The 60948-nt window shown below is 35.1% G+C and overlaps 4 protein-coding genes across 7 annotated transcripts; 3 read left to right on the top strand and 1 right to left on the bottom strand.

Annotated features, from left to right (window-relative positions):
* Positions 1-866: 866 nt before the first annotated feature.
* Positions 867-11392, top strand: LOC140793618 (vacuolar protein sorting-associated protein 32 homolog 1-like). Of its 2 annotated transcripts, none has more exons than XM_073145200.1 (8): positions 867-1031; positions 1294-1398; positions 3869-3968; positions 7700-7785; positions 7873-7964; positions 8280-8394; positions 8479-8674; positions 11119-11392. In XM_073145200.1, exons 2-7 carry the CDS (start codon positions 1327-1329, stop codon positions 8668-8670), a joined length of 657 nt encoding a protein of 218 aa, XP_073001301.1. In that variant the 5' UTR covers positions 867-1031; positions 1294-1326; the 3' UTR covers positions 8671-8674; positions 11119-11392. The 2 variants fall into 2 exon arrangements, with proteins under 2 accessions (XP_073001301.1, XP_073001300.1); XM_073145199.1 differs by having other exon boundaries at positions 932-1083.
* A 2076-nt stretch (positions 11393-13468) lies between these two features.
* LOC140794500 (protein transport protein SFT2) lies at positions 13469-22150 on the top strand. Of its 3 annotated transcripts, none has more exons than XM_073146581.1 (5): positions 13469-13759; positions 13799-13838; positions 15286-15553; positions 19895-19999; positions 21824-22150. In XM_073146581.1, exons 1-5 carry the CDS (start codon positions 13657-13659, stop codon positions 21932-21934), a joined length of 627 nt encoding a protein of 208 aa, XP_073002682.1. In that variant the 5' UTR covers positions 13469-13656; the 3' UTR covers positions 21935-22150. The 3 variants fall into 3 exon arrangements, with proteins under 3 accessions (XP_073002682.1, XP_073002680.1, XP_073002683.1); XM_073146582.1 differs by adding an exon at positions 14131-14211 and having other exon boundaries at positions 13700-13838; XM_073146579.1 differs by having other exon boundaries at positions 13521-13838.
* Positions 22151-34674: 12524 nt separating this feature from the next.
* LOC140793887 (110 kDa U5 small nuclear ribonucleoprotein component CLO-like) lies at positions 34675-42483 on the top strand. The gene is made up of 10 exons (XM_073145652.1): positions 34675-35583; positions 39065-39133; positions 39253-40446; positions 40547-40645; positions 40767-40925; positions 41107-41192; positions 41276-41474; positions 41576-41686; positions 41827-42033; positions 42116-42483. Exons 1-10 carry the CDS (start codon positions 34819-34821, stop codon positions 42212-42214), a joined length of 2988 nt encoding a protein of 995 aa, XP_073001753.1. The 5' UTR covers positions 34675-34818; the 3' UTR covers positions 42215-42483.
* Positions 42484-42697: 214 nt separating this feature from the next.
* Positions 42698-47401, bottom strand: LOC140793886 (peptidyl-prolyl cis-trans isomerase FKBP16-1, chloroplastic). The gene is made up of 8 exons (XM_073145650.1): positions 47305-47401; positions 45894-46085; positions 45685-45719; positions 45464-45557; positions 45262-45322; positions 45005-45050; positions 43219-43289; positions 42698-43018 (listed from the first exon to the last, which is right to left on the bottom strand). Exons 1-8 carry the CDS (start codon positions 47361-47363, stop codon positions 42941-42943), a joined length of 636 nt encoding a protein of 211 aa, XP_073001751.1. The 5' UTR covers positions 47364-47401; the 3' UTR covers positions 42698-42940.
* Between the last annotated feature and the right edge of the window lie 13547 nt (positions 47402-60948).

Below are 60948 nucleotides of genomic sequence, written 5' to 3'. Positions count from 1 at the left end.
AGGAGATAGTCACATGCTTATACGAGATAATTCTAATAGAAAATAATAACCGGCATCTAATAAAAAGAAAAGTTAAATATTTGTAATAATTCAGGAGGTTTATGTGTACCGTATAAAAAAGAAAGACGAGACGGTGCATTTGAAATTACCCCTAATTTATATTCAATAAAATGTTCTCTACCTAATACTTTTTTGGTTACATTAATAGACTAAACACACGATGGTTGCTGAGGTAGCATATAGTTTTAATTTAACAAATATGTTCTTGCTTTATTGTCAGTCCTAATCCTTAACCATAGAGGTAGTGTAGGATGTGTAGATCTTTCACTTAATTAATATCTCTATTTTTATTTTATTTTTAATATTACTTCCTTTCAGACGAGTTCTCAAAAATAAAACAAATAGTTAATTTTTGATCCATTTAAAAGTAAAAATTTAAAAATGCTCTTTGGATTTTAACATACAACTATAAAAAATAATTAGAAAATGATTCAAGTTTTAAACGGTAAGGATGTACAAGCTAATAATGATCTTCTCATAGATGTACATGCAAAAAAAACACCCAAAATTTAAATAGAAGAATATTATATTTCACAAAGCTAAGCTCGATTCTAACGGAATATTCTATTTTTGATACATTTCTGTCGAATTTCGGTTAACGTCGGATTCTTTTGAAGATAAATCCATTAAAAACTTGAAATATCGAATAATTTAGGGTGTGATCTGTGAAATGTTCCAGAAAATATTAATCCCATTTTTTCCCCCTAATTTTAGCTGCCAGTCCTTGACAAAACCTTAAATTCCTAAGTCTAAGGAATCGATAAACTCACTTCCCTTTTAACAAATACTATCCCTCATAATCTATTAACAGCTCAGCGGAAGGTTTGGAAGGAAGGGTATTAATAAAGTACGCGGAGTGAACTTATCTCTCGCCGCACTGTATAGAAGATCTAATCCTCCCTCTCTTCGCTTGGATTTCTCTTTCTCCACCAAATCCCAACTCCATTGATCGTCTCGACGAAACCATAATCGTGAGTATCTATCGATCGATTGATCAATTTCTTTGTGAGGCGACGAGGTTAGGTACGATTTTGTGGGAATTTCGATTGGTTTCGAGCCACATCTCTCCTTCTATCCACAATTTGTCGGATCCTTCATCGGATCGATCGACCCAAGTGTTATGTTTGTCTGTTCTTATACCAAATAGATCAAAGATGAAATCTTTTGGTCAAGTAGAGCTTTGGGAAAAGGATCGAGGGTTTGAGTTTGATCTAGTTCTTTGTTCGTTTTCAGGTTCGAGTTTTGTTTGATTAGAAGGCGGCGACAATGTTTAGTAGGATTTTTGGGAAGCCGAAGGAGCAAACCAATGCCTTGGCCACTTTGGACAAGCTAAATGAGGTAAATTTTACCTTTTCAACTGCAAAAGGCTGATCTTATGATTTTTTTTTCATGAATTTTGTGTAAGTGGTAGTTGATCTGCTATCATATAATTGGGAGTTGATCTGTTGTTGTGAAAAATGCCTTCGCCAATTATAAACTAATCCGATCATATTTATGTTTATAAAAGTGAATGACTGGATATGATGAGGAGGAGGAGATTCCTTTCATTGCATTGACTGTCGAGATCATATTTATGTCTAGTTTTGAGAATGAGCAGAAAGAAATAGATCATTCGATAGATATTTGAAATTTGAAAGTCATTTTTTCCTCTCTCAATAATAATAAGCCTGCTTTCTTGTCCTCAAATTGATAATTTGCTTTGTTTGGACATCTGATCAATTCTTAAAGGCTTCATTAGGACTGCATCTGCTCATAAATAGTTGCTCAACCCTTTCTTGAAGCTTTCTTGCCTCATACTCTTCTTTCTTCTTTATGGCCATAACCCAAGATAGAAGAGAAATGTATCATTGACGATGATGTGAACTAAATGCACTACTGCCTTTTTGTGCTCAAGTTGATAAGTTTCCTTGTTAACTTAGTCTTCTTGATGTCCTCTTTCTATCACATCCACTCAAGTAGATGAATGATTGTTCTCTTTCCTTAGTTTGATCTCTTCCCAATGATCTGTATCTTCCTACTCTTTTTAAGATCTTTATGTAAATACTTATTGGAAACAAACTCACGTTTTTGTTTTCGGCGCTAGAGACTACACAGTTTTATCTGCTTTGCATACCTATAATACACAGATATGCAGCCACAATAAATTTATCTGTCAATGCTCACCGTAGTGGCATTGCATTGGTTAGTGAATCGAATTGTTACTTTGTCCTGTCCTCTTGTGACAGTGCATTTTAGGCTATTAAATACTTTGAGACACATAAGAACTATGGACAGAGATTACCGTGAGGTTAGCCGAGATCCCAAGGGCAGAAGTTGAGAATAATGGATCAAAATTTGGTGGTCGTGTATCTTTGAAGTGAAGGAGGATGATAAGCTTTTTAAGGGAAAGAATGGAGGGCTTGTTGAGAGAATATATTTATATACTTGTGTAAAAAGGAGATAAGCTGGAAATTAGTAGTTCTAGTTTCATGCAGTGTTGTGGTATTGGCAGGATTTGTAGCACATTAGGTGCCGCTACCTCATATCCCCCAAATGTTCTGAAAATCGCTATGGCTGTTGAAAGGCGCTACCTTGATGGATTTCTTGTTACTGTCATGATATTCCTGTAGTGCTGGGTGGGCATAGCAGTATAGGATTGTCGCAGGCCCTAGATTGAGTGTGGACCCACCATATTGACCTGTAATTGCAGGCGGATATGAGAGCCCTTCTATAAATTGAAGGCAAATTTGAAGACTTAAAACCTGATTCTTCCATTTAATATAAAGGGCCTTATTAATAGTCCTAGCTTCCGCAGGAGATTGGACAACTAAGAAGGAAGAAACAAGGAGAGAGGGAGAGAAGTTAGGAGGAAGGTCCATTCTTGTTTCCATTTAATAGTTAATACCTTAATACCTCTACTGCACAATGTCCTTTCTTGTCTTCTTTTTTTCGACATGTATTATGGTTAAGTTATTAAAAGTTATTTTTTCCTCCATTTAATATATCCAACTGCACAATGCCCTTTCTTGCGTTTTTCCTTTTCGTCAATATGATGTTATTGTGAAGTTGAAAGAAAGTGGCTTAGTTGAATTTTTGTACTCTAGGAGTAAATGTGCATTACCTGGTCTTTCAGAGGAGTGGCAACATTAGAATTTCTTTTGTGAATAGCAAGTAACATGAAGACCTTTCAATACCAATAAGATGGTGGGAACAACATGATCCGAAGGCATCATCGTCTTACATGATATCTTTCACTTGACGGAATCTCTTTCTGTTTGTTTTGAAATTTAGGTCTTGTAATTATTTCACTATGACCACAAATTACAACAACGGGAAACTGTACCAAGTGTCTTAAGTTATTGCACAATCTGGTGTTTGAGGCCACGAGTACCTTTCTAGGGTTCTATAATATAGTGGAAATTCAGTGAATGTGGAGCTCCTTACAAATGAAACCATTTACACCTTTTCTATCTTCTGACTTGAACTAGCAGTTTCTACTTTCTAGCATTTGACCTTCTTTTCCTTTCTTCAACTTATTTGTGATCTTTAGTAAACTAGTGATAATATGCAGTTATGCATGCAAAAACATTGTTTTCTGGTTTACTTAAAATAGAACTTTTGTTTTTTTTAAAAAAAAATTTGCATACCAAAACATGATGGTGGAAGTTAGAACAGGCCCAATACATCCCTTTTTCTCAATTTGAAAGATTTAGTGGACGAATCATTTAAAAAAAATCATTAGAATTACTTCTTGCTACCTGTAAAATAAAATTATTCCAGTCACATATTTCCCACGAGTACTTCTAACTTAAATTTCTTTTTGAATTAGACCCTTGAGATGTTAGAGAAGAAGGAGAAGGTTCTTCTTAAGAAGGCAGCTGCTGAGGTTGAGAAGGCTAAGGAGTTCACAAGAGCAAAGAACAAAAGAGGTATGCTCTTTAGCCAGAAATCTATGCATTTTTTACCTTGTGCAATTTGTTAATATTGCAGAGTTAGTTTTGCATTCTCTTTTTAGATTCACCTTTCAGTTTTCATGGTAGTCCTATGCTATAATGTAGCTTTTTGGCTAAATAATGACTCATGAATCCTTACAAGCTGTAATGATTGACATTTAAAATTTTAAATATTTGAGCAGTGTGCTCCTATTTGCGTTCTTTAATGCTCACTTTGAGTACAAGTAATCTGTAATCACAAATGTCAGAAAACCTATATGGCTATATCCAAATTATTTGATGTCAGTTATATGGATCCTGCTTTGCCATTTAACTATTTTTTATGCAAGGTCTCATCAATTTGGGGATTGTTTAGGCTCTTTTTATTGCTTTTGTACTACAGTCGTAGTTAAAAAAAAATCCTTCTGTTACACTTTAATCACTAATGGCATGAGAAATTTTATTTTCTGGTCCAATTTATCCTTTTGTATTTACCTTCACTGACACTAAGGCCAGCCTACTTATATTAAATTACGAACAGCTACTATTTGTTGCTGATTCATATGTATCTTGTATTTTTTTATCTTTTTTATTTTTCAATCTTGATTTCTACCATAGCCAGCATATGTGGAAATATGCATGTAGTTGTTCTCTTTTTCTTGCTATCATAGAATCATTTTCTAATATTTTCAAGGTTCTCAATATTGTGATCGGAATCGGTATCAGCCGTATTAGGTGCTCGTATCAGATCAGACTATTTTTTAACTACGTAAAATTCTAATTAATATCTAAAAATATAAAAAATACAAAAAAATTTAGAAAAATGGCAGGAAAATAAGAAAATAAAAATTACTCACGTATGAAGCATAAAAACTTAAAAATTATATTTACTTACTTAAAATTCAAAACTTCGATGAATACCAAACTAGCTCTTGTAAATTTTTGTGGTTTTCATTATCATAATCACCATAAATTTATAAATAATGATGCTTAGGACCTGGTGCTCTAGATCTTGTTGTGTGACTTGTGTCTAGGGAAGATAATTACCATATGGATATTGTGTCTGAGGGTACTGAGGATAATAACTAGCATATAGATCTTGTGATGGCTCTAAACAATAAATATTTGATACACTATAATCATAGGGAGCAACATTCTCATCATGACGTTGTTAATATGTATGTACATCTAAAACTGTCTTCAATCTTTATGCCTCGTTGGCTTTCCTCAACAAATGTGGATGGAATGATCTCACTATCAAGTATATCGTCGGGATTATAATTGGTATTGGTAGGTGTACTATTTTTATGATTTGTTTTTTGATTATCTCAAGTCTGCTGACTACCTTCCTAATTGCCAACAAGAGTTAAGTAAATAAAAATAAATTTTTAAATATTCATAAATAAAAGTACATAAGTAGATTAAAACTTAAAAACATGTCTATCAACAACGTGTATATCTATGTAGTTGTTTGTTCCATATGGAATTATTCATCTTCCACTACTTTCAACAACTTTGGCCTATATTTTTTTGATTGATTCTTTTGCTATGTTTATTGCATTATATAAGAAACCCAGCTCGGTCTTGTCATCATTGTTTACAAATTATAATAATTTGACAAGATGCTCAAATACTGCAGTGACAATTGTAATATCATCCTAATATGTATTTTCAAGAGTATGTTTTTCAAAGTTTTACCTAAAGTTTTATTTTTATAGACTACTCATGTGATGTAAACATTCACTAACAAAAGAGTGACAAATCTAATGAGGTTGAGTGTAATAATTTCTCTATCACTAGTCATCTGTCTAAGTAAATTAAGAACCCAATCATGGTTGTAAAATTTGTCGATCTCTGACCTTCATATATAACCATGCCAATCTCAAGCTCTTTTACAATATCCTCTAACATGAAATCAACACAATGTGCAACACATCTAATATAAATAAGGTATCTTTATCATAAGTAAATTTTTAATAGTTTTATAATTGGCCTTATTATAAGTAACTATTTGGACCGCTATTTTTTTACCTATTTTTTGTACCATTTTATCCATCAATTGATAAATATACTTTGCAATTTTGAAATTAGTAGTAGCATCCACAGAAAGATCGTTCCCATGCCCGAGTACACCAAAAAATTAATTATATTTTTTATGTTTTTGTGTACTCCACTTATCATACATTAGTGTGCAACCAAATTCATCTCAATATTGTTTAAATATCTCAATGTAAGTGAAATTTATCTACTTCTGAGTCAAGAAATTTAGTAGCAATATCATTTGAACTAAGAGGCGGAAACTAAGAGGCGGAACATTAGGCCATACTGATTGTATATTATCCATTATAGTGTGATAATAAAGATATCATTTTTATTAAAAAAATATGGTTATAGAAAAAATTTAGAGATAGTCTTTCCAATATTTTTTTTTGCATTTTTAATTTCTTTGAGAGTTGTATTGATAGAAGTCTGTATATGACCCTTTTTTTTTTATAAAGATATGTATCCATTGATCCAATATTTTCAAACTCTCTTGTAACACCAGCAATCCTAGAGGTATAACTGTTGCTCTTATATTCTCTTTCTCCATATATATGAACTGATCTAGATCTCTGTCACCACTGTTTTCTCATCTCTTCTTTCTCTCTGTGCATATTTCTGCTCTTTTTCATTGGCCCCCTCATTTGTCTCTTCTCATTATGCTCCCCACTCTACTCACTATTATCATCATCATTGTGTACATGATTATATATCAATTTTTTACGAAATATTGATTTTCTCTGTTATGTAGATTGTTATCCTTCCTTTTGATAATTAGATGAGCCAATATTTGTTTTCTAACTTCCACGACCACCTGAGTATAAGCCGCTGCATTTTCTTATCTTTTAGCCAAATATTGCTAACACCACCACTCATTTCCTTTCCACACTAGTTGCATTTAACTCATTTTTTATTTTGCCCAATAGAGCTGCAATATTGCCACCCATTATCGGTATTATATGACTTTCCTTTTGAAGCCATTGATATTTTCAATGTTTTATTATAACTCTGTAAGTTAACATAAATAAAAATAAAAATAAAATATAAAATAATTAAAAAAAATTTGTTACTTCTTTCCCTCCTCTCTCTCTCTCCCATAACCCCCTTTCTCAGCAGCACCAGCTTCTACTATAGGTGTGTAGTAGTAGCACTTGCTGCTTTGCTTCACTGTAGCAGTAGTAGTAGAGCAACAGGAAGAGAAAGAGAGAGGAAATGAGAGAGGGAATGAGAGTAGAATTAAAATTAAAAAAGAAATTAAAAAAAACTCATCCGAGGTCATTGGATCTTGGTCGGAGAATGTTGTCGGAGGTCGAGGTCGGCCCGGTGGAAGAGGTGAGAAAGAGAGAAACTGAGAAATTGAGAGAGAGAGGGCCGGTGGAGGCTGGGTCAGATTCGATCGGCTGATACTGCTGATCCCACCCAAAATGGATTAGGTATCGGCCGAAACAGATGATACCCCAGCCAGCCACGATCGGATCATATAGGGCTGATCCCAATTCGTTTCGGCCAATACCACTCAGGATCGAGCGAAACTGGGAACCTTGAATATTTCATATTTCTTTTTCCTCTTTTAGAATTGGCATTTGACATATAATTTGTAATTTTGTATTTATGCTGGAAGTTACCTTTGCAAGCATGTGATTTTCATAATACACTACCTCTCTAACCTTTCCTTTTGGTGTGTATAGCTGCAATCCAATGCTTGAAGAGGAAGAGACTTTATGAACAGCAAGTTGAACAGCTTGGGAATTTTCAATTAAGGATTCATGATCAGGTGAATATAGATTAATAGATCTACTGCTGTTGGTATTCCTAGTTACTTTCATCAGTGACACAATTTATTATTCATTTGCTATGGCAGATGATAATGCTGGAAGGTGCAAAAGCTACTACAGAGACTGTTGATGCTTTGAGAACTGGAGCAGCGGCAATGAAGGCTATGCAGAAAGCCACGTGAGTACCTACAGCAGACTCCAGTAATCATTCCATATTATACTATATTGAATTCCTGTTACTTTCTCCATAAACAATTGGTTGACTGTTGATGTGGTGATGCCTTTTTATCATCTGATGTCAAACCTGTTTAAAATTTTAAATAACTGCAAGTCTATCCACCATTTGCAATACTACAGAGATGACTTTACTTCAATGCATTTGTATATGATGAGTATGCTTGAATTCAGATTGAATTATGGGGTTAAATGTCAAAAATATCTTTTGATTATGGAACATGAATTCTATTGACTTATACCTTTTTCCTTCCCACAGAAATATTGATGATGTCGACAAGACTATGGATGAAATTAATGAGCAGACAGAGAACATGAAACAAATACAGGAAGCATTATCTACTCCAATTGGAGCAGCAGCTGATTTTGATGAAGTATCCTCTATCTCTCATCCTAATGGCTTCCTACTTGTTTTCTTTGTTGATGCTTTAAATTTTCATCATGTTTCATGTTGACAGGATGAATTAGAGGCTGAACTCGAAGAGCTGGAGGGAGCTGAATTGGAGGAGCAGCTTCTACAGCCTGCTACAACCACTCCTGCTGCTCCAGTGCATGTTCCTAGTCATGCGACAGCAATTAGGCCTGCTCCAGTAAAACCTAATGCTGAGGACGATGAACTTGCGGCATTACAAGCAGAAATGGCTATGTAGTCAGGTATTTTAATCATATGATTCTCCCATAATGATGCAAAGTTCTTTTTCTGAGTAATCAGTTAATATATACACAGACAAATGAGAAAGTTTGATTGCCTCTTGAACTAGTCTCACTTGGTAAGATGAGTCCATGAGATGGTCATAGATGCAATGATTATCGTGTTAGGGGCATGGGTCATACCGACTTTGGTTCGCCACAATACATATCGCTGGCAAAGTCGGTACCGCTAGCTCATTGGAACAATACATAACGACTCGTGCTGACATGGCAATCCATGCGTGGATGTATGTTTCACTTAATGGAAATGCATAATGAACTGGACATTCCTAATGCTGCATTGTATGATTGTAAACAAGTTACATGCAATGTTCAAGGTGGCTGGGCAGTGGGGACACTAAGGTTCTTGGCCTATATGATAGATCGGGCCCCTAAGGTGGTTTGAGCTTGGATCAAAGTGGTTAATTAGGTGAAGGTGCTATTTGTTTTTATTAGGAAAGTTTGAATGTATAGAGTTTGAAGAATAAATTTCTATTCCTACTACTTGGTTCTTGGTTATGCAGACCTATATAGGGTTCCCAAAATCTATGAAGTGGATACCACACCCCACCCCCCACCCCCGCGCTGTTTTTCTTCTGAATATTAGTTATTAGTGTTGTTTAGCAGATAACTGCAGTAGGCACTGCTCTTCCTTGCAATGTTAACAATGACTATTGCCTCCATGCTAGAAGAACCAGCGAGAATTTTACTTGTGGATTGTTTCTTCACACCACATAGTTGTTACAAGGAACATAGGTGATACATATGGTAATATTTTGTGGTTTTGTCGCATTTGCTTTATATTACACTCTAGTTCAGTTGCTGCTTGACGCCCACCTACCACCTCACAGTTTTTTAAATCTTGATCAGGAACTACCATCCTGTTGTTTTCAATGTGAAGAATGAGGGGCTTTCATATTTTATTAGCACTCCTATACTGCCTTAATGCTGTTGAAATTGTTGCGTAGGTGAATGAACAGTTACATTATGCTATCTTATCTGCCAACTCCGTATTAGTCAAAGACTAAACAAATCCTTGGTGTTAGTACATCGCAATGCTTGTTGCTCTCCTTGGATTCTTTATATTTGCAAGATCATGATTCATGTTTGCTTGCTGTGGTTATTAGTATTTTTAGACGATTAGTGGTATAGGAGTGGGTAGGACTAAGGACCTCCTAGCATTTTAACAGGCATCTAGATTTTAAGGTGGCTTAACAATTAATACTATAAAGTAAGTAGTAATTAAGAGAAAAAAATATAGGTTGTAGCGTAATCTTTAAGAAACAACAGATCATATATCTACTGAATATCCAGTTAGTTCACAGAAATAATAAAATTGGCTAACTACAAATCTATTTTGCTAATCAATGTAAACCTGCTCAATGCAACATCACAGTTTGAGAGGATTCCAAAGTGAATTGAAATGTTGAAAATGAAAGGCCTGCTCCTTTATATTTACGACCAGCCTCATAGATGGAAAACTGAAAGGTCATGATGTATCTCAGTTGCTGACCTTTTATAATCTTGTAGCAAAATTCCATTCTTTTGTTTCCTCTGTTTTCTTCACCTTTGAGTAGAAATCTTTTACAACCATTACAACTACAAGCATATAGTAGGACTAGATATCTGTTCTTCTTCAATTTCATCTTATTTTCTCTCAATTTTTTTCTTGCTAATGATGTTTGTGTTAGCTTTTAGCTGAGCTTTTTGAGAACTGTGGCTGCTATTTATTTGCCAGAGGTCAAGAATTTGTGTATTTTGTGTATCAGGTTGTACTTGTCTCTAATACCATGCTAAGTTCTAAGGGAGCTTGGTTTCATCCAGTCATTAATAACTTGATTATTTTTATATATTAGTGGATAGAAACAATGCTTGGAGTCTTATCAAAACCAAGAAATATGGCCTGCCTGCCGTCATTCACACTAGAATAGATAGTTTTCAGAAAAAAAAAACTGTTAGGAGGAAGACCTCCTAGAGATAATAAGAGATATAAGGCTGGAGAGAGAGAGCCAAAAAAAAAGGATCTTTCATGTATAATCTTGCATGATCTCGAATGTTACTAGTTCTAGCATCAAGGGTAAATAAAATACTGAAACATATTAATGTGGTTAATCCTCATGGAATGGGAAAAAAGCTATTATCATGAAAATTGGTGAATGCAACTGACTATCATTTAGAATTTCATCCCATCTGCTGAAAGAGAGAAAAATTTACCAAGCTATGGTTGTGAGGAGCTATTTGGAAGAATCATAAGCTCTTGTTTACCATGCCTTAGTTGTAATGAGCTATTTGGCGGAATCTTTCACCATTTACATCAATGTTCTTTCTCATTGGGTATATTGCTATCTAGAGATCAATTATAGCATCTGTTTATCTTTTGGTTATCTTACTCATTAAACGTTTTGCAGGTCTTTGATGTGTAAGTGGGACCATATTATGTATGTAAAGATTGGATGTACTTTATGATGGCTTTCAAATTCTCTATGTCAATAAGTTTACATCTCCCTGTGTTTGTACATTCAAGGAATATATCATAACAATCAGCGCAAAGAAGCTGCCTTGTTGTTAAATCATCATTGCCTATGATGTCTTTGAGGGGGTTACTTAGTGGTTGTCAAGACTATTTGTTTAGCCCAATCATCATATAATGCACAAATATTCTTGTTGTCTAACGCGCATAAATATCGGTTCATGGTTCATCAGAATTTATGTGGAGGCATGTCAGATTGCATGATGATCCAATTTGCAACCATATTCGAAGGCCGAAGGATGTTTTGCTACGCAAGAGTAATTTTTGCAGTATTTTACTTGGACAAGCTGATCTCTAAAAGTGAGTATATGGAATACAATGTTAGTTGATCAAATCATCCTCAATGAAGAGGAACCAAGAAGTAGAGACTAATAAGTGTTATGTTTTTTAGTTGCGGTATTTTTTTTTTTATTTGGTTTAGTAACTACACTGTTGTTGAAGTGAATTTTGCCAATATTTGTACAGTTGTGGTAAATTGAGACATCAAGATGGTAGAAAGAATTATGCGTGTTGCTTTTAGTTGCTGGTTAGGGTTGTAAACGACTCGAGCTTGATTTAATTTCAAACCTAGTATTTGACTAAAGATCGGTTTGTTATCAAGCTTACAAAGAATTAATTAAGGGTTAGAATATGCACTTTTAAATTTTATTTTATAATCTAACTGAGCCCAACCACACACATGAGTTTTTGACCAAACTAGTCATGTTATAGTTTTTTTTTCCCAAATGGACTACTGCTATTAAGTCATATAAGCCTCGTACACCACAAGTCATATTAAGTTAGCAGACATTAAAAAAAAAGACTTGATAACATCATAATTTCAACTATTATCATGAATGACTGCTTTTCACATCTCCACCTTAGGGTATCATTTATTTTAGAAATAAGGTTAATTTTAGAATATATATTTATCTTTATTATTTTTATGAGGGGTAAATTAGTAATTGAATTAGTGTGTTGTATAAGATGTAATTTTGATGAATAATATTTATGTTCTGAAATTAGATTTATTATGATGTTTAGGTGTTATTCCTAGGACACTCTAACCAGATATTTGTATATATATTATATATTCATAGGTATTAGTTTTTTTGACCCAATAGTTTCATATCTCTCCTTATTACTAAATCTCACTCAAACACTAACACTCTTATCTTTCAATTTCTCGTCCCCCCCCCTCCTCCTCCGTTGCCGACTTCTATGTTAATTCTAAATTATTGCCATTTTAGTTTGCCCTCCTTTAACATTTACTTCTTTGCAACGTTTTAACTCTAAACATTGACTACTGCAATTTACTCTAACTCTCAAGCTTGGCTTTGCAACCTCTTCGACCTCACCTCCCATTGCCTTAGAGTAGGGATGTAAATGAGTTGATCTTGAGCGAGCTAGATCAGCTTGAAAGGTAGATTTTTTTAGCTCGAGCTCTATTCGAATTGAAAAAAGTCATGCTTATCTCTAGCTCAATGAGGCTCTAGTTCGGCTCTACAGGTCGTAAGTAATCCATAGGATGCAGCTCCCTATGACCCTGACAATGGTGTCGCGTGACGTAGACTCGACAACCTAGATCTGCGACAATCTGTTCTAACCTATTCTAGTGCTGCTAGATCAGGATAGGCCTGGATCGGGACAAACCTCACTTGTCTCCACCATCGCCAATACTATTATCCAATAACATTTAGCAGTTAATACAATCATTTAAAACAAATGCAGTAAAATATTGTAGTAATTAAATGGATCTAATAGATAAAATTAAACATTGCAGTAAGTAGATTGATGTAGACAAAAATTATTCTTTATATGACAACTTGTTTAAACAAATTAATATAGTAAAAATTGCAGTAAAAATTTGCTACCAGCACATTAGAACATATCAATGCTACTAGCAAACCAAGTAAACAAATCTAACCATTAAATAGGCACTGCGGTAGGCGGCAGGCGGTGATAGGTCGGGGCAAAATTTTGTTTCCCCTTTCTAGCTTTCGATGAGGCGCTTAGAGTGGAGTGGAGTGGAGCGTGCCTGAGTGAGTTAGGGATGGAGTTATAATTTTATTAGTTTTTATATATATATAATTGGTTGGCGAGTTGAGTATAAAATCGAACACAATTGAATTATTAAATGAGTTTCAAACTAGATTAGACTAAAGCTAAATCTACTTAAGAGCCAGGTTTTATCGTGATGGATTATTTGCATTTGGGGAATTTTTACCACCCTTAATCGAACCCGGTTTGCAATGTTTACGATTCCAACCTTAAATGCATAAAATATAACTGAATATAATTAAAAAATGCAAAATGAAAAAGAAAAGGGAAACTCCATTGTCCTCTTCTTAACGGCGGACACAATTCTTCGAACACGTCGTCTGCATCTCGCCTCTTCTCATACCTTGTATCAAATCTCCCTCTTACACCAATCCCGATGCAGAAGACGGCGCAGGCGTGGTTCACTGGTGGGCCCACCGCCTCCTCTTCCTCCTCCGTCCTTGCCGACTGGAATTCGTACGCCGCCGCCAGATCCGCCGAGGAGGATGGCGGCCTCGGTTTCGACATCGAGGCCGCCGTCCAATCCGCCAACGACAAGCTCTCCGGTACCTTCGACGTGTAAGAAATCAGAAATCCATCTTTTGTTCACCCTAATCGTTCGATTCATGCTTGTCTTGTCTTCGATTTTGATTCTTTGAGGGTGGTTTTCAGGATTAACTTTTAGATGTGGAGTAAGTGATTCGGTGATTTTTGCACAGAGGGATCTGATGTTCATCATATTTGTTTACTTTGATCTGTCTTACTCACTCTTTCTTGAAGAACTAAAAAAAGTTCTATATGTCCATTTGCTACTTCTTGCTTAATTTTGTATCAAGATTTAGATGCGAAGTGGTTTGATGTCTTCATGCAGATGGAAGTGATTTTTACCACGTCTGGCGTTTATTTTGATGTTTGAAGAAAGCGAAACACTCGTTGTACGACCATATTCTAGGTAGATTATGGGCAGTAGCATCCATATTCCATTCTCTAATTAGTAATGCTTTGAATTGACTTTTAGTGTGTCATCAACCATATGCTGCGTTTAATTTGATGTTTGAGAATATGGATTTGATGAAGCATTAATGCGGGAACTCAAAAAGTTGTCTTCGGAGTACTTAACAAGTTTTATCTGTGAAAAGTAAGGACTTTTTTTTTTAAACTTGTACTTTATTTGAGATTATCGATATGATCAAATTTGACAAACTTTAATTTGTTTAACCTCTAGTTATCTTTTGACAACAATTGGTTTAGCAATAATTTGAATTACTCTACAGAAAAGAAGAGGAAGACTGGAGTTTGTGTATGTGAAGAAAATTATGTAGGGAGACTTAAGATTGAGTAATACAAGGATTAAAGAGTTAACATTCGTCTATATGTATGTTACATTCTACTTGACAACTTAAATATCAAAATTCTAAAAATGTACTATCTAAATTTTGAAGTTTTCCAAGTAACCTGTTGGAAATTGAGAGAACAAGGCGAAAGAAGGGTTCCTGATCATTGTACTGTTATTACTATGTCATGAACAGTACCTGTGATCAGTAATTCCACAACTCTCCTTTGGCCAATCTGTTCCACTAGGATAGTCACCTTTCACATGTAAAAGTGACTAATGCACATTGGTTATAAATTGGAAGAAGGCACTGTTGGCTAGGCATCAAACAAACTTGAATAGTGAATTTAGCATATTTAAATTTTTCAAGAGAAAGTAATGAAAGGAAGTTCAATAATATATAATCGGTTCTCTGGTGGCTACACGTCCTTATCAAATTTGATATGCTCTGTGATGCAACACTTCTAGGAAGGTACCAGCTTAGCAGGTTTCAGTATGGACAATTTGGAGCATAAGGATCGAGTTGGGAAGAATGAACTGAGACTTTTTTTTATTTTCATTTTTGCATTCTGAAAGCATCACAACAAATGGTGATGTTAGCTATCGAACTGTTCTTTTTAAATTTGGTTTGGTTATATAATAATCTATTCCCTTTCCTTTTAAATTTGATTCCTTGTTCTTTGATGCATTCAGGGTTTCTAAAGGTGTGAGAGAATTACCTGGGAGCTTTCAATCTGCTACTACCAGTGTTCCATCAGGAAAATCTCTCATGTACTTTGGCCTTCTCCTTGCCAGTGGTATCTTCCTTGTTTTCATTGCGTTCACAATTTTCCTGCCAGTCATGGTGCTGACACCCCAGAAGTTTGCTATCTGTTTCACACTTGGCTGTGCCTTTATTGTTGGATCATTTTTTGCTCTTAAAGGTCCTAGGATTCAGCTTGCTCACATGACTTCAAAAGAGGTAAGGCGACGATATAATCTTGATAGCTAGATCCTTCACTAAAATCATTTTCCAACATCATGTGATTGTGAAAATATGCTCAAGTAGCTTGTCCTAACTTTTTTTATTCTATAGTCATTTGGTGTTCATAAGTTTTTTACCCTTGTTTGATTCTTTCATGAGATTTTTGTTGTAAGATTCTTTTTTTCCCCATTTCTTGAAATTGACATAGTAAATTTAGTTGAAACTGTAGGAAATATAAAAAGATTATACGATCAAATTGATCTATAAACACCAAGAGAAGCCACCATTTTATGGAAAACAACATCAAGATATGCTATCTTTCCATTAAAAAGGAGAGAAACAGCTTAAAGTAGATGACATTCTTTTTTACTTTTTTATGACGCTGATGTGAACTGGGTCAGATCGGATCAAATCACCGAGACATTAGACTCGATGAATTGAGTCTATTTATCTTTTAATTGGTTCATACTTATATAAGCCTTTAAAATAAGTCTAGTTAAATTATGTAAGTCATTAATTTAAGATTAAATAAGTAAAGTAAGCCATTGAGGCAAGTTTAATTAAGTCATGTAAACCTCTAAAACAAGTCGTAGTTCAATTGTATAAGCTTTTAAGGCTAAGTCCGAGTAGGACTCATTGTACCTGACCTCTATATATAGAGAGGCTGGGCTTCTTTGTTTATTAATCCAAGCATCCAAGCATTGAGAATTAATTGAGTTTAGTTATTTTCTTATTATTTTATTCATCATTTTATCGTAGCCGTTAGATTGTCTTTACCTCTCTAAAAGTAGATCATAGCTGTAGAACCTCCAAAGCTTCTAAACCTAGCCACAATTTTTCTCCAGTAGCCACCATATCTTACGGCCATCCACCACCCTCCGACGACCATCATAACGTCAGATATTTACCGTCCTGCCCTGTTCTGATCTTGCACTACTCTTTTATTTATATTTTTTTTACTCCGGCCTTCGATTTAAGTGAAACTAGAACTATTAGAACCCTAATTCACGAGGCTACCACCACTTAAGTTGTCATAATTTTTTTACGATCGGATCGGTCCAGATCTGGTTCATAACAAATGTTGCATTGCTAGTAAGAGAAAGATTGTCATCTAGCTTTTCTGTTTGCTCATAAGCAAAACATTTTATTGAATCTCTTAATCCCAGATTATTGTGATGGGTGAGATTTATGATTGCCTACTTGTGTGGAATTACCTTGGTAGGGTGATTTTTATTTCCTTGGTGTGGCATGTTATATTGGATATTTAAGGAAAGGAAATAGATTTCAAATTTGGAACCAATATTGTAGTGAGTTGTGACACCTTGATTTTTGAGGTGGTTAATGAGTTAAATATTTTGGTGAAGCTACATAGCTGCAGTTCTGTTTGGATTTTCTGTCAAAGTTCAATCCATTTCAGCTGGAATTAATTGTCTTTCGTGAGACTCATTCTTAAGTCAACCTGAAAGGGATGTTGTCTTTTCTTTTATCTTCTCCTGTAGGTTCTTTTTTTTTAATGAGCCTTGCATATGACTCAGTTAAAGAACAAAAGAGACAAAGCTTGAAATATGGTAATGATTTTTTGAGTCAAAGTGGTTTGTAACTTTATATTCCAAAATTCTTCACAATAAAAGGAAAAAGAAAAATAACAGAAAAGAAACTACTTTCTTTTCTGAATGTCTATATTTGTTTTTGTTATGAATCAGACTTAATTTTGAACTTAACCAACCTTATTTGTTTTATATCAATGTCAACTTAACAAACTTCATCTATTTTATCATTGAATTATCTAACTTCTAGTTATTTGAGTCACTGCCTACTCTAAGGAATCTTCATTTGGTAGTTGTTCCTCTATGTGATAATCTTGCTTTCTTAATCTGTGGTGAGATGACTTTTCTATCGTTGAAAACTACATTTGATAGGCATCACCTGCCGTTTATCTCTTAAATTCTGCTCACTTAGATAAAAATGCTGCAGAATAGAACTTATTAGTGTAGATTCTTTCACTTCATATGATTCATCTGGATCCGTAGAGAGAGAGAGAGAGAGAGAGAGAGAGAGAGAGAGAGAGAGAGAGCATGCTACTGTGAAAGGATGGAAGAGGAAAACAGGGACTTTGGAATTTGATTTGATATAGGCGCCCATTTGGTTGCGGAATTAAAAAAAATTTGGAATAGGAATAAAATTGGGACTTAATCTAGAATAAAGGAAATTTTTATGCCAATTCCAATCATATGTTTGGTTGTACGAAAAAGGGATACATTCTGGAATGAAAATATGGAGTAAGATAGTGTGTGGTTGTGAAAGTTGGAATAAAGGATACAAATAATGAATTGGCATTATTGCGCTTTTCCTAGTTAAATGTAAATAGACATTTATTATTTATTTTTTATTATTTTGAGGAAGATAGGATATAGGTTTAAAATTAAATATAAATAGTAACTTTTATAACTTTTATATTATCTTCTCATGGTGATTTTTACAATTCTTGGCCAAAACATAATTTAACTTAATTCGTCATAATTTACATAATATAAATACTATTACAAATAGCATCATAAATGGGACTCCCACATTAAACATTTTTTACTATAAAAATATTTTAATATATTACCAAGTATATTATGGTCACATTACACTATTCAACTTGAATCCAAACTATAATATATCACCATATTCTAATGTATTACCAAGAGGGCAAATGGGTCATTTGGGGTGTAGAATAAACGGGTGAGTTATTCCAAAAACTTATTCCAGCCAAAACATAGAATGGAGATATTCCAAAACATAAGATTCATTCCATTTTCCTATTCTAAAAGCTTATCCCCTGTTTGGCACACTTATTCTGGAATAAAAGGGGTTTATTCCAAAATAATGGACTTATTCCAATAATCAAACGCAGCCTAGAGTTTAGGTTTTCAGAAAAAGAAATGAACACATGCAACCTGGTTGAGCAGTTGTAGCATATTTAGTATTATAACTACTTATCAAGTTTTATCAATATATTATATTTATGTTCAAGCCAATTTGAATTGAGTCAAGCAAGCTAAATATCAACTCAACCTGAGCTCATCTAAGCGACAAACCTAAGATTCAAGCTCTAGCTCAACTAATTTAACAACTGAACAAGCTCATTCCAAGCTACCAGAAAAGCTTGTGATGTTCTCAATTCAAGTTGATCTGCTAGTTGTCTCTAAGACTTTTCTTTGATATTGTCTAAGAGATAAACAAGTAAATTTTGATTTTTGTAGTTTGTATTCAGAGTTTCTAAGTAACTAGTCATTCTTCAGGTAATTTGTGGGTCATCATGGCAGTCATCAATTTCAAGTTCTCAGGTCTGATACGATACTATCAGCAGATGGATTTTAATTTGACATGATATTAATTACTAAATGTTAGCCAATCTGAGAGTTTAATGTGGCTGGAAACAGAAAATGATAACATGTGTTGAAAAATCAATTCCACTTTGTTCTGAGCTGTATGTCTTAATTTTTGTTACTTTCAACAGAATCTGTTCTGGTGTATAAACCGGAACTATTGTCTGAACAAAGTGAAGAACATTCGAGGGAATAAAATACATTGCAAACATTATTTTGGCTTATTAGATATTCTTTCTACACGTTCTGCACTGGGAATGCTTAGTTAATAAGCAAGTTAGATTTATATTCAACTACATAGAGTTCATGTTCGAAATTTTTGTATAATGTATTGGGAATCAAATATGTGGAAACTAGAAATTTAACACATATTAGCTTTACACTCTTGATTGAAGACCATTCTAGAAATTACTTATCTAAATATCTTAAGATTCTTATTGTTCATGTATTTGCAAGATCAAATTCTTTTTAATTTCTTTTTTCAAATGCTTCATGAGAGTAAGACAGATACGTGCTAAAGAGAGCAATAAAGTGAGTACACCTGAATTTAGCCTTAGAATTTAGTTTTGTTCTTTCTGCCTTCCATGCAACCTAGATTCTAGATTCACCAGGTACTCTCAGTGAGTGGTTGCCTTTCATGCGAAGAAACTTGTCTATAGTTAAATCAATTATCTTAACTATATAAAATTACTTACCCTAATTTCTCTCAAAATGACTATATAAACCTTCATTCTTTGTTTCTATAGAGGCTTATTTTGATGATGAAGCTAATTCAAATATGTAGATTTTGTGGAATGTATCAATTTGATGAGATATATGCAATAATAAATCCCTAAGATTGTCTTAGTTTCGTGTATTTCTTCTTTTCTGGCAAACAGATATATAATAATAAATCTTTAATTTTCTCCAAATTTTTGCTGTAATGATGGTTTATGTAATGTGGGTTGTGGTATGTTTGTTTCAGAGACTTCCTTTCACTCTGGGATTTGTTGGCAGCATGGTTGGAACCATCTATGTGTCAATGGTGCTTCATAGTTACATCCTCTCTGTTCTCTTCTCTGCACTTCAGGTAGTAAATCTCGTTTGCTATTTTGGTTTATTCTAATATTGTTTCGCGCAATTTTGCTGACTGATCAAGAAATGTATGACCTATTATTCTGGAAAGATGATTGATGACCTTCCACCTCGTGCTATTTACTGATTTCTTGGCTGATTATTAGTCTAAACAATATTGTCATCATGCTTCATCCACTAGTAATAGATCATGGAAATTTGGCATCGACTTTTAGAGTTGGTATCAGAATTGACAGACTTTTAGAATTTTTTATTTTTATTTTTGAGCCTTCTCTATTATGAGTTGTGCTTTAACCAACTAGGGGTGGCAAATATTGACCCAACCTGATAACCCGACATCATAATCCGGCTCTTAATTGGATTTAGGTCGTAAACGAGTCAACCCACCTAACCCAATTAATAATCGGATCGTGTTCGGGTTTATACCAATGATATGTTTAAGTAACGAGTCGGGTCGAGTCAGCCTGCGAACCTATAACCTGTTAATATATATAAATAAAACTTCTAACCTACCCTACCCTATCTCACACTCTCACCATCTCACCCAGCCGCCTCCACCATATCACAATCTACCATCGTCCTTTCCCCACCAGTGTCTACCTCTCACTCTCCACAATCGGCAAGCCTCTCCCCAACGCTACCTCTCACTTTCCTCTCCGGCAACATCCCCGCTCTCCCCTTCTCCCTCAGCTACCTCTCACTCCCTTCTTTCCTCTCCTCTGCTACCTTTCACAATCTTATCCAGCGGTTAATAAAAACAAAAACCTCCTCTCTAGCGAAATCTCCGCCCTCCCTTCTTTTCTCTGCTACCTTTTGGGCTTTTACTCTCCTCCGACTATCTCTTTAGCTGCACCGCCCAGATCCCTCCTTGCTTCGTCTTCCTCGGCAGATCCAAGATTTGGGTGACAATAGAAGAGCAACCTCCTCTTCGACGTCATCCTAGGCCTTAGTCTCCATCTCTGGCCACATTGACCACCTTTCCCGCCTCGTCTTTCTCAGCAGATTAGGAGCTCGCCACTACGAGAGCCAGAGTTAGGACTCCATCGCCATGGAGATCCGCTCCTGAAGCCTCGCTGCTGCCGATACTTCAATCTCCGGTGTCGCTTCGCCAACTTTGACAATGCCTCCACCGTTGGGGATCGAGAAGATTCCAAAGCTAACTCCGACAATCCCGTTGAATTTTTTTTTACTAAATATTACCGTAATATTGTAAATCTATTAGATTTGGATTTGTGTATGTGATTTTTTTGTTAGTTTGGTTAGTAATCTTGTAAACCAGTGAGGTGTTAATGGATGATTAATCGTGTGTGTAAAGAGGTTAATTTTGCCATGTGTAAAGTGTAAACGGGTTAATTGTGTCGCGTGTGTCGTGTAAACGGGTTAAATGTGTAAAAAATATAATTTATTTATTAGACGGGTTAAACGGGTTGTGTTCGTGTTTAGAAAATTTGACCCGTTTAATAAACGGGTTAAATGGGTTGTGTTCGTGTTTAGAAAATTTGACCCATTTAATAAATGGGTCATGTTAGTGTTTGTACTATCTTGACCCAACCCAAACCTGACTAACCCGACCCGATTGCCACCCCTATAACCGACCCCATATGGTTTAGTTTTGGTTGACTAATGTGGTAAGAAAAAATTGGATCCTTCAATTGCACGCCAAACTTAGTAATACTCATACAGTGCTACGACTTATTTTTTTTTCACTACAATACTTTGGCAATTAGCTAACTACATTTTTCAAATTGTGCTTGATAGTTGTAGAAGCAACATTAAGAGAATTTCAACTGATACAGACATTTGTACTTGTCTTTGCTAGGTTCTTGCTCTCACATATTATGCTATTTCGTACTTCCCTGGAGGATCTGCTGGATTAAAGTTTCTTTCTTCAACTCTTATTTCTTCGATTCTAAAGTGCTTTGGCAGGTGATGCCATGAGCAAGTAAATTATTCTTCTATCTGTTATTTTCTGTTCTGTTAACTTCTTTTACCCTAGATTCTCTGTGGCGCGGAGCTCTAGTAACATGCCAAAAATCTTTCTTTTGTTCAGACCATGCTAACAGTGCCCCCTTGACTTTCTGTATGGGGCACACAGTGGAGCTTTAATTGATTCTCTGATAGTAAACTCATGATGTTATCTGCAAAAGTTTTATAATGAGCGTGTGTGAGTGTGATTGTTTATCTGGTTTTAGATTCTTTTCGTTGCAAAGGCAGAAGATCTACAGTCCTGTAAGCCTTTCATTTCAAATGTTGAATTTCTTCTAAAGGTTGCCAACTCCAAAGTCATACCCTTAGATATTTGACTGTACAAAGCCAACTGAAATTGTTCAGAATACGTGAAATCTTCATGCATAAGAATACAACAACTTTTGGGGGGAAATCTGCTAAAGGGTGCTTGCCCTACATTGGTTTCGTCTCAGTAAGTCAGTCGTCAAGAACTGCTGAGAGTTATTATTCTTGGGCATTTGCCTTCTACAGACTTGAGCTTTGGTTAACTGCATAGCTATCAACAATTTGGAAAACAAGCTAATGATTCGTAAAACAACACTTCAGATAGACTGCCTTCCTTGGAACTTTGGTGGCGACGAAATATTTCTGGAAGCCGAAGAGTTTGGTTGCTTGGGCAAAAGTTTTGATGATTGCTTTGTAACTAAATTTTTTAGGAAAAAGAAACAATATTTTGATCGAGTCATAGTAGTGTTTGTTGCACAATTTTGCTGAATACTTGAATGTTTCTGTTATTTGTTATGGATGTTCTCATTGCCCTCTCTGCCTCGTCAAAGTATTACACTTTTCATTATTTTTAATTCAACTCTTATATTTTCTTTTTAAATCATCGAAAAGCATCCTTAGCAATCCCTGCATTTTCATTTGGGGTGTTTTCAGATGATCCAACGAAGAATTCATGCATCGAGTTGAAGATGGTGAATAGGCAGGTTGCTAAAATGAGAAAATTTCTCTTTGTTAGATTGCCTTTTTTTTTTTTTCTTTCAATGTCCAGCTTTTCTTTTAATGCTTTTGGCTTCATAAGTAGTTTACTGATCTACCAACCTGCTGCATGGTGCGAAAGAAACATTCATGGTGCCATTCTGATGCAGAGTAATGATGATTGCATAGGGGAGTAGAGGTTAATTTCACAGGGATTTGAGAACACTAGCAAGCAGAGACCTTGTCTTTTAACATATCGTCGCATATTCTTCTTTCAGAAGGAAAAGAGAGAAACAAAACAACATTACATGTTCTTTTTTTTTCACTTGATTCAAGTAACTGCTGAGCATTTTGCAAAGCTCATCAACAGAAATATACTTACCAAGTTACAACAATTTGTCCTACCTCTTTGATTACTGAATACCACTGTAAGTTAATCCTTGGCTTAAGTACATTTTACTCTCTGATGCTTTTGACTCGGTATCACTTCACATTCCTCTAGAATAAAATTGTATAAATCATCCTACAAATTGTCCCTAGATTTTTGGAAATCTACTAATAAACCTATCTATTAGTCTATTGTTAGCTAATTTGACAGAAAGTATTACATGCCAAAGAGATAAGTTATATATAAATATATGTATGCTTAAAATTACCCTCTTTATGAGGAAAATAATTTTTGGATGATTTTGCTCCATCTCTTTCCCCAAGCTGACCTAAAAAGGGGTTTGCCCTTATTTGCTTAAGCCTTCAACTTGTCTTTCCCACATCTTTACTTCCCCGCATGGTTTCTAGTAGAAGCTGCACCATCGCCAACCCATCACTTAAAAAAAAAGATAGTCTTGCCATTGTGAATTAATAGTTGTTATTAGGATCTCAACCTGGAGAAGAGATTTATGGGCTTGCATGCATTTCAAGATGATAAAGAGTTGCATACACTACTATATTGTTCTAATTAATATCAGATTTGTTGTAAGTGCTGAAAGAAAATTCTTATATCTTTTCTTGGTTTATTTCTCCCAGAGTCGAAGATTTTGGCTTTAGAACGTATAGATGATTGATAATTTAGAAAAGCTCTGTCATGGAAGGAGCTAGTCAAGAGATTGTAAGAGGACTAAGGAATTGCTAATTTACCTTATTGCAGGCTAGAGAAAACAAGAGATGGTGACTTTTTTTATTTTTATTTTTGCTTTATGGTGATCACAATAAGCATTTAATTCTAGATAAGCAAGCAACCCATTATTGATTAAGGCTTGTAATTGCTTTTTAAGTTGTAGCGGAAACTTCTAATGAATGCAATCACTGCAATTTGTTTGAAGTATGCTAAAACTCCCACACAAATTCTTCAGACACTATGTCCTAAGTCAACAATGAAAGTCATATATGCTGATTTTGTTTTAAAATTTCTTCCGCTAGTATATAATGGTTCAAATGATTTTGCCTCGTATTTCTTTTCCTCCAATTTTATTTGACAAATATTGCTCTGTAAGATATTTCCAAATTGTAGCCTCACTAGGTAACTTGTCATAAGCCGTCTTCTAATCATTTCCATTATTGTGATTATATATCGCTTCCATATTTTATGTACATTGAATGCCTCATTAGCATCTTGGTGTTTCTAATCGATAAGAAATAAATACCTATCTTGTGTCAAATTGTACCTTCTTCTTGTCTAAAATAAATGTTCTTTCTTTGTCAAATCAAATTCTCTAAAAACCAGGCCTAATTCTTTTGGCATTCTAATTCTACAACACCAACAATCAATGGGTATATTTAATTGTTGCATATCCAATATCATATATTAGCTAGCCTCCAAAAATTCCTTCTAGATGATATGCATCAAGACCATTATAGGCCTAAGACCTTCAAGGAAATTTTTAATTTAAGCATCATATATAATAAAAACATTGGAATGTTGGTGCAGTACCCAAAGTGGCATCTCTACATTCAACATAGTTGTATTTCCTAAATTTTGTCTCCTAATAATCTCACAATATTCTCATATTCTAGTATATTGTTGGCTATGGTCACCCTCTATTTTTTCAAGAGCTTTTTTTAGCCCTACACACTTACATCTATAATGCATTAAACATCCAACATTTCCTAATTGTTCTTTTTATTAATTTCACTTTCCAATCAAGAGTATCAACTAAATGATTCCTATGCTTTTTGGACGACTAAGTAGAATTAGTTGTATTGTTAGTATAAACTCTTCCACATTTATTTTACGAGGCTTTTAACTTGGAAAAAACTTGTGTCTTCCAATAAAGAAGCATGCACCTTAAAACTCACATCCATTCTTGCATACAATACTTATGCCAGAAGGCTCATTGTTAATATATTAATATTTATTTTGTTCTATAAGTGCAAAATTATGTAATTGCAAATTTATGGACACAAAACACTTAATATGTTGCACAATCTAGTTTTAATATTAAATCAAGACATATAATTTGTGGAAGAATGCTCATACAAAAAAGATCAAAAAATGAAAGAGAAATCAAGTCAAAACAACATGCTTTTAGTTTTGTAGGCTGAATGAGCATCGAGATAGTGAGGTTCGCACCGCGACACAAAGTTTGCATACGACTCAATGTGCAACTTGGGGCTAGATACGTACTCAATAGTCTGATCAGAAATATGAAACTTCTAAATCTTATTCAAACTTAGTATTTTCTTTTAGGAATCTACTAGAACAAATTAAGTACATTCTACCATATTTATAAAAGGATACCAAAGGTCAGATTAAGGTAGAGAACTCAAGGGATATTAAAAATTAATTATTTGAGAGTTCTACTTTCCTCAAGAAACATATTTTCTACTAAAGCTTAGGTGAACTTTCTTATGTTTATTGCTTAGAGATCATCATCCATGTAGTGAGGCAACGGGGGATTTTAAAGGACAACAAACACGTATATTATCTTCTTCAAGTGATCTATGTCGAGTTGAGGACAATTAACAAAGAGCGATCTATTTCACTGTGTAGTTTATCAACATAGAAAGTTCGACTAAAAAAAGGACTTCATTCAAAGAAATCACCCAAAGTAAAGTAATATTAATTATAAATAAAACTTGTATATATGTTTGAATATAAAATAGATTGATCGGAGAGGTTTATCAAATCTATGATTTTTTTCTCTTCATTAAATGAGAATTTTTTACGTTAAAAAAACCATCTTGATATTTTGGCATTTTTTCTTTCTGGTTTTAGATTTGGATTCGATTTTCTAAACCTATTAGGATTTAGACTTTTCTAGTTTGACTTAGTTTTGACTTTCTATATCTCTTTTATCTAGTTGGTCTAGATTTTTATATCTCTCCTCGTGATCGCACCTTCTTTAATATGAAATTCTTTTAGTAATTATCTAAAATGCTTTTTAGTTGTGAAATAACTATCAAACTACTTTAGTTATGCTTATTTTCTAAACTTGCATAGAAAACCTTATAATAGTTTAAGCTATTATGGTGCTAATTTATCGGGTGCAGTGATATAATTATTATACTTGATGTGATGAATTTCAAATTAAAATGGAGGAGAATAGTGAAATTACTTTTGGATTTTTGGAATTGATGAGATTTTATACCCATTAACCAAAATATCCTTTAGTGGATGGATAAAATATTAATACATAATATTAAATTAACCATTACTTGTGTTTAGTTTTATCGGAAAAATGCGCACTAATATGATTTTTGTTAGTGGTAACAATCTAATTTCAAAAGTCATACAAATTTGATCCAATAAATAAAATAAATTTAAATAAACCTACATATTACAAAATTTAAAATTTCGTATAGTTGAGTCCAATGTTAGATACTATTTTCTTACGACCAATTCACCCTCCATCGATTGATTATGGAATAGTGGATGTTGGCCTTCCAGAATATAACGACAATCTTGCATTCGAAAGAAAGTTGTTATTCGAATGCCCTATCAAACCTAAACTATGCAATACTCTCTCTCAAATGTAGACTGAAGACTCAATGTATGAATAGAATGAATAAAATTTGTCATTAATGAATGCAGATTGAAGGCTTATTTATAGCACTAAAGAGGCACGACAAAAGATTGTGAACGGCTGGTCATGAATGGATGTATTTTTTTAGGTCAAAACTGATTAACAGTTTTAATGTGAAGGGATGCACCATTTTAGATTCAACTAACAGCTAACTAATAATCTGAATAGGCACACCACTTCGGATTCAACCAACCAAACCCAATCCGAACCAGACCAGATCCAAGCTTGTATTAGGCAAAAAAATAAATTTAGACTTGACCCACGCGCACGAACCAAACCGAATCAAGTCGGGTTGGGCAGCGCACGTGTGTGAGTTAATTTGCATAGTATCTAATTCCAAAAGTCACAACAAATTTGATCCAATAAATGAAATAAATTTAAATAAAATTACAGACTACAAAATGTAAAATTCTATATAGTCAAGTCTAGTGTTGGACATTATTTTCTTAAGACTAATTTGCCCTCCATCGATTAATTATGGAATAGTGGATGTAGGTATTCTAAGATACAACGATTACCTTGCACTCGAAAAGAAGCTGCTATTCGAATGCCCTATCAAACCTGAACTATGCAGTACTCTCTCTTAAATGTAGATATAAGACTCAACGTATGAATAGAATGAATAAAATTTTGTAATTAACAAATGCAGACTGATGACTTATTTATAGTAGTAAAGAGGCACGACGAACGGATTTGAACAAACTGTTAGATCTGGTCATAAATGGATGCATTTTGTCATGTCAAAACTAATTCATAGTTTTAATACGAAGGGATGCATCATTTTGGGTTCAACTAACAACTAACTAATATTTTGAAATGGCACACCACTTCGGGTTCAACAAACTGAATCAGACCTGAAGAAGATCAAATCCGAACCTCTATCAGGCAAAAAATAAATTTGGACTTGACTCAAGCGCACGAACAGAACCAAGCCGAGCTGGGCCGGGCGGCACGCATGTGTGAGTTAATTTGCAAAGTATCATTTACCAATAGAATATGTATCCCTTTTGGGGCCCAAAACCAATAAGAAATTTAACACTTACATACCATACTAATATTTTTCAGATATCGAGTATGGTATTAAACTCAATTCTCTTAATTTTTCATTGCCATGATACCCATTTTAAAACCAAATTCCATTCACTTCTCTTTATAGTTTTGAACAAGTGAATATATGATAATAAAATATTCTTTAATCTCTTTTAATTCCATCACTAATCCATCATTAATAAAGTATTCATATCAAATACATGATATTTCAACAATTTTAACATGTAATAACCAATTTCCCTTAAAAAAGATTACCTAATATTAACACCTATTTTGATTGCTAAATAACTATTTTACACGTTTAACCTATTAATAACATGTTATACTCATTGTTTCCTAAAATATGGTTAAAAAATATGAAAACCTATTTTGACCAGTAAAATTTACTATTTGTCCCTTTTAACCTAGGTAAAATGGTAGTGGTGTCATCATTATTTTTAATTTGACATGAAAAAGTGGTCCCTAAACTAGAATAAGAAGTGAGTTTATGAGATATTTTATTAAAAGCTTGTGAAGGTGAAGAGAGAAAGATTAAAATGATTGTTGATTGATGTGGTATATTTTTTTAAGGGTAAAAAAATAATTTTGTCTTCATATTTAATTGGTTTAACTTAATAAAGTAATGAAAGAGATAAGTAGGTATTACTAAATTAGTATTGAGACAAACTGATGTTTGGATACTACAATAATATAGACCTCATTATATTAGAATAAAAGTTTATGCTTATTATACCACCAAATAGAGCCTAAATGATTGTGCATTAGGAAATATCATCTCAAACTTCAACACAGAGTTAGACATATGCTTCTTGTGATCAAATTTTGGATAATTAAATTCATTCAACTCATTATACTATCATGACGGCTCTCTCTCTAATAAAAAATTGTCCCATAGACATACAAAAATATCCACTCAATAAAAACTCACAAGAGTTGAAATATTGCAATGATGAATAGATTTAAGTAGTTCATAATATATATTCTAAATTAATGAAATTTAATTTATTGAATCTAACTTTAAAATCTACATATTTCAAAGAACCTTCTTATCTTCTTCTAAAGTTATCTCAATGAAAGAAATTCGCAACCTTTATTCCATAGTAGCAATACAACTTTCCCTCCTCACTTAGTTGCTTTTGATATTCATTGTGTTGTCATTGAAGGTCATCAATCGCCAAGTTAAATTGAAGCCTTGGAAGAGAATAAAAGATTTTTAAAAAAAAATAAAAATTTTGTGGTCGATAAATGGAGAAGGAAATAGGGAGGACGAAAGGGGAATAAAAAGGGTAATGTCATAGATCTGCAAGCTAGCTTGGTGGAGAATGAAAGAGAATGAACCATTTTTGGAGAATGGAAGCTTATGGTTGATGAAGTGAGAAGATTGGGAGGATGAAGAGAAAAAAAGGTAACTAGGTCTATTCAGGTTGAAGAAATAAGAAAGGAAAGGAAGCAAGGGAAGATATTTTTAAATTTAATATCTTATTAAACAGGGGAGAAAGTAGTAAAGTCTACACAAAAAAAGTAAAAAAAAAAGTAGGGCATGCGCTCAATACATGATCATTTTATGTCAAAATATCTAATGTTATTAGCAAAAAGTTCTGTTTGTCATATTTTGTTAGGGTTCAGTGTGATATCACACTATTATTTAGAGAGTATGCATAGATGTAATATAACCAAATATATAACCTTAAATAAATATTCATCTTTTAGCAATAAAGTATGTTAGGAATGCAAAGTTGTGTGGAATCATAATAAAAATGAATTGCAATGGGGAGTAGAGTTTCTCTACTATTTTGGTTGACTATATCTCCAACTCTTTACGTAATCAAAATTAGATTTGTTGGAAAGCTCTTTTGTAGGGCTATGACTTGTCAAAATTTTATGTTAATCCGACTGCTATATCTTCAAGAATCTCCTTTGAAAGTTCCATACAAGATCCTGCACAGATTTGAATAATGAGATAAATTAAACCTAATCTATGGGAGATTGTATTAATCTAACACCAAATAAATTATACTATTAACTAAAAAAAATCTACTAACATACGAATATCCAAGTTTACAATAATATACACTAGACCATTACACATCATCAAATAAAACCTGCTAACATATCCATATCTAAATCCACAATAATCATACCACACAACTACATAATCTGACATGGCTCACATAGGCCACAACAAACTATCAAGATACAACTAAAATAACTGATATATAAGTACACTATAATCCGATCCGTATTATACAAATTATTGTTTATATAATGGAGTACAAAAATTAAATAATGGTACAACTTAATATCTAGATAAATTATCTTCTATACCATCTCACGTCTATAGCTCACATCATCTTTGTTATAAAATATTTTCTTAAGATATCTCAAATTGCTATCATATACCATAATATCTGGAGGGTTAGAAAAAAAAAAAAAGAGTTATGAGTAAAATGCTCAGTAAATAGACCGTACCCCAAATTAGTGATATTAAATAAAAAGTAAATTATATATTGGATAAAATGAATCAGAAAGAAGCATCATGCCATGAATGAGTATATGAAGGTATCCTCAATAATATATAAATGTATGGCAAATATCACCAGAGCCTGACAGGAGACCAATTCCGTTGGGTTGAGCTTAGCCTCTCCTTTCATAGGTCATCTTGAAACCAAAGCCCAAGTTTGACCTGAAACTCGATCGTGTAGACTAATTACTAATGTATAGGCCTAAGGTGGCCCATAGCCCAAAGATAAATATTATGACTCGACGAGAGTCGACTCAAATCTAATAAGTTATATTTACTTATTATCTTTAATTTTAAATTAAAGCAAATAATCCGCATGTGGATTCAATTTGCTATAGCTCTACTCCTATAAATAGAAGTGGTCATGGTTTATTTGGGATTATTAAATGTTGAGAAAAATATTAAGTTAGCAATTTCTTTTATTGTTATTTACCTTTTAATCTTAGCCATTGGTTTAATTAGAAAACTCTACTTCCTCCCTCAAATCCTAGCCACCATCACCCTCCACAAGCCATTCTATCTTACAGCTGACCTCCACTATCTAGCCATCGTCCGCCACCTTCTAACTACCGCTGCAATATTGGATATTTACAATTCTGTCTTGTTTTAACATTTACTATTTTATTTTTATCTTTCCATCTTGACTTTGAAATCACATTATTCCAAATCCAAAAGACCCCTAACTACGAGGCTACCATCTATTAAAATATTAGAATTTTTTTGGAAATAGATCGATCCAGATTTGGTTTGTAATAGTAGTATCAAAGTTAACGTTCCTCGATTGATAATGAATATGCAATCCAAAGCTAGTCCATAAGAGATTCTAGCAATCAAGGATCGAAAGCTTGTCTCCATCCCTGTGGAGGTTTCCTTGCATGCGGGCGGTGATGATACTCAAAGCCGTGGACAAATCCATAAGAGTCGCCAAGGAGAACACTTAGAGACTCAAAAAGGCAATTCAAGCCTTGACAAACAGCCTTCCTATCCCAGCACCACCCACTTGGGTCTCCATGCATGATGGAACTAGCTCCCACTACCATTTTCTTCAACCCACAAGGGAGGGGAAGGGCCGACCCAAACTGCGGCTAAAGCATCACCTCTAGCAGTGGTAAAGGCCTCTTCATCTCTATAGACTAAGACCACCGTAGTCGCGGCACGAGAGTGGCGGCCTAGGGACAATTCCCAAGCCATCTTCATTTGGTCGTGATGGAGTCTCTACCACCTCTACAAACCCAGACCGTTGCAACCGCTATGCCAGAGTAGCCGCTAGCGATAGTTCCTACGTCGTCTTCCTCAACCATGGCGGAAGCTAGGGCTTGAAACTCTACTTTTCCACTAGCGGCAATCTAGGTCCCCGTGGTCTAAGCCACCACCCTTGGTCTCCTCACTAGGACCTCCACACCCAAGCCAGCTCAACGGCAGACATGGAAGACAATTGGCAAACTGCCCGTGACGGCTCTTCTCGCTACAGCAAACCTAAGCACGCGGCGTCGAGTTCGGCATTCTAGCTACCATCAACGACCACAATTAGCTTTCCACTAACTGACTACAAGTCCATGGTAGACTCTATAGCCACCGACAAGCATTGGATGGCTGGGTGCAATGCCCTTCTTCATTCCAACCTTTATCAAGCTTTATCTCGCCGAAGCGCCGCCCATTGTTCACCCCCACCATAGTTTCACTAAAGTAGGGCTAGGGGTACTAGCAAGCTCAACCTAAGGAGAACAATCTCCTCCCACTATCGCATGCTGGCATTCCACCACTACATGCCGACGTTCCACCTTCACATGACGGTGTTCCACCGCAACAAGGATCAGCCAAAGGTCGGCTACCGATGGCCCATGACTGAACGTAGCCACCATCGACGCCCATGCAACCTTTGGCGGTGCCCCTAGGTCAAAATTCTTTTAGCCCTATGGTTAGGGTTAAGGCATTTGAATACTTGAATTTTGCGAATTGATTTGACCACCTCATGTGATTAAGTTTTGGACCAATAAGTGTGACCTTGGGTCTAAGTATGAGCCAAATGACTAGTGATGAAAAAACTCGGTAGGCCCATATGCAGCCTGAGCACAACATGAGCTAGACTCGTGGGCCTATGTCCACGTGACTAGCATTGATTATGAGATCGCTTGGCCCATGGTGATAGACCATATCTTGGGATCCAAGCTCAGACCGTCAAGCTTGATTTCCTGAAATTCTTTAGAGGAGATCCGCTAGAGTAGACCTACCTAGGGAGTAATTTTTTATGTATCATGGCTTGCCCAAGCAGTTGAAGGTCTAGCTCGCATCATTCCAATTAGAGGGCGTGGCAATTAGGTGGTACTAGTCAGCATAGCAGAGTCGACCATTTGAGTCTTGATAGGTTCTTACTGACATGATTTGTACTCAGTTCGGTCCAGCTTAGTACGGGGACTTTCAGGTCATGTTGAGTAAGTTGACTCAATCAATAATAGTTCAAGCTTACTAGGAGGAATTCGAACGGATATGCAATTGGGTCCCCAATTAATCAGACTTAACCCTAAAAAACATATTCATCAGTGGGCTCAGGCCTGACATTTAGGCTGAGTTCAAGGCCTTGAGGCCTACTACTTTTAAGGAGGCATTTCATTGGCGATTTTGATAGAGCCCAAGTTGGATCAGCTGAACCAAATTCGCATAGAGAAGAGAAGAAAAACGGCCCAAGCTTAGGGCTCATAAAAGGTAGCCCCTACCCTAGCCCAGCTCGCACAAACGGCTCAGTAGAATCAATAGTAGATCACGTGCCGATTTATACCAAATCTACTTCTACTATGATGATCGTTTTACCTATGGCTGCAAGTGCAAGCATCAGCCGACTCACATCATGTTCTTAGGCAATTCTGAAGAACCTAAATCCTTTGATTAACACGATAGGATATACAAGTACAAGGACGTAAATGACTAGTCATTTTGAGTACAATGTGTTGGAAGCATGACGAATTGTTATGATCTGACCATAGGAGTCGAGTCAGCTAGGTTGAGTTAAATAAAGTTTAGTCGATTATATTTGCTTATTATCTTTAATTTTGAATTAAAGCAAATAATCTGTATATGGATTCAATCTGCTATGATTCTACTCTTATAAATATGAGTGGTCATGGTTCATTTAGGATTATCGAATCTTAAGAGAAATATTAAGTTAGCCATTTCTTTTATCGTTATTTACCTTTTAATCTTAGCCGTCAATTTTCTTAAGAAAAGATCTAATTAGAAAACCCTACTTCCTCTGTCAAACGCTAGCCACCATCACCCTCCAGGAGCTACCCTACATACAGTCGATCTCCACTATCCTACGGCTAGCCCACCACTTTCCAATGATTGCCAAAACATTGGATATTTATAATTTTATGCAATTTTGATCTTCCTTTACTATTTTATTTTTATCTTTTCACCCCAATCTCGGAATCATGTTATTCCAAATCCAAAAGATCCTTAACTCATGAGACAATCACTCATTAAAATATTAGAATTTTCTTACGAATAGATCGGTTTAAATCTGATTCATAATAGTAAAGTAGCCATATGCCTATGTTAGGCAAATATTTTAAATTTTTAATCATTTGGCCTTCTATGTCTTCTCCCTCCATTTTTTTTACTTTTTTGTTTATACTTTTTGCATTCCCTCATTTTTGGTAGAGCTCTTCTTATTTATGAGCTGAACTACTAATGGGCGGCATGGGTCAGCCTTTTGGAAGCCTACATATTTTTTAAGCCGGATGGTTGAGTTCGGCTTTCAAAGTAATAAGCAGCTCAAATTCAACCCGACTTGAAAGACTATTATGTTTGATGGTGCCAAGCCAAGACCCAAAATCGACCTAATTTTTTTAGCTCAAACCAGGTTCGATTCATCGCGAACTCTAAATATGGTGGGTATCCCACAGGATACCTATGTATTTTTGCTTCTTTTTATAGGAATGTATTTATTGCTTTTTTTTAAGAAATATATTTTTGCTTTACCAAATGGCAGCCTGTTTATAAATTAGCTGATAATGTGAATGAGTGAATCAGATGGCAATTTGTAAAATGAACCTTATATTAAGCAGGACAAAACAAACCGTCTTATGAAATGAGTGAATAACGACCCAAAGTTTCAGATATTTACAAAGAAGTCCCTCTCTATCTTCTGTTTCCGTTAGCTCGCATATTTGCTGCATACTTCACTCCTAAACCCTTTTCTCCTCTTCCACACCATTTCTCAAAACCCTAACCCTAACCCTAAAACTCCTCCTCCTCCCTCCTCTCCACTTCCCCCGGACCCTTGAAACCTCAGAAGACATGGATGATAGCCTCTACGACGAGTTTGGCAACTACATCGGCCCCGAGATCGAATCCGACCGCGAATCCGACGCCTCCGGCGACTCCACCGGAGACAACGACTCCCCCGGTGGCGGCGCATCTCCCGAAGAATCTCCCTCCCCTGGCCCAGCCGCCGATGGATGGATCACCACCGGCGCCGCTGACGACATGGACGTCGACGCCGCCGCCAACCAAATCGTCCTCGCCGAGGACAAGAAGTACTACCCCACCGCCGAAGAAGTCTACGGCGAGGGCGTGGAAACCCTAGTCATGGATGAGGACGAGTTACCCTTGGAGCAGCCCATCATCAAGCCAGTCCGAACCGTCCGATACGAGGTGAAGGATTCCACCACTCCCGCCTCCACCTACGTCTCCACTGACTTCCTCCTCGGCCTTGCCTCAAATCCCGCGCTCGTCCGCAACGTTGCGCTCGTTGGCCACCTCCAGCACGGGAAGACGGTCTTCATGGACATGCTGGTGGAGCAGACTCACGAGATCGAGACGTTTGATGCGGAGAGCGAGCGACATATGCGGTATACGGACACTAGGATCGATGAGCAGGAGAGGAAGATTTCCATTAAGGCAGTGCCGATGTCGCTTGTGCTCGAGGATAGTAATGCCAAGTCGTATCTTTGTAACATCATGGACACGCCGGGGCATGTTAATTTCTCAGATGAGATGACTGCTGCTATCCGGCTTGCGGATGGGGCTGTGCTTGTTGTTGATGCTGCTGAGGGAGTGATGGTACTATTTCTTATTTCTCCTTGCTACAAATTAAGCTAATTTTGCATCTTGTTCATTATCTCTGTTGGATCACTCGTTAGCACTGGTGATCAGAGAAACTTGGAGAGGAATAAGTGATATAACAACATTGTAACTTAGGATCATTGATCCATATAGGTGTGGCTGATTCATATAGGAAATTTGGAAGAGTTCTCATTACTAAAGAGAAAAATGTCAGAATTGGCATAGTAATGGGAGTATGTGGGAAGAAAATAAACAGAAGTGTGGATAGAAGAAGAGCAGTAGGGACCCAAAAATAACAAACTTCATTAGTCTTTTGAAATGGAAATTGATTTTCAGAAAATTCTATCAACTTAAGCTTTAATTTTAGGGCAGGGATGTCAAATCGTTCTTGATTTGAGAACAGTCGAACTCGGCTTGTTGCTTGAGATGAGAAGCTCACTCTCAACATCTAGCTTCCATTCTTCTCCTCTGCATCCTTGATATCATAGTTGCATCTTCACTTCTAATTTTCTCTACCTATTGGAACGCCTCGTCCTTCCCTTTCCCCCTCATATTGTCGTTTGTCACTACATACGGTCTTGCACTAACTATTCTCCCACTTCTTGGCTTGTGATTCCAACTCTAGTCCTGCAGAACCATAGCTGGGCTCCATCCTTGGGTTGTGTCTAATGAACCGACTTCCAATATGGCTTGGTCTCAAGCTTGGCCAAGATTGAGCTATTTACTTCTCAACAATGAGCCTATTGTGATTACTAGCTGAGCAATCTGGGTTTATTTCATTGTAGCTCTACTTGTGCCCCTGTCTACTTGATAACTAATGAAGTTTTGCATTTGGACCCATTTTATAAGGGAAAGAGCCAAAAGAGGAAGATGCAAGCATACAGATTGTTTAGGGGTATGGATCCATTGAATTAGACATGTCTCTTCCCTTGTTGAAGTATGTTGTGCCACATACAACCTATTTAATTGAAAATCTTTCTTGCTGTGTTTCCAACTTTCCATTTTGATCCTCATCAATCCGACTACCTTCCAAAGTCCTATAATTAATCAACACTAGTAATGGTATTAGATTATCATTATATTTTTTTTGTTGAATTAGAATGTAATAATAGGAACCTAGGACTATATTACAAGTTTATGTTGGACTCTTACAAAATTTACCAGGTTTTGGTTAGATTGAGCAAGTCAATATATATAACAAAAATTGAGCTGGAGAACATGTTTGAACAAATTCTCTATTAAAAGAGGATTTCCATCTGCAGTATGGCTTCCTTTTGTAAGGTGATTTTCCATTGTGCACTTGAAGCAGTCTAACCAAGTATATTTCCAATAGAGAAAATCTTCTCTTTCTAAAGTTTCATAATGTTTGGTCTAGAGTGCAAATTGAGAAAATGAAAACATTAAATTGAATTAGTAATATCTTTGAAAATTCCTTGACAGAGGATTGTTATTGTAGAAAAGGTTTTGAAACTTAGTATCGTGATCGACTGTATCAAATCAAATTATTTTTTAATTACATGGAATTCTAAATATTATTAAAAAATACTGAAATTTACTAAAAATTTAGAAAAATAATAGAAAATTAAGAAAATAAAAATTAGTCTCATTTAAAGCCTAAAAATTAAAGAAAAAGTTTACTCAAAATCATAATGAATTTCAAGCTGAATTTGATAAATTTTTGTGCTCGTAAATTACTAGTGCTAAAGTGAGATCCTTTATGTTCATTGTTATTTTGCAGCAGTAAAAATAGAGAGAGTGGGCAAGAAAGTGGGAAAAGAAATGAGAAAATATAAGATTAAAAAAGAAATACTAATATGAGTTCATCAAAGTATGGAGTAGGCTCATCAGATCAGTTGTCAGCTCAGAGGAGCTCAGTGAAATGTGGGTGAGAGAAGAGTGTGTATGTAAGAGATAGAGGATAAAACTGATAACTTGAAAAGGCTAGGGACATCAATTACTAACATCTCTTATTCTCTTAGGTTAGAATTATTTTAGATTCGACTTGAATCTTTAAAATATTTCGTTTTTGTCAATCCAGCCGATATGACTGATCCCAAATTGATAGTCACTAGACTGGTTTCGGGTTAGGATCGAGATTGATTATGGCTAATCTCTATTTGGATCAGCCGATCTGACTCGGGATCAGCCAATTTTGGGAACCATGATTATAGTAGAAATTCTATTCTTATGACTAGCAGTTTTAGATGATTTATGCTTCTGTAGAAGCTAGTTGCTTCGGTATTGCAACCAAAAAAAGAGCTGCTTCTCTTCTTCACCTAAACATACATATGCATATGCATAGATCATTTACAATATAATGGTATACAAAGTCAATTGGTATAGACGAAAAATCGAGATTACTTCGATTGAGACCAAATAGAGCCCTTTAAGCTTAGGTAATCCGCAAGTATTGAAAGAACAGGTGATTGCGGTTCTTTCTAGTCAACCTTTCATCACTTTTTGAAGCAGAGGCAGTTTTAGATTAAGTTGTTGAAGTAGAACTAGCTTCACTACTAGCATAGATTCTGTCAGTCAAGAAACTGATCAGCAGGTACGAGGATAACAAAGACAGATATTTTTACAATATTGAGTGGGAATTTATATGTGTTGTAAACTTGTAATAGATGGTAGTAATAATTTTGTGGAATATACACATTACCTCTCCGTGGTTAGGCTCGATTTTAAGTCATCCGCTTGACCTCTCAAATTAAGCACTTTACCCCTCATACTCGGTACCACATTGCAACAGTTAGATGCCCATTAATGGAAATACCAAAAGATCAAATTACCCTTTCAAATTATTTTACAGATAACTATAATTTTTGTAATCTCTCTTACCCTCTTTTTTCTTCTTCCCTCTTGCCTCCCTCTTGATCTTGTCTGCTACAAAAACCATGCATACACAAGCCATTCACGTTTAGGTTCATCCTACTAATGGTGAAGAAGTCTAGAATGCCTTAAAATTGTGTTTTATAGTTTCTAAGGGCATTTGCCTATTTGGGATAGAGTTTCTGACGAGATTATTTGGTGCCATTGTCCCACAATGATTCCAGTAGTCGCACTGTTATATCTGGATGAAAAATCTAATGGTTGCAATATGGTACAGACCATAAGGGGTTAAGTGCTTAAATAGAAGGCTCAAGAGGGCAACTTGAAATTAGGGTTAACTATGGGAAGGCAATATGTATTTTAATTTTGCCCAATTATTTAATACATACTGTTGTCATATCTCTTTCCTTGGGCGTAAATGGAACAAGAAGATTTTTCAAGAATGCTTATGTTTAAACTCTGAAGATATAACTTCAGTATATCTGGCAAGATTGTATCCCTTTAGATGTCCAAAGGCATTATTTATGATGTCCTGCTTAATTATGCTTTATGGGCACATCTTTTAAGAAACATTGTGTTGTGCTGTGATCAAAATTTCTTGCCTGATAATGTCATTCATACTACTGACACTCCACTTTTGAATGGACAGGTGAACACTGAGAGGGCTATACGCCATGCAATCCAAGAAAGACTGCCTATTGTTGTTGTGATTAATAAGGTAGTTTGAGTTTCTCATAACATCTTTTGTTAAGTCTACCAATTTCAAGCTGAATTCTGCAATGACCTTTTCTGTTTTCTTTTATTTATTTATTTATTTTTATGCTTTTACTATTTCAGGTTGATAGACTGATAACCGAGCTTAAGTTGCCTCCAAATGATGCTTATTTTAAATTGCGACATACATTGGAAGCAATCAACGACCTGATCTCTTCTTGCTCCACCACTGTAGGGGGGACTCAGATGGTGGATCCTGTGGCTGGAAATGTTTGTTTTGCAAGTGCAAGTGCTGGATGGTCTTTTACATTGCAGTCATTTGCTAAGTTATATGTAAAACTTCATGGTATACCATTTGATGCTTCAAAGTTTGCATCACGCTTGTGGGGAGACATATACTTCCATCCTGATTCTCGAGTCTTTAAGAAGAAGCCTCCTAAGGAAGGAGCTGATAGGTCATTTGTTCAGTTCATTCTTGAACCATTATATAAAATCTACAGTCAAGTGATTGGCGAGCACAAAAAGAGTGTTGAGGCAACTCTTTCTGAATTGGGTGTGACACTGAGTAACACAGCTTATAAGTTGAATGTGAGGCCTTTACTTAGGTTGGCTTGCAGCTCCATCTTTGGATCTGCCACAGGCTTCACTGACATGCTTGTCCAGCATATACCTTCTGCCAAGCATGCTGCTGCAAGGAAGATAGCACACATATACTCAGGTCCTCAAGATTCATCTGTTGTGGATTCCATGAAGAGTTGTGATCCCCATGGGCCCCTTATGGTTAATATTACCAAACTCTATCCCAAGTCGGACTGCAGTGTCTTTGATGCTTTTGGGCGAGTGTACAGCGGTACCATACAAACTGGTCAGACTCTACGCGTCCTTGGGGAAGGGTATTCTCCTGATGATGAAGAAGATATGACAGTTAAAGAAGTCACCAAGTTGTGGGTTTATCAGGCACGATACCGTATTCCAATCAGTAAAGCCCCTGCTGGTTCCTGGGTTCTAATTGAAGGCGTGGATGCATCAGTCATGAAGACTGCAACTTTATGTCCTTTAAATATGGATGAAGATGTATATATCTTTAGGCCCCTTCACTTCAACACATTGCCAGTTGTAAAGATTGCGACTGAACCATTGAATCCTAGTGAGCTGCCTAAGATGGTAGAGGGCCTTCGCAAAATCAGTAAGAGTTATCCTCTTGCTATTACTAAGGTGGAAGAGTCAGGGGAACATACTATCCTTGGGACAGGTGAGGTATATCTCGATTCCATAATGAAGGACCTTAGAGAGCTTTACTCTGAGGTGGAAGTTAAGGTATGGTTATCTTCTTTCTATGCATTCCCTCTTTTATTCACTGCAAATGTTTGTCGCAGAGTTGTTTACGTCAAGTCATCTATTTTCATTGTTATTGCAGGTGGCCGATCCAGTTGTGACTTTCTGTGAAACAGTTGTTGATACTTCTTCAATGAAGTGTTTTGCTGAAACCCCCAACAAAAAGAATAAAATTACTATGGTGGGTTTTTTTGTTATTTGTTGCTTTTTGACTGTTTAATATTGTTTTTACCACTGTGAAGTTATCTTTAGCACATTGACTTTCTATTGAGCTTCATGCTTGCTTTCTACACAAAATGTAGGTTGCAGAGCCGCTTGAGAAGGGGCTAGCAGAAGATATTGAGAACAGTCTTGTGAGCATTGATGCTAAACAGAGGGACATAAGTGACTTCTTCCAGAAACGTTATGACTGGGATCTTCTTTCAGCAAGGTCAATATGGGCTTTCGGACCAGATAAGCAGGTAAAAAATCATGACTCCTGTTATTTGTTAATTGAGTGTTTCAGAGAGATACTCTTAACAATATTATCATCTAGCATCTCTTTACCATTGTTAGATCTAGCACCAAAAGGAACAATTACATTTACTGTTTTGAGATCTTTTATGGAACTTCAATAACTGGTATTCTTTATTTATCGTGCAGGGCCCTAACATTCTATTAGACGATACCCTTCCAAGTGAAGTAGACAAACATCTGCTGAATTCTGTCAAGGACTCCATTGTTCAGGGGTAGAGAGATTTCTTCAATATGAATGAATTTTGGAGCTTTTAGATGACTTGTTCTCTAATATGTATTTGTTTCTTCTTTGCAGATTCCAGTGGGGTGCTCGAGAGGGTCCCCTTTGTGATGAACCCATTCGAAATGTAAAATTCAAAATTTTAAATGCAACAATTGCTGCAGAGCCGTTGCATCGAGGAGGTGGGCAGATTATTCCCACTGCTCGCCGTGTGGTTTACTCAGCATTCTTGATGGCTAATCCACGTCTTATGGAGCCTGTATATTATGTGGAGGTTGTGTGACCTACCTTTTTTTTGCTAACAGGAAAGGCTGTTGATTACTGTTTATTTTTTAGCTTATTGTATTATTAATGGCCTTCCATGTCTAATTTCAGATCCAAACTCCAATTGATTGTGTCTCAGCTATATACACAGTGTTGTCCCGAAGACGTGGACATGTAACAGCAGACGTCCCAAAGCCTGGTACCCCAATATACATTGTCAAGGTTCAAGCCCGCTATGAATTTATTCTGTGCTGCTCTTTAACAAACATATATACAGTTTTTTGTTTCTTCTTTTTTTCCCAACTTGGACAATACAAAACTGTGATTACTGAGTTCTTATGTAATTCTCCTTTAATTTTCAGGCCTTTTTGCCAGTAATAGAATCATTTGGATTTGAGACGGACCTGAGATATCACACACAAGGACAGGCTTTTTGTCTTTCAGTATTTGATCACTGGGCCATAGTTCCTGGTGATCCTCTCGACAAAAGTATTGTCCTGCGGCCTCTGGAACCAGCGCCAATACAACACCTTGCTCGGGAGTTCATGGTCAAGACCAGACGCCGGAAGGTTTGTCATCCTACATATGGAAGGTGCCTGTCTATTTCTCTAGTAAGTCGGTCTTGACATAATGCATGGTTCTTTATTTTAGGGTATGAGCGAGGATGTTAGCATCAATAAGTTCTTTGACGAGGCTATGGTCAACGAGCTTGCACAACAGGCTGCAGATCTACATCTGCAAATGATGTGATTTATGACTCAAACTGATGTATAACATGCCATATCTTCCATATGCAAATTCCTCAAAGTAGAATTCTACTCCTTTTCTTCGCTGGCCTCAATGCGATGAAGATACTCCAAGTTGGCCTGTTCTTTTTCTTTTTCGTTTCCTTTTGCTTCTCTCCTTGAGTGTAAGTTATCTGATGATCTTGTATGAAAAAGGCTCGTTGCATATCAAATATCAAATCATATACTGCTGAATTCTTTTGTCCCAAGGAAGATGCTACTTGGATTTTTCCTCATGTAAAGCCTTTTTTGTCGTTGCCTTGTTTAATTTATTGATTTATTCATCATATAACTGGAACAGATGGCTAAATTTGTAATTTTCCAGATTTTGTACAGTCCCTATAACGAAAAGTACTTTATCAAATAAAGAGAGGGAAAAAGAACATATGTACTAAAAGTTCATTTCACAAAGCTTATTGCTAAAATTTTTGGGCTCTGCCCCATAAAGTTTAATTAAGGAACTGCACTCTCTTTTCCATGAATAAACTCCCAAATTTTTCGTTACATAAACTGAAAGGCTTGAATCAATATTATTGTCAGCACATTGTAAAACAAATAGAACATGAGTTATAAACATGTACTCAGAATGGTATGCAAGTTGATTAAACATTTTGTCTCAGCAAAAATTCTTCAGACTTTTATGGCGGATGTTTCGGTGTCCACATGACCTAGGATGACAAAATAACGAATATCACAGAATTTTCAAAAGCTGGACTTCAAAAATCAGTGGTTCATTTGCATGAGATAGTAAGCTCCTCCGCGGGCCAAACTGTGAAAGCAAACGGATGCATATAAAACAGTGGACGACCAAAATTTCCAACACTATAATTATAGTCATGCATATTGAGGTAAAGCTTGTAGTTAGTTATTGCTGTTATGACTATTAGTTCTGAGTACTTGTATGGATTCAGAAGTAAAGCATGCTCCTTTACCAAGTGTCAAGGGGGACGAGAGCAATGTAAGGCATACCTCATCTGGAATTGGCTTCAAGGTCTCATTGATGTAGCCTGCTTTAGGAGGTATCAGAGCTCTCCTCTTACCTGCAAGATGGTGGCCAATATTAATAAGCACATGTTAGAGAGAACAAAGAGAATTGGATATCAGAGCATAAGTAAATCTAGCAACGCATAACTTGATTTATAACACAAAGTGTAAGAGTACATCTAAGTATGAGAGAGGAGATTTTACATCTTTCTTAATTTTCTTTCAGTTTATGAGGGATAATTACTTCCGGGTAATGTTCAGTTTGAATTAAAAGATTTGATCTTTCAACAATCTTCTTTATAATGAATTTTAGATTTATGAGACATAGATTCACCCATGGTTCGAAGGATCAGCCATACCCGATCCCGATTCACATGTGATCCAATCAATAGGATCAGCTGGGATCAACCGATCCCGATTCAAGCTGATCCTCTTTCACTAGTTTCTCTCTCTTTCTCTCACTTTCACTATTTCTCTCTTTTTCTCTCTACCATAGCTATTATCTCCGACGCAAAAATCTAGCCCGGGCAAACTCCACCGAGGCAAATCCAATTCTGATGACCTCAGTTATGTGATTTTTTTTTCTCTCCTTTTTTTCACTGTAGTTTTCTTCTTCTCTCTCTCCTTCACTATGGCAGAGTTTTTTTTCTTTTTTTTTTCGTTTCTTCCACTCTTTCTCTCCTTCATTACAGTAGTTTTAAATAAGTCAGTACTTTTTTAATTTTTAGGTTTTATATGTGAGTAATTATTATTTTCTCATTTATCAAAATTTTAAAAAAAGGTCTATATTTTTAAATAATATTTAAAATTTTATATAATTAAAAATAGCCTGATCCGATCCGAGCGGCCAATACAATTGATGTATATTGTTTTTTCAAGAGGTCAATCCCAATTTTAATTTTTCAAACCTTGGATTCACTAAAACCTGAGCATTGAAAGAACTGTGAGCTGAGTTCTATGGTGGATATATAAAAAAGTAAGGGTTTAATGGTATTGACTAGAGATGATTCAATCCGACACACTGAATCATTTAAACATGATTTTAATTTGTTAGCTCCCATTCAAATAGGTTAAGAAGGTCTTACTGTCTTTTCCTGCAAGTAAAACAAAGTGACATCTTATCAATGATCTCAATTCTAGTGGTCCTAAGCAAACTAAGATAATATCAACCAAAATTGTTTTTGGTTACAAAAGGCATTAAATTTATTATTCATCTAGTGATTTCAGTTAACTCCCTTTACAGTTTCTGTTTTTCTTCAACAAGAGAATTAGTTATTACCATTAAATATAGTACAGTGCCAACTTCCAACAGCTGGAGATAAAGCAAAAATACACTTTTGTTTCCTTGGAAGTGTGACAAATATTAGTAGCTGAAAGTAAGTACAGTCTGATCCTTGATATAGAAAATATTGTAGGTAGCATGGTGCTATATAATCTTTATATAAGTACCTAACTTGATGATGTTTACTTGAGTCAATAGAAATGAATGGCAAGAAGGAAATGAAAAGTAGACAAGTCATATAGGAGAAAAGGAAGAATCAATATATGTGCAAACTCCTCGGAAAGTTCGCCTCTGAACCAATTTTTTCTTGAAATAAATCCATGCAGAAATGGTAATCATGATTCAAACCACTGAGATATAAGTATGTCGAAAGTACAAACACTTTTCAGACAGCATGGCCTTAATTCTGCAACTGCTTTTAGAATATGCTTGAGTACAGCCAGGACTGAATGATGCTAACAATTATAATCTACATGTTCAAGAGTTTACCTCCGACCTTCATTCCAACTAAGACGTCTTTCAAACCCCGTATTGTCTGTGCAAATAGTTCAATGAAAGTAGAATTTGAGACAAACATAAAAAATAAGTGTACATTCAATAAAAACATATTAGCCTTTTCTTCCTTTAGAAACACAGAAGAGATTATTACATAAGGATAATAGAGAGAGAAAGATATTACAGAAGAAGATAAGGGTAATTCTTGCTTTGATTACAAACAATATGAGAGGGAGAAAAAAGCTACTAACCTCTTTTTCATCCAGAGGAAGTACAACTGGCCTGCTCTCACCACTGAATTGGTCTACCGTGCTACATAGAATTCATGCCGAGTATGAGAGTGAATAATTGCATTTCACCATAGGACTTTTCGTTTTTGGAGTTCTATCTTTTCAAATATATTATCCCAAGACTATATATGTATAAAGCTTCATCTTAATATATGTTTTCTACCTATGCACAAAATAGCCATTTGAGCGGCGGCAGACATAGTTCACTTTGACAAAATCACCTTCACGTGCTTCTTGCCCTTCCCCATCAACAATATCTTCAAAGAAGAATTATAAATACAATATCAGCTGATGCAATGAAGTCATGCAGTTGAGTTCTTTATAAGCAAAATAAAGCAACAGTTACATATTCAAGTATAAATACAGTATAGAATTAGCGATTACCTTGAAATTTTACTCCACCGTCTAGATTTTGATACCTGAGTACTTCAAGACCAAATATAAGAAATTTTAGAAAATAAAGTAATGAACTTGCAACAAAATAGTTCCTTGATGCTATTCTCATAACTAAATATGCTAACAGATGACAGGGAATAGCAAAAAAATAATAATACCAGAAATAACTAGCTTATATGCTACATAATCAACATTACCGAATAACATCAGGATCTTTTGCCTCTTGTAATTGCGCAGAACGAACTGGATTAGCATAAGCTATTGTGGAACCAAGACACATAAACTCTGAAAGAAATATTCTCCTAGATAATCTGCAAGATGCTTCCTGAGCAAAACCACAATGGAAGTCCTTCAACCAAATTTTCTTCGCTTCCCACTTACTCATAGACCTATTAAATTCAAAAGTAAAAAATCTCTATTCATCATCTGCAGAAATTTAACAAAGGGAGTCGACGATTGTTACAATGTTCAATAGCTAAAGGTAATTCCATCCATAGGGGAAAAAGAAAAGAATAGAAGCAATAGTATTGTAGCTATCAAATGCTACATTTGATTAATCTATTTGACCCAGTTGCTTGACAGCAAAATTTACTGTTTCTATCAACATTATTACTACCCAAACAAGCCTAATGTGATTCACTAAAGAAACAAATGTAAGATGAGAAACGAACCCCTTATGTAGAATGGAGTGGCATTCAAGCTCTTCTTCTTTGGAGCCCTTTTATTTTCTGTTTTATAGAAGGATACCGACTTCATACTGATGCAGCTCCACTTTACTTTTCTCCCACTCTAACTTATGAATCTAGGTTTTCCGGATAATATGTAGAAATGTAAATCAAGAACCATACTAAGAAATGGAAGGCCAAATCCCTAAATAAGAAGTTCTCTCTTCTTTGCCTAGAATATTCTCATGGCAGGGTTTTTACAATTGTCTAGACACGATTTTATGGAGTCCGAACTACAATACACCAAGAAGGTCTGATGTTAATTTCTCTTTAGCCAATTCCTAGCAAAATCCACTTTTTTCTGATTTTCTCTTTATCCAAGAACTAGTTCCACCCTAATTTCATACAGAACCAGACTCGGTGAATGACATCTACGACTAATCACTAAAAATTATCAACTCTTCAAGCTCCATAGGACGAAATGAAGTAATAGAATGTAAAGCCAATGCATTACAGAAGGTGGTCGTAAGAATAGTGGAATTCACAATATGCATGCTGTCAATTGACTTGTCCAACACAATATTAAATGATTTCCATGAATCTTATCTACTTCAACGTCCACAGAATTAGATAGAAAAGAGGAATACTATTAGTTCTCAGTGCTCTATCTTAGTGAATAAAGAAACAGAAAAAAGGAGGGGAAAAAAAGGAAAAAGAGAGAAGCTAATATATCTTGAAGGACCAATCCCAGATGAAGTAATCCCAATCCCAATCCCAATCCCAACTAAAAGCTAATAGAAAAGTTCTACTCTTTAAAGCCTCGTCTTCCAGAGGAAACGAGTGAAGGAAGAAGAAAATTGTGCCAAAATGAACAAAAATTCTGACAAGAGCATGAAGAAACCAATTGGGCAATTAGGCAAAGGAAGCATCTTTACAGAATTACCTGGGAGATAAGGAAGGATAGCTCATTGGAAGAAGGGTCGTTAGAGTTTTAGCCTCCATGGGGAGCGAGCGAGAGAAGAAATGAATTAACGAATAGGAGAGGTGAACGTTGGCCTTGGCCCGTAAGGATCTGGGATATATATTATGAATATTATCCTGGATATCTCCAATAAAAAAGATAAATATTAGTTATCGGACAATAACTTCTAGTTAAGCGTAAGTAATTTTCCAATTTAGCCACTTATATGAAAAATTGAATGTAATAGAGTAAATTGCTTAAGTGTTAGGGTAGAAATTTTTATATAAATCTTTAAATTAGAAAGCCACTTATATTTAAGAGGCGTTTTTTAGTTTAATAACTTATCTAAAGATTTCTCACTTTAAACTTAAAAATAGAGATTAAATACGGTTTTATTAGATAATTTGTGTTATTATGTGAGAAAAAAGAAAATATATTTTATATTTTATATTTTATATTTTATTAGAATATTATAATATCTAGGTGATAGTAAACTCTGCAATTAGTTCATACATACATAGTGGTAAACATAATTAAAAGAATGATTTAAACATCTAATTGCTTTCTTGCACCTCCAACTTATAATATAAAAATCACATAACTAATCTTTTTATTTTATTAATTAAAATTATGCACGTTTTTAAAAAGAGTGATGCTTGGCTTGGCTATTATTCATATATGTAAGTAAGGTAGACGAGCAACTCTTTCTTGAGCTTGAATTATTTTTATAAAAGACACAATATCTAGGAAAAAGTTATTCACATAATAGTAAATATATATATATATATATAAAAGAAAATTTTACTTTTAATACCTATATCCACTTTATATTTCTTTAACTTGCAAAATCAAACTGAACAATCCTAAAATACCTAGATAAAGTGAAGAAATTGGTCACAAACACTCTATATTTAACTTTTGTTATTGTTTACACCTTATCCGGGTATTTATTCTTTGACCCCCTACATTTTATGCTTAATATCTCAAAACACTCTGGTTAAATTTAATTTGACAATAGTTAATAAAATACATAATATTTTTATTAATTTTGAATGTAAAAACTTAAATACCTAAATACCCTAAACAAATAGTAATCTTCTTCCACATTCACTCCTTCCTCGGTAGATTAACACCCTAACACCGACCACTATTCTCACCTCCTTCGTTAACAAACCAACAATCTAGCATTGGTCACCACCTATGCCGCCTTCATTCACCGACCAACAACCAGGTGTTAGTCACCACCTTCGTCTCCTTTAACTAATAAATAGTCAAGCACTAGGCACCATCTCCACCTAGACTCAAGGTTAATCATTCTCTATCTACCACTTTAGTTTTCTAGATTTATTTTCTCCTACCTCTTTAATTGTTAAAAATAGAGATGCTTGTGAAAAAGTTAGAGTTGGTTGAGAAGATGATCGGATAAAAGTTTATTATATTCACTTGTGTAATAGTTATATTAATAATTATAGTGTTATTATGATGGAAACTTAGGTAATAATAATGCAAATGAAAAAGGATTATGTCACTCCAAGTCACAATAAAAATATTACAAAAATTGAATTGATAACACTCCAAATATCGAACATCCAAAATTTAGCAAATTTACCACTAAAATTTGTCACAAATTTCAATTTTGAGTATTGTAGGCTTTAATTCAGATAATATTACGCACATATAATATTACACATTTTAGATAATATTTCACATATTAAAAATCAATCAAATCTACTACATAGCATTTCAAATAACATTCCAAATTAAAGTCACAACCAAGATATTACAAGTATACCAACATGTTTTAAACTATGTCTAAGTAAAATATTACAAGTATGTTACAAGATTTGCAAACATCTTACAATCATTTTTTGATTATATATAAACAAACAAAAGGTCTCAAACTTTTTGTCTAACCTATAGATAGGAAAAGACCAACATGAAATAGAAGGCCTCTAGCTTTATATTGAGTAGTTGACAAAAAAAATCAACAATTAATATAAAGCAAAACATCTAAAACTTTCTGTCCAACCAACAATTAATAAAATAGCAATAAATGCACATTTAATATAATTTAATTTTTAGAGATGTAAATAAATACACATTATAGATCTTTTAATTTCTATATTTATCTATAGTGTACTGCATAAAAAGATGTGAATAAGTCTTCCTACTCCTTTTCCACGACATCTCTCACCTTTACTTGATCTCCCTCTACTACTTCTCGGATCTCCTTTTGTTGAATTAGATGAGCTAGTTGCACCAATAGATGGTTATAGAATATTTATAGACTAATTCTTTGTAATCTCTTTTATTGTAATCTACCACATAATAGTAGCAACATTTCTTAGCTAGTTTCATCACGCCTATATATAAATTTTCTTCCTTGAGGCATTTGATCTTATTCTTTTTAGTCATCTTTTTTAGTCTTGCCATTCCCTTTTGTATAATAAACATTGCATTAATATTTTCGGCATATTTTTTTATATTTTTCTATGTCATGATATTATCAACATAGTTAAAAATTTATCTTTTAAAATTTAGGATGACAACAATTGCATGCACATAAGGGAAACCACAAATTTTGTCATCTTTTGCATAAGTATTTTCTTGTATCTAGCAGGACTATATATGCCTTCATTGTCTTGGATCTCTACTTCTTCATTGGTTGATCTAATGACCTCTTTGTATTTTCAAAAGTCTTTTTGCTCACCAATAAAATATATTTTCTACAATTATTCATTTTTAACCACAAAAATATATCTAATATGCTTCTATTGAAGGACTCCGATTGTCACTCCAATTCTACAACGAAATGAAAATATAAAAGAAATGTAAATTATGAATTTAAACCGCAATATAAACTAAGAATTTAAATTAGAAATGAAAACTATATTTTTAGAAATGTAGATAAGACCTTGCTAATGTGTCCACATATTTGTATGCATTTATTGAGACATCGGTATTATGTGGAATTTATCTACATGTTTAGTTACATTAGTAAGATTTAAAATGCATCTTTTGGTAATTAGTAAATTGCCCTATTATGCTAATGTTTGTTGCTTCTTTTTTTCTCTATAGATTAAAGAAAATATGACGATAATAAAATTATATCGTGGGGGTTCTTGTAGGGTGAATAAATATAGATAATAGTCTTCCATTGCAGTTCTAGTGTAGGGTTGACCATTTAAAGCGTATGTATGTGACAGTAACAAAAAAATATATACTTGTAAAAAAAGATCTCGTATATAGATGATTCAATGCATGAAGAATGTGTCAAGAACTATCATATAGACATGAATCTTGATGGTCTTGAGGTAGAGACAAATGATTTAGATATCTTAGAAGATGATATTGAGATTTATTCTACTAATTTTAAGACATCATATTAATTAAAGTTGAATGTCTATTAAATAATAATTGCCATGATGATATTTTAACTAATGATACTACTAATTTTTTAGGCATTGACCATGGAGATGGCCTTGAGGCTTTGAGGTAGAGAAATGTTTTAAACATCTTAAGAGATATGTTAAGATTTAGTCTACTTATATGGGTTATCGTACCAAATAAAATTGAATATCCACTCGATGACAGTTACCGTAATGATGTTCTAACTAATTTATTATATTAATTCTTCACGCATTGAAGATAGATATTTGCTATTATTAGTATTGCGAAGAATATAGACTTAAATAACATAATTGTTGAAGAAAATCCCTCATGTAAATGCTCCAATGCATGAAGAAGTGTTAAGAATTATTTGGTGGACATAAATCTAGATGGTTTTGAGATAGAAACAAATAGATTCGACATACTGAGAAATTATTTTGAGATTTATTCTATTATTTATGAGTCATCGAATTAAAATAAAGCCAAATATTTATCAAATGATAGTTGCTATGATGTTCTACCTGATAATGATAATATTGATGAGTTTACAACTCAAACACAATAAAGTGATGTTGATGCTAGCTATTAGCACATTATTTGACAACGTATACAAATTTAGAGAAGATTTCATAGATAATAAAAAGAATGAAGTTATAATAAAATACGTGAAATATCAATCTACGCGGAGGTTCCATGATTCAAAAGTACATTGTGAAATAATATTACAAGTAAGATATTAAAGGGAGGACATGTGAGCGAGATAATAAATATATCTATTAATAAAATGCTAAGACTCATTAGATAGCATGCAAAATTATGGATTCAAACATAAGTATTAAAATGATTAGAAAGATTAAAGAAAATTATCATATGGACCCATCATATGTAAAATTTGGAAATGATGGGAATTTGTTTTGAAGATGATATCCAATAGAAAAGTCATTTCTCATATTCCCTATTAGTAAGAAAAAACTTTTGAAAGAAATCCGAATAATATTTATTAAATTTGAAATTGATGTGGACAAACCTTCTCTAGGTTTTCTTGTGAGTTTCAAGGCATTAATTGAATAGTTTCATAATGATTGTAGTTTATATATAGGTTTTGAACAAAATATATGTTTTAGACATTTCTACTTGAATTTTTGAAAAAAGAATCCTAGTAAAATTTATAAAACAACATGTGTGAAGCTGCAAAATCATATGCAAAGATTTAAAGAGAGGATCATATAAAAAAATTAAAAAATAATTAAAATTAGGACAAGAGTGAAGTGAGAACTCAACCTGATAAGATATAGTATTTAATACTATACATTTGACGCTACATTAATTAAGTTTCTTCTCCAAATTTGTCTTCTATTGGAGTGGCCCATAATAAAAACGGTAGAAATAAGATAATACATATAAACAAGATAGTATTTAAAGGAAGCTTATTTTGATTATAGAATTTTGTGATCATCTTCCTTAATAAATAAACAATTATGAAATTAGAGATTTTCCAAAATAGAGAGAGAGAGAGAGAGAGAGAGAGAGAGAGAGAGAGGAGATGAATAATCAAGGAAGCCTTAGCCATAATGAAGAGAAAGAATAGTAATTTATGAAGCCTCTCCAAAAGGATGTGTTGTCGTATAGTAGAAGAAAGATTGAGAAAGACTACTATCTAGAGAAGATAACCAAAAAAGATTTTGAGAAAGAGATATTGATGTCACAAAGAAATAGTTAGAAGAGGGTTAACTTATTCAAAGGCACTTTAATCATTTTAGGTTAAGTTAATTAATATATATATATTAACTTCTGTTAACAAAACTAGCGTCTAGGTATCCAAATCCAGCCATTTAAGCCTCTCTCTAAGTATCTTTTTATTTTCTCAATAAAAGAGTTAAGAAGATTTTGCTAGGTGAAAATTGTTCATCATTTCTTAGGCTGAGAGATACCTTTATTAAATTCGTCATCCACTCTTTACCATCTTATAACTTGAGTTGTACCTTGGTGCCCTTGTAGCTTTGGACAAAGTTAACTAGGTGGCTATGAGGTTTCTTTAGGCAAATGATGTTTCACCTAATCAATTGAGATCTATATCGCTTGCACACTTGTCAATAGCAAGCTTTGGCCTAAACTAATGATGACCAAGTATGGTAGGTTAAACCTTTGGAAGCCCCTGCATGCTAAATTTGAAAATTGGTTATTTATAAGCATTTGATCGGTCCCTCACTGCTATCAGATCGAGTATATTTAGAATTATGGTGGATGGGCAATCTATTAACGTGGTTGCAGATTCTTGGGTCTGTAATATTTCTATCTCGCATTGGCCTTCTTTTGTGAAGGTTTTGCCTAATCTCCATCATAAAATTTTTTATTAACAACCATATAGCGAGATTATTAGAGAGTTAGCTCTTACTTTGATAATATTCTGGGTGGTATTATTGGTTCCTTATCCTTACCTTTGTCCCCTACCTTCAACATCTAGACTTGGACCTCTAGCTACACATCAATCTCATAGTTCCTTGTGAACACTAGGGTTACACGCACTGATCCTTTGGGTAGGTGGTCTTTTGCTCTCCAAATTAAAATATTTTTATAGAAAGTTATTTGGTTGGTCAACTACTAATGCAAATATGCATAGCTTTTCCTTAGCAACCACTTCTCTCTGCTTCGATTTATAATACGGAGATTGAATCAATAAACGAACTATTATTCAAATGTCGGAGAGCTAGAGAGTAGAGAGATATGGATGGCCATGAAACAACATGTGGGATTTTAGTTTCAATTTTAAAAACATTAAGGAGAAGGCCTATGTATTAAGGAAGGTCCGAAAAATAGCATAAGGGCTTCTACATTAATTTATTGTCTTTTGGGCAAAGGAATGTGGATGCTTTGGAAAGATAGGAATGATATAGTTTTGAACCAAAAAAGAATATGTTCGAATTAACTTCTCTTTAAAATGCATGTCATGACCCTTGAATTATTTTAGGCACTTAGTTGGCCCACTAAATCTCTAACTAGGCTAGGGTTAGGGTGAAATGGCAAGCGTCAAACAATGATTCCATCAAGATAAAATTAGATGGATCATTATGCAAACTGGATGAGAAAGTAGGAGTTGTCTACCTAGCTAGAAATTTTGTAGGTCAATCGCTTGTTCTAGGCGCTATTCATAGCACAACATATGATCCTCTTATACTGAGGTCAAGGCATACAAACTAGTTCTACTGAAAGTTGAGGATCTTAGTCTAGGAATTATTATTGAAACTGATTCTTAAACTCTTATCAACATTTTGTGGTACAGGGCCTTGCCTTCGTGACGGCTTAGGCTTTATATATATTATGACATCTCATCTCTTGTTTTCAATTTATCTCCGTGTCCTATTGTTTTAGAGAAGCTAACAATCTTGCTAGCTAGTTAACTACTTTCATATGTGAACAAAGTTTCTTGACGATGTGGCTTAGGTCTATCCACATATCTTTAGTAAGTTTGATATATGGTTTAGGTCTATCCTCTCACCCTTACTTAGTTTGTTGTATAAGAACCCTAACAATCATCCTTGATACTTGAGATTTTTTGCGTTCCTCTTTTGATATAATACATTAACTTTTATCAAAAAAATTAAATGACATACTTCAACAAAATAAATAATTTTAGTCTTGAGATCTCCATAATAAGATATTCCTTAGTTTTAACCTCCTACTTGAAGATATGTCTATAACAACAATACCAGCATATTCAGATATTTTTTATTGTGGCATTTGTAACGCCCCCGCCTGGTACGGCACATGCACGCCCACGCGTCCACACGGCACGCGCGACGCACGCGACAGGTCGGGCGGGGCCCATCACGCACAGATACTTTTTTGTGCACATATAATCATGACATCATCAAATAAAACCTGTTAACCTATCCATGATCACATAATTTTTCACCAAATACATCATACTATAAACCAAATAAACTTGTTAACATATGAATATCCAAGTCCACAATAATATACACTAAACCGCTACATAATCTGGCAAGACCCACATAGGCCACAACAAACCATCAAGATACAACTAAAATAACTAATACAAGAGTACACTATGATTCGACATGTATTATACAAATCATCGTTTAATACAAAAGAGTACAAATATCAACTACTAGTACAACTCAATTTCTATATAAACTATCATCTATACCATCTCGCATCTATAGCTCACCTCATCATCGCTCTAAAATATCTTCTCAAGTCGCTATCACGTACCACATACTTGAGGGGGTTAGAAAAGAAATAAAGAGAGTCATGAGCAAAAGGCTCGGTGAATAGACCTTACCCCGAATCAGTAATGTCAAATAGAGAGTAAATCATGTACTGGATAATATGAATCAGAAAGCACCATCATGTCATAAATGAGTATATGAATGTATCCTCAATAATACATAAATGAAAAGTAGATAATATGTCATACTGATAAAAGTATACAATCCTCGACAATGAATAAACAAATATCCATGTCATATGATCATCATAACTCTCTATCAAATATGACACATGATGCATGCCGACCATGGCTATGCTATGATGTCAAATGCAACCATATATGATGTCAAATGCAACCATATATGATGTATATTGACCACTCAATAATCAGATATGTCAGATAAAAATGAAATCATATGCATTTCTCAACATCACGATCATCGCCGACATCTCGGTATAATATCATCATACTAGACCACTGTGCACAGTCAACACCCGGTACCCGGTCTCAACATCATGCCCGAAGGCTCCGAGCATACTTTGCCATCCGCAAGGAGTATCTCAAATATAATTATACCCTGCCATCCGCTAAGGGTATCAATATCCATCTAGACCGGGCACCCCACATAGTTGATAGAAACCTCGTGAGGATAACTCGCCACATATGCTCTGGCGAACGGCATGTGTCTGATTGTCTGTGCGCACAGACTCAATTGACCTCGTACATGGGCCATGAGATATCGCATATCAGCAACCATAATCATCACTCCAGGCACCCCTAACCCTGGCGCCTACTCGGGTATCCTCATGTTTTCTATCAGCTATTCTATCAATCACATTTCATGCTTTCCTGCTAAATGTCAGATCGAATGCATATATCCAGTACGATAACAAGTCAAAGCATAACAGGAATTTAGGTGGAATAGGAATCAAGAGAAAATGATGCAATGTAATCTCTAACTGTATCGTCAACACATGCATACTCATGCTAATCTATTACATGCATACTCATGCTACATATCAACTCGGTAAACAATCATAACAGTAGAATCATCTCTAATCATCTCTAATCATCTCTATATGTATCACCGATGTACTCATATCCCAAATCAGCATAATCGAATGCATGATAAAATATGCTCGACTGTAATCATCTCTAGATAAAATCATATAATCATGCCGGAGGTCAAAACATGCGTGTACATAAGATATAATATATCCTAATTTGAGAAAGACGTCTAGGGGATAAGACTACTCACACTGATCAGAAGATACAAACCACGTATTCCTTACATCCGCCCATCAACCATGTGACACTTCTCGCTAGCAAGGTCCATGGGGTCTCAAATAAGGGGTTCGGGATCTGAAAGTGTTTAAGTAACATAAAGTTAGTTGTTTATCCCATTATAATATGTTCGAGTAAAATATGATGATTTATTAGATTTTAGAATTTCTACTTAATTTTATAATTGGCTAGATTTTTATTATAAATAAAATATAAATATAGATAAGAATCTAATTATAATTAAATTATATCTTGATTAATTAGGGACTATGTAGTCATTATCTTATTTGTTACAAAATAATAATGTATAATAAATTATTAGAATTATTTAAAATGTATCTCATAAAAATATTGGTATATAAATTTGATAATTATAATTTACAAATCTATATATTAATCTAATAGAGATATAAATAAATAAAAATGAGTATTACTTATATATATACCTAATTAATCATTGATTATACAAATCAGTTAATACTAATCATATTGAAGAATATATTATTATTAAAATAATTAATGTCTAAATAATCTATTTGCATTAATTAAGAAGGAAAAACCTAAATAAATAACATCAAATAAATAAATAAATGATTAATTAAAACAACGCTAAGTCTTTGGGCTTAGCCCAAGATCGTTGCTAGAGCTGATCCGGGCCGAGCCCAACACTGTGTAGAAAAGAAGAATTGGAAGCTGAGGAGGGAAGAGAAAAAGAGAGAAAGAAAGAAAGAAAGAAAGAAAGAAAGAAGAAGAAGAAGAATAAGAAGGGAGGAGGGGAGGGAGGTGCGGACCCGGCCTGCGGGGAGGGCACCGGCAGCTGGTGGCCAGCCAGCTGCCGGCCTCTCGCCGGTGGCTCGGCTCCGACGGGCCCGAGCCCAAGGTAAGAAAAAGAGAAAGAGAGAGAGAGAGATAGTGAGAGAGAGAGAAGAAGAGAGAAGAAGAGAGGGGGGAGAAAGAGCTCACCAGCGCTCGTGGAGGTGGCGGCGGCGGCGATAGTCCGGCCTCGGCGAGAGAGAGAGAGAGAGAGAGAGAGAGAGAGAGAGAGAGAGAGAGAGAGAGAGAGAGAGAGAGAGAGAGAGAGAGAGAGAGAGAGAGGAGATATTTAGAGGGGGAGAGAGAGAGAGGCGGTTGGGGGGGTTTTTGGCGGCGGCTACGGCGGTGCTAGGGCCCGCCGCGGCCAACTGGCCGCAGCCGAATGGCTGCGACCACGCTAGGGGGTGCGTGGCACCCCCACGCCATGCCCAGCTGCATGGGCACGAGGTCGGCCACATTGTGGCCGGCCACGTCGTGCCCATGTAGAATAGTTTTTTATTTTTTTTATTTTTTTTTAGGTTGGGTTCTTACACATTTGCTAAATTTACTACAACAAGTCTCCCACAGCTATTTGTATTCCGACATTTGGCAAAACTATCACAAGTTATCTATAGAGGCAATTTTTATTTCAACATTTGATATAACTCCTGGCATAAAGTTAACCTAGTGGCATTTTTATAAAAATAATGTAAAAATTAATACTATATTAAACACATCCTCTATGTTTTATTAATTGCACCCGAAGTCTAAGCTAAAAGGAAGTACAATATAATATTTGGGGGCGTGTAAATAGTATACTAACTTAATACCTAGGGTTATCACCATCGTTTCATCTCCTCTAGTTAAAGAGTAATGTGAGTCAAGGTCATTTCATCTTCCCTAACGAAAAAATAAATTCTCTTTGACAACTTATTAAGGTCGACCGACGCTCTAATGAAACTCATATAATTCTGAGGATACACACTTAAGCCTCTCTATCAATATAGTTTTGATACAATACAAAGAACATTCAGTTTTTGGCCCTTTTATGTTGGCCATCCTAGACACCACTTTTGTTTCCATTTTCAATGGCAGCTAGGGGTGGCAAAATTTAACCCGACCCGATAACCCGACATGATAACCCGGCATTTAATCAGGTTTGGGTTTAGTATAATCGAGTTCGAGTCATAAACGGGTCAACCCGCCTAACCCGTTTAATAAACGGGTCGTGTTCGGGTTTATACAACTGACTCGTTTTGACCCGTTTGACCCGTTTAATTATACGGGTCGGGTCAACCCGCCAACCCATTTATATATTTAATATATATATATAACCTAACCCTCTCTCTCTCAAATATATATATATATATATATATATTATAAAGTAACCTAACCGGCTAACCCTCTCCACTCTCCACTCCTCCAGCCGCCTCTGCCTTTCCAAATTTTTTGCCCCCATCTCTAATCTCTCTCTCCAGCGGCGATCGTCTTCCACTGCGTCTCCGCCTACTGCCTCCCGCATCTCCGCGTGCCGCCTCCCGCATCTCCGCGTGCCGCCTCTCGCATCTCCGCCTACCTCCTGCCGTCTCCACTCCGTGTCTCCCGCGTCTCCTCCTGCCATCTGCACTCCCCATCTCCTACATCTCCGCCTGCCGTCTCCTCTCTCTGTCTCCGCCTATCGCCTACCACCGAGTCCCCTCTCCCTGTCTTCGCTTTTCGCGGTGCTGCAGTCTCCGCCTGCCGCCGTGCTGCAATCTCCGCCTGCCGCCCCCGCTCCCTTTCTCCGCTTGCCGCAATCGTCTACCGCGGTGCCTCCGTCCTTGTATCTGCTTGCCACGGTGCCTCCATCCCCGTCCCCGTCTCCGCCTGCCCTCCTCTCCTCTCTTTGCTGCGTTCACTCTCCTCCAACCGCCTCTCCGTCCATAGTCGCACCGACCACCTCGTCTTCCTTGGCAGATCCGGAATTCGCGCCATGGGAGCCAGCTCCTAGAGCCTTGCCTCCACCGCTGCTGCTTTGTCAACACCAACGTTGAAGCTTGAGACAATTTGAATTTATTTTTACTAAATTTTCCTAGAATATTGTAAATTATGCTGGATTTGTGTAAATTTGTGATATTTTATCTTCGTGGGTGTTGTATTACGCTGATTAACTCTAAACGGGTTAAATGGATGTAAATTTAAATGGGTTGTATTTACGGGTTAAATGGGTGGTTAAATGAGTTGAATAAAAAATATAATATATTTATTAAACGGGTTATATAAAAAATATAATTTATAAATGGGTTATACGGGTCGTGTCGTGTTACTTGTTTAATAAACGGGTCGTGTTCGTGTTTAAAAAAATTGACCTGTTTAATAAACGGGTCGTGTTCGTGTTAGTACTATTTTAACTCGACCCGAATCTGATCCGACCCGAACCCGGCTAACCCGACCCGATTGCCACCCCTAATGGCAGCAACTCTAGTTGCATATGTTATTTTACCGTTTTTATTGCTTTTGCAATCTTTATGAATATCTTCAATGCAACTAGTATTTCGAGTGAGTTATTCCACTGGAATGCATGATACATCCGTGGAGCGAATTAAAATATATTATCCCTTATTTGGAGCTTCTAAATACTTATAGTTGTTATTTGAATATAATTTCTAGAACAATTTTCTTATATATTTATTACTGCGGTGCTAATACATAGATACCATGTTTTCCCATGGTTAACTTTGTTAGCTTAGTCATTTAAAATAGTTGTAAGTATTAAATAGAGTGGTATAAAAATTTCCCATGAGTTTGTATTGGTTTTCACTTTGACAATTGTAAAAATTCCTATGTCGACGTTACTTTGGAAGACTGATTTCTACTGTACATTTTGTATTTGGTTGAGTTAAATTATTAAAATATGTACATTTTTAGTTGTATCAACCATCTTTGATATTTTTCTAATTGTTTATACATGTTCAAGCTCTCAAAGGTGTGGTGCACATCATTAGTGGTAGTGATTTTGTAAGTAATTGCCTAGAAGGTGTATGTGATAATTATAGATATTTGAGTATGCTTATAATAAAACTAGATGCTATGCATTTTTTAGTCACAAAAAAGTACTATGTGCAGGTTTAATTGTTGATTTGTATGTTTGAAATACTACAATTTTTTGTTTATATATAAACGAATAAGAGACAAATAGTGATAGTGATAGTGATAGTGATAGTGATAGTGATAGTTCGTAAATATGGCATCTATAGCGATGCTTTTAAAATACCGCTACTAAAAATAAAAATTGTCGCTTTCAAAGTGCTAAAAATCTATACCGACGGTTAAATAAATGACACTAAAAGAACTTTTTTGAAAGTTATGCAAATGCCAAACAAAAACTATGCTAGCAGATAGATAAACGTATGTAAATTATAGTGATAGTTATATAAAGATCACCATAAGTATTATTGACAAAAGCTTCTATAGAATGCCTTATACCAACATAGAGTTATATCGGCAATTAGGTACTTTGCATTGATAGTTAAGAAATATCACTTCAGACATAAATTCTTGTAGTGTTATTTCTCTCTCTCTCTAATTAGACCACCAAATAATAGCAAGTCGAAAGTTAATAAAAAGTCAATAACCTTTCTCTCATCAGGTTTGGTGAAGGCTTTCCTCTAAGAATTCCAATAAGAACAAACTGAAAGGAGTAGTTAGTGAAGAGTAAAGTTAATAAATATCACTCAAAAAATAAGGACAGATAATAAAAATATGATTCACAGTCTCTAAGTTATTACCACAAAGAGGACATATATAATTTGTAACTAAGCCAAAATGAAATAGAGAATCCCTATTGCGAAATCCTCAATTGCATGCATGCAAAATACTTTTTATGCAAAGGAAAAACTCTTGAAAGAATGGAAAGAAGAGATTTTTATGTCGATCCATGTGCTAAAGGT

Source organism: Typha latifolia, chromosome 8, assembly GCF_019914945.1.
Source record: "Typha latifolia isolate L0001 chromosome 8, TyphaL0001v2, whole genome shotgun sequence".
Classification (NCBI taxonomy): domain Eukaryota; kingdom Viridiplantae; phylum Streptophyta; class Magnoliopsida; order Poales; family Typhaceae; genus Typha; species Typha latifolia.
Note: the sequence above shows the minus strand (reverse complement) of the source record. Positions and strands in the feature narration are given on the sequence as shown.

Excerpts from the sequence above, each read along its gene's own strand:
- LOC140793618 (XM_073145200.1), top strand. The coding sequence starts at position 1,327 with ATGTTTAGTAGGATTTTTGGGAAGCCGAAGGAGCAAACCAATGCCTTG. Across the intron at positions 7,965-8,279 it reads AAGGCTATGCAGAAAGCCAC|AAATATTGATGATGTCGACA; the intron begins GTGAGTACCTAC and ends TCCTTCCCACAG. Across the intron at positions 8,395-8,478 it reads CAGCAGCTGATTTTGATGAA|GATGAATTAGAGGCTGAACT; the intron begins GTATCCTCTATC and ends TCATGTTGACAG.
- LOC140794500 (XM_073146579.1), top strand. The coding sequence starts at position 13,657 with ATGCAGAAGACGGCGCAGGCGTGGTTCACTGGTGGGCCCACCGCCTCC. Across the intron at positions 15,554-19,894 it reads CTCACATGACTTCAAAAGAG|AGACTTCCTTTCACTCTGGG; the intron begins GTAAGGCGACGA and ends TGTTTGTTTCAG. Across the intron at positions 20,000-21,823 it reads TTCTCTTCTCTGCACTTCAG|GTTCTTGCTCTCACATATTA; the intron begins GTAGTAAATCTC and ends TGTCTTTGCTAG.
- LOC140793887 (XM_073145652.1), top strand. The coding sequence starts at position 34,819 with ATGGATGATAGCCTCTACGACGAGTTTGGCAACTACATCGGCCCCGAG. Across the intron at positions 39,134-39,252 it reads TTGTTGTTGTGATTAATAAG|GTTGATAGACTGATAACCGA; the intron begins GTAGTTTGAGTT and ends TTACTATTTCAG. Across the intron at positions 41,687-41,826 it reads CCCCAATATACATTGTCAAG|GCCTTTTTGCCAGTAATAGA; the intron begins GTTCAAGCCCGC and ends TTTAATTTTCAG.
- LOC140793886 (XM_073145650.1), bottom strand. The coding sequence starts at position 47,363 with ATGGAGGCTAAAACTCTAACGACCCTTCTTCCAATGAGCTATCCTTCC. Across the intron at positions 43,290-45,004 it reads AGTTGGAATGAAGGTCGGAG|GTAAGAGGAGAGCTCTGATA; the intron begins GTAAACTCTTGA and ends ACCATCTTGCAG. Across the intron at positions 43,019-43,218 it reads TGAAGCCAATTCCAGATGAG|TTTGGCCCGCGGAGGAGCTT; the intron begins GTATGCCTTACA and ends TTGCTTTCACAG.